Source organism: Castanea sativa, chromosome 1, assembly GCF_040712315.1.
Source record: "Castanea sativa cultivar Marrone di Chiusa Pesio chromosome 1, ASM4071231v1".
Lineage (NCBI taxonomy): Eukaryota > Viridiplantae > Streptophyta > Magnoliopsida > Fagales > Fagaceae > Castanea > Castanea sativa.
The window spans coordinates 53679870-53751958 of NC_134013.1; the positions used below are offsets into that span (position 1 = coordinate 53679870).

At 35.8% G+C, this 72089-nt stretch overlaps 3 protein-coding genes and 1 pseudogene across 3 annotated transcripts; 2 read left to right on the forward strand and 2 right to left on the reverse strand.

The window, feature by feature from the left end:
* The first annotated feature begins 8146 nt into the window (after positions 1 to 8146).
* Positions 8147 to 10852, forward strand: LOC142625250 (PHD finger protein MALE MEIOCYTE DEATH 1). Its single transcript, XM_075798939.1, has 3 exons — positions 8147 to 8441; positions 8723 to 8966; positions 9056 to 10852. Exons 1-3 carry the CDS (start codon positions 8147 to 8149, stop codon positions 10569 to 10571), a joined length of 2055 nt encoding a protein of 684 aa, XP_075655054.1. The 3' UTR covers positions 10572 to 10852.
* A 2419-nt stretch (positions 10853 to 13271) lies between these two features.
* Positions 13272 to 24885, forward strand: LOC142607239 (uncharacterized; annotated as a pseudogene).
* Positions 24886 to 34655: 9770 nt separating this feature from the next.
* Positions 34656 to 36013, reverse strand: LOC142627957 (putative methyltransferase At1g29790). Its single transcript, XM_075801864.1, has one exon. The coding sequence runs from the start codon at positions 36011 to 36013 to the stop codon at positions 34817 to 34819; it is 1197 nt and encodes a 398-aa protein (XP_075657979.1). The 3' UTR covers positions 34656 to 34816.
* Positions 36014 to 48177: 12164 nt separating this feature from the next.
* On the reverse strand, positions 48178 to 49353 carry LOC142624963 (U-box domain-containing protein 21-like). Its single transcript, XM_075798698.1, has one exon. It carries the CDS (start codon positions 49331 to 49333, stop codon positions 48182 to 48184), a length of 1152 nt encoding a protein of 383 aa, XP_075654813.1. The 5' UTR covers positions 49334 to 49353; the 3' UTR covers positions 48178 to 48181.
* Between the last annotated feature and the right edge of the window lie 22736 nt (positions 49354 to 72089).

The window sequence follows — 72089 nt, forward strand, 5'->3', positions numbered from 1 at the left end:
ATTTAATGTCAAAGGCTTCCAAAATGGTTCCCCACTTAGCCACCTTGCCAGTGTAATCGGCACTGCGTAACACTGACTTGAGAGGCAGTTGGGTCAGAACCATCACAGTGTGAGACTGAAAATAGTAAGGAAGCTTCCACGTGGCATGAACTACGGCCAGCAGTGCTTTCTCCAAAAGTAGATAGCGCACCTCGGCCTCATTCAAAGACTTACTGATGTAGTATACCGGCCTCTGCATCCCACCCTCGTCCTTTATGAGGACCAGGCTAACTGCGTGAATGGCCACTGCCAGATACGCAAACAGGACTTCGTCCACTTCGGGCCGAGACAAAATGGGTGGCCGAGAAAGATATTGCTTAAGTTGTTGGAAGGCTAACATGCAGTCCTTGGTCCATTGAAACTCTTTCCATTTATTCAACAATTGGAAGAAAGGACGGCATCGGTCGGCTGACCGAGAGATAAATCTGTTGAGTGCGGCGATCATTCCGGTCAACTTCTGGACCTCTTTTGGGTTCGGAGGCGGCTGTAAGTCCTGAATAGCTTTGACCTGCGCTGGGTTTACCTCTATACCTCTATGAGTAATCATATAACCCAAGAACTTTCCAGAACCCACACCAAAAGAGCATTTTGAGGCGTTAAGGCGCAACTTGTGCTTCCTAAGCACCTGGAAGGTGTCAGCCAAATCTTTAACGTGCAAAGGTATTGTTTTACTTTTCACCACCATATCATCTACGTATACCTCAATGGTCTTCCCAAGTTGTAGTTCAAACATTCTGGTCATCATTCTTTGATAGGTAGCTCCAGCGTTCTTCAACCCAAACGGCATGACCTTATAGTGATAGTTCCTCGTTGGAGTAATGAAAGCAGTATTTTCTTGATCCTCCAATGCTAATGGAATCTGGTGGTAACCCTGGAAGGCATCTAGAAAACTCATCTGAGGATGTCCGACAGTGGCGTCTACCAGCTGATCAATACGTGGCATTGGGAATGAATCCTTGGGGCAGGCCTTGTTCAAATCGGTGAAGTCCACACATACCCTCCACATTCCATTCTTCTTTTTGATCACAACCGTATGTGCCAACCATTCAGGGTAGAAAACTTCCTTAATAGCCCCACTTCGAGTCCGAGCACTTCCTCTTGATAATGCCTCGGAGTGTTCCTTAGAGGAACGCCGAGGTGGCTGCCTTCTCGGAACAAAGGCGGGGTTGACATTTAGATGATGACAAATGAAACTTGGGTCTACGCCCAGAGCCTCGTAAGGATCCCACGCAAAAACATCAATGTTGTCTTTCAGAAATTCCAACAAAATCATATTCTCCTGATGTGGCAAACATATGCCCATTTGAAAGAATCTTTCAGGGTCATCCGTTATCAAAAATTTCTCCAAACCCTCACATAGGGCTTCCTCTCCTGTCACCGCATCGGGCGCATCTGGAGCTGTTAATTGCTATAAGTCTTTGATGATCAAAGCCGTGGACTCCGCTTCTGTCTGATGCAGCACTGCAGCTGATATGCATTGCCTGGCCACCGATTGGCTACCGAAGATCTCTTCAACATATTCCCCCGAGGGGAATTTAACCTTAACATGCAAGGTAGAAAAGACAGCACCCAAAGTGTGCAGCCATGGCCTAGCAAGGATGGCTGTGTATGGGGAATACGCGTCAACCACAATGAAATCCACCTCAACCGTTTCTGAACCAAATTGAACGGGCAAGCGAATCTGTCCCTTCGGTACAACAGCTTTACCTTCAAAGCTTATAAGTGGCGAGTCATAAGGAGTAAGATCCTCCAGCTTCAACCTTAACCCTTTGAATAAATCAGGGTACATGATATCTGCGCCGCTGCCCTGATTAATCATCACCCTATTTACGTCATAATTCCCTATCCTAAGAGTGACCACAAGAGCATCGTCATAGGGTTGGATGGTACCAACCTTATCCTCCTCTGAAAATCCCAAGGCGGGTAAATTCACCTTCAACCTCTTCGGCCTGCGGCCTGCAGCCTACCTCTTCAACTTGAGGATGCGAAACTACCATCACCCTGGTGGGACATGAGCCGGTCCTGCCAAGTGCAGCAAAGATAACATTAATTGTTCCCAATGCCGGCCGAGATTGATTATTCTTCTGATTATTTGAGCCGAACTGACTGCCCTGCCCATTAGGTTGATAAAGGTGTTGCTTCAGTTTTCCTTCACTGACAAGCTGCTCCAAGTGGTTCCAAAGGGTCCGACAGTTCTCGGTAGTGTGGCCCACGTCCTGATGGTACTGACAAAAGAGATTCTGATTCCTCTTCGCAGGGTCCCCCGCCATCTTACTAGGCCACCTGAAGAAGGGCTCCTTACCAACTTTCTCCAGTAGTTGGTGTGCTGGTTCTCGGAACACAGTATTTACGGTCTGAGGTGCTGCCGAGCCGGACTGCCCGGTGTAATCTCTTCTTGGCTTGTTGTTGTGATATCTGTCCAACCTGAAATCCTTCCTCTCCTACGGGATAACCTTCTCCTTACCCTTTCCTTGCTGCTGGTCTTCCTCTACCCTTTTGTATTCATTAATATGATCCATGAGGCGACGTACGCTGCGGATGGGCTTTTTGGTCAAGGACTTCCTCAAGTCGTGATTAGTAGGAAGGCCTACCTTAAAGGTATTGAGTGTCACCTCATCAAAATCACCATCTATCTTGTTAAACATCTCCCAGTATCGGTCGAAGTATGCTTTCAACGTCTTTCCTTCCCTCATGGCCATAGATAACAGTGAGTCCAATGGTCGAGGCACTCTGCTACATGTGATAAACCGCGACGCAAATGCTCTAGTAAGCTCCCCAAACGAACCTACAGACCCCGATTTAAGGCCATTAAACCACCTCATAGCAACAGGTCCCAAGCTAGAGGGGAAAACTTTACACATCAGGGTCTCATTATGAGAATGCACTGCCATCCTCTGGTTAAAGTGACTCACATGCTCCACTGGATCAGTCCGGCCATTGTAGATGGTGAAGGTAGGCTGGGTAAACCTCCTGGGGAGCCTCCCTTTCTCAATCCTCCGTGAGAATGGCGATTTAGAGAGTTGGTGCAACGCCCGACTCATAGCATCGTTCCCCAAGCCCCTGGAAGGGAGCTTCTTGTACCTGCGAGCTGGTGGGTCGTCCTCTTCACAAGAGGACGTTGCGCTGGGGGGCGACCATGACCTTGAGCTGTAGCTACTTCCCCAGACCTCCACTGAAGAAGGATTAGATGAGTACGGTGAATGCTTGCGTCTGACGTGGCGCAGTTTCCTTTTCAAATGATTAATCTCCTTCTGCATGGCTTTAGCACCATCCTCGTGGGTGGTGCTGCCTCCGCCATAAGTATGGCTCGCTCTAGGGTATTCCGTATGAACACTTCCCTCTCGATCCCTCCGATGCTCAAGACGTTCGAAAAGATCCTCAGGTTGTGATCCTTGAGACTCTGCATGGTGTGAGCCTAGGCCTGCCATAGTATCTCAGCTCCTTCAAGACTAGATTCCCCACAGACGGTGCCAATTGTAAGTGCACAATTGCACCTGGACCTAAAGACAACTATGGGCTCAGGCCCAATGAGTCTTAAACAATAAAATTTGTAGAGTGTGGGTATGAAATCTAGTTTAGAAATACTGGAAACTTGATAACAGGCTAAGGTGTGACGATACTTGCAAATAGTAGATGATTATTGCAAAGGAACCTCCTCGGACATAAGCCGAGGACCACTTTTATATTATTTCTCTTTCTTTCTTAAAGGTTACAATTCTTAATTTCTTTCTTGGTCACTCATCGATCCCCACTTCTTTGGCCTTCACTCCCCTTAAATACTTCTTCCCTTGGTGCTTTATCCACGTGTTGCTTAAATCTTCCTCCTCTCGATGCTTCTTCTCTTAGTGCTTTAAATAGTAACCAGAAGTTTCAGTTCTATTGTTCAGGGGTCACTTCCCCATTAATGCGGTCAGGGAGGTAGGTGCAGGGTCTTTAATGTGGAGGTGGCAGCCTTTGTCTAAGATATTTCTCTAAAACCGGTGCATCTAGAGGGTTCAGGGATCCCCCCTTTTAACCAACAGTCTTTCCGAAACTCTGCCTTGATCTTTATAGTAAATCTCCGAGTTCTATCCGGTCTATCCGAGGAGAAATTCATTCTCGGATGTATCCTCGAATTCTCGGCGTATGGGCCGATTTGCAGTACTGACAGGCTTTTAATTAAGAACATATTGGCCCTCCTTGTTAGAGCCCAAAGGCCCAAATGCCTGCTCGGGTCCTTTTACTCCCCACATACAGTATGTCAGGTAAAGCAAAAACTAAAAGTAAAGTCATAGTATAGGCTTAAAAGAATATAAAAGCATGTGGTTTTTTTTGCTTGAAAGACCCTAATATATTGTTAAGTTGCTCAAATTAGGGACCAAAATTTAATTTTAATGGCATAAAAAAAAATTCAAGGTGTTTCCAAATTTTTTTTAAAGGTAGATAAATATAATATTTTAAATTATTATGTATATTTTTTTTTTCGGTCAGGGTGGTCTTGGGACCACCCTGGCCATAAGGTGGCACTGCCCCTAGAGACCTTAATATGGAGAGATACCGCCTTTTGGAATCAGGGCCGGCTCAAGGTATTGTGGGCCAAGACGACAACTTTAAGTGAGGTCTATTCTTATACTTTGAATATTAATAAAATATTTATTTAATTTTTGGTTTTTTTTTTCATTTAAAATCTATTTTTTTTTTAGAAAAAAATTACAAATTAAAAACAAACTCATCGCATTACTCAATGACTATACAGCTAAAATAAGCACTATTTATTGAATGAAGTAACCAAATGCTAAAAAATTATGATTGAAAAGTTTAATAAAGTTATATATTTGATATTTCTAAATAGAATTTGAGTATAATTTATTTACTAGTGTAAGATTAATGAGTTCTTTTAATATTTATGTGTGAGAGATTAAATGATTGACCCATTCAATGAAAATATTTTTCTTTAACTGGTTTTTCTTGTATAAAAAAACAACTACTTTCTATTTATTGGTGAATATTTAAGGCTTAATTAATACTTCTATTGGTACAAGAATATCTCTATTGGTAAAATTTAGGGGCCATTTTTCATTGGGGGCCTTAGGCGGTTGCCTATTTGGCTCACCCATTGAGCCGACATTGTCTAAAATAGGGGGCAAGACTCTTGGAGAGAATCATGGGGATAGCACATGGGCAAGACTCAAGAGCAACCTCGATATAAGCACTAGTTCACCTCCATTCGAAGGTCTGGGTAAAAACCCTAGAAACTCTACCATTTTCTTCTCATTTCTATTCCCTGTGAGTTTTGACTTAAGTATTGAAAAAGCTAAGACCGACACCCCATCAATGCTCTCTGATTAAGTGTTTACATTTTAATGGTCTTCTAAAACTTGTGTTCGGACCAATGGTCCACTAAATTTCTTCCATCATTAATTATTATTATTATTATAATATAATTGGTTTGCAGTAACTTTGCATGCAAAATTAGTGCCTCAAGCTACTTTTGTGCACGACAAAAGTTTTGTAACTAATTAATACTTCATATTGTTTCCAATGGAGACATCTAAGACTCAAATCCTTAGGGATGGAACCAGGATTCGAATCTGCGGGGCAAAGCTTAAAACAATTTTTTTTATATTTTATTTTATGGAAATAAAAACTAACATCTATTTCATATTTAACAAAATACTACATATAAAATAAGTGTTTTTTAAACATTTTAACATATTTATCAAAATAGAACTCAACGCTATTTCAGAAGAGATCCAAATATATATATATATATATATATATATATATATATATATATATATATATATATTTAAGGGCAATTTTTTTTTTCAAATTACATATGTACACCAACTTTTTTTTTTTTTTAATTGGGAGGCTATTAGGACCAAAATTTAAAAAACTCAATAAAATCTAAAAAACTTTTGAATGTTATGTGTATATATATTTAAAATCTTTTTTTTGGGGGGGGGGGGGCAATGGCCCCCCTGCCTAAGCGTGGGTCCGTCCCTGCAAATCCTAATGGCCTCAACTATTGATTTTTTTATAATAAAATAAAAAATAAAGAAGAAGATAATTATGTGCACACATTGAATTTATTTTCATGATTAATCTTTCCTTTCTCGGATTTAGTTTTCGTCCTCGATTTGGCTTAAATGAAATAATATTAAAAATCTTGCAGTACCAAACTGTTTAAAGAACTTAAAAGATGAAGGGTTTAAGATTTTAAGTTTGGACAAAGGTTAACCATAGGTCAAATTATGATAAAGTAATAATTATTTTAATAATTAATTAACATGAAAATAAATAAAAATAAAGATGTAAAAATTAGCAATCTTGACTAAAATTATATTTAAATAACCATTTGTATATTTTGCATTTCCATTCGTTTGTCATGTACCTATCAATTTATGCAATTGGATCAGACCCCTTTTACCATGATTCATGGGCATTTAGTAGGTGTGTTTCTACAATGGTTAAGCAAGTTCAGAATTTACACACACGCCAGCTATGCGGCATGGTGTAACTCCAAGCCATAAGGCTTGGGAATGATAATAGCTTTGGGGAGGGAGGGAGTAGGGTAGATTAGGTAAATTTCTAATTTTAGATCAAAAAGAAAAAAAAAAAAAAGGAGCAAGTTTATAATTTAATTCAAGCAACATACTTTGGATTTGCAACATATTGCATTCGATCTTTTTTTTTTTTTTTTTTTTTTTAATAATATTACACAACAAAGTTTGTACTAAAGGTTTACAGATAACTTCAAATCTTGACTCTGATGATTTGGGTAAGAAAATTGGGACATTATGCCATTCCTTGCAAAATATTCAGTTTCTTGTTTTTGTTTATTATTTGTAATTATATAAGAGTGGATAACCAATACATAAGCATACCCTTATAGGGTTGAGGACCCTCAGGATTAGTGTTACTTCTAATTAATTGGCTGACTTTGTATATTTTATTTGGTTTGACTTGATTGCCATCTTAAAAAAAATAATTATAAAATGTATTATATTTGGAACTGGCTTAGATCTAGTGCACAGGAGCATTGACCTAATCTTTACCCATTTGCTTTTATGTTATGATATGATTTTTGAATATCTTTCCTTGTGTGTTTTTCATTTAATGTATAAGTGCATGGTTAGAATTGGGAATTAGGGATCCACCTTAATATTTTTCTTATCTAACAATGACCTAATAACACTAGTGGAGATTGATCCATTCGATCAAGTGGGTTTGGATGCCTAATTCCTTCCTAAGTTCGATCCTTAACTCCAAACTTTGGTTTGTTTAAGTTGGACATCTATGATGGGTCAAAGTTGGATGTGATGACTCATTTCTCCATCCCATCCTAACCTTTAAGTTAGTAGTTTATTTCACAGCTCTTGTTTAGGATGAGTCTGCATCAAGTAACACTTCAGAAAAAATTTATTTGACAAACGTGATGACTTACACAGTGCCACAACTTGGGGCGTTCACACTTACAATCATTGATCTCTTCGCTAAATTTAGGTAAGATCATAATTTTGACAATCTTATCTTTCCTTTTTCTAACCCCCAACATAATTGCTTGGCTCCTGCAAGGTAAACTCACACGTGTCAACAGCTGAAACATACCCATCCACGTGGGATTGAAAATTATTGGCTTCAAAAAAAAAAAAAACTACTAACTAACTCCTCCGGTTAAAGCTCAACGGCGGAGATAAAACCTTTCAAACACAGGTGTACATTGTCAGCCATTGGATCCCTAAAAGTCATAAAACCACACCAAATGACTACAACACCCATCTGAAGTCATAAGCATCACTCTGAACACTCCATAGTAAAGTCGTAAATAACTCATAGCAAGGGGGGGTACTCCTGGAATTTCGAACTCATGTTCGAATTCTGGCGGGCTTGGCAAATGTAACAAACACATGAGCCTTTCAACTAACTAAACTGCCACTTTTGTTGAAAACCAAAACACCCAAAGACTCAATCTTTCTCTCTGTCTCTCTCTCTCTCTGTTTTTTTTTTTTTTTTGGGTGGGTTTTTCTTTTGTGAAAGAAACTCAAGAATCAAATTCTTGGATGAGAAAGAAGCATTAAGGCTTTGGAAACTAGTACTAGTACTAGTACTGGTAGTATTAAGCATGTCAATCCCAATTCTTGAGGCCTGCAAGAAGAGGAAGCGAAGGCCGCAGCTTTATGGGTTTCACACGTTTGGAGACCCCGGTTGTCCCATCGATCCAAGAGGCGCCTTTCGTGACAATATCCGGCTGTTTCTTCAACAATGCGCTGAACTTGATGACAACAATGTCCAAAGCATGCCAGCTTGGTGTACTCTCCTTGTGCATGAGACCAAAAGCTTCATTGTCCCTCTGTACACCATTGAAGAGGATGTCAAGTACTCTCCGAGACCCTACTGTGATCACTGCAGATGTGCAGGTTTGGCTCTTGATTTTTTGTCCTAATTTTGATTGTTTCTTCATTTCCTGAAATGGGTTTGCTGTAATTTTTCATTTGGGGGTTTTGATTTTTGGGAATTGGGTTTGGATATTTGTTAGGAATCTTTGGTTTATTGAGTGTCTGTTCTATTTCTGACTTGGATTTGCTGTCCTTTATGTTGGAAGATTTAATCATTTGGTATTGCTGTGACACATGTCATAATAATTGTAGTAGGAACTGTGGTTTGTGAATGGTTTTTTTGGTTTTTTTTTTTTTTTTAGGTTGGAGTAATCATTTTGTATCCAAAAGAAAGTATCATTTGATAATCCCAGTAGATAGCGAATGGAATAAGCCCTTGGCTGATCATGTCATTGATCTTCAGACCCATCTATTGCATGGTTTGATTCACTGCAACGGGTTTGGTCATTTGCTCTGCATCAATGGAATTGAAGGGGGTTCTAAGTATCTATGTGGCAGAGAAATCATGGATTTGTGGGATCGGATTTGTAAAAATCTACGAACCCGGTAACCAAAATTCCATACAAAGTTGTTGGTTTTTCTGTTTTTGATTTATGAAAACTCTAAATTTAGGGGGGGTCTTCTTTCTTTTGCAGGAAAATCACAGTTGAGGATGTGTCAAAGAAAAGGTCAATGGATCTTAGATTGCTCTATGGGGTTGCTTATGGACATTCTTGGTTTGGTAGATGGGGTTATAGATTTTGCCGTGGAAGCTTCGGAGTGGCAGAGCACAATTACAATAAAGCTATTGAAATTCTTACCTCATTGGAACTTGACAAAATCATCCTAGACTTTAGTAACACAGACCAATACAAAGAAATCAAGCAAATAATTCGTCATTGCAGAGATATGAGTGAAACCCAGCTGGTGACAATCAGAGATCTTCTAAGGTTTATGCTAACTGTCAAGTGCTCTCGTGCTCCTTTGAAATTAAACAGTGATACTGCTGCTCTATCTTCCATATCCAGAGCTTCAAGCAGAATTACTCTCCGAAACAAGCCTTTTGCAAAGGAAAAACCACAGAATTATAAAAGGTTCTCGACTGCAATTGCTAATATGGATAGCAGATGGCCTGCAAGAAGACTAGAATTTGCGGCAGAAGTGATTGTAGATGCATTGAAAGAGAAGAAAGCAGAAAACTATTGTCATAGTGGAATGACCCGGCAAGATCTTAGAGATGCAGCACGGCTTCACATCGGTGACACAGGTTTGCTGGATTATGTGCTAAAATCAATGAATAATGTAATTGTTGGTAGTCATGTTGTGTGTCGTACAGTTAACCCAACAACTCGGATTTTGGAATATTCAATCCATGAGCTTGGTCATGGAGTTAAGGTTTCTGAACCAGCGGCAGAAAATTTTCCAAAGCCCCTTCCAGCACCAGCTCTAGTGCCAGGGAATGATGTTTATAGTGATGTGGTTTATCTGTATAAAAATGTACTTTTGGATTATCCAGGATCGCATTTGGTGGAATTGGCAACTCAGGCAGTTCTAGACAGTAAACATTTTGTGAAGGAGTGGCCATTCATTGATGAAGAGGAGCAGTTATTGACATTCGTTTGCCGACTGATGCCAAGTTTGTGTGATATAGGAACTGAATTGAAGGAGTTACCATCAGGAGAGATTGTAGTAGTTCCACTGCATGCAACAGTTGGAGAGTTAAAGCTAGCGGTGGAGTGTGCACTGAGGGACACTTACTGTATTACTGAAGGATTTGAGGTGATGGAGATTGAAGACCTGGAGGAGTTGGAGGATAATGAAGTGCTTTTTGGGGTAGTTGAGTCTGGTGTGGAACTACATGTGAGAGGAAGCGGGATAGACGTCGAGAATCGATTGAGTTACCAAGGTGGGGCTGACAATTGGATGGTGAGATGCGAATGTGGGGCTCAAGATGATGATGGAGAAAGGATGGTGGCATGTGACATTTGTGAGGTGTGGCAACACACTCGCTGCTGTGGCATTGAGGATACTGAGACTGTTCCACCGCTGTTTGTTTGCTCAGGGTGCTGTGTGTCACTTGTACCACAAAAAGCTGAATCTTGCTGTAGTTTCGAGTGTTCTAGTGCTTTGCTGATGCCTAAAGAGACTTATGGACTGGAGCTCGGGTATTAAATTGGTGTTGGAATGCTACTGTAATTTGTGTTGGTAATGACTAACGTGTTGGTGGACTTGGGCATTAAGACTGGTTTTGGAATGCTAGTGCAATCTTTGAGTATTAGTTAAGGACTAAAATGTTCTGGTGGAGCTTGGGAATTGAGATTGGGCTCGAAACACTACAATGATCTGTGAGTGCAGGGTAGGAACTAAAATGTGTTCTGTTGAATACCATTCTGGTAATTCATTGCTATTGCTTATGCCAGTTTTGTTTGTTGTTATCATGACTAGTAGAGATAACTGCAATACTGATGTTCACTTCTTTTTTACCACTAAAGTAGTATAAGTAGAAAATTCTTTTAACACCGATCAAATTTTGTCTGCTCTCTCTCTCTATCTCTTGTTTCCTTATTATCTGGTCCTACCTCAAATTATATTGTGATGTTTGCATTATATTATATACTTCTGGATTTTGTTATTAGTTTTCTAAAAACAGAAGGGATTACTGCGTTGGGAATTTGGCATAGAGCAAGCTTAAAATTTGAACTTATTTTGGTCTCTGGAATGACTGGGCTATTTGTGAAGACATACATGTCAGAATAAATTAGTTGAGAGAAAACAGTAGGGTAGAAGTGTAGAACTTAATTTTTTAAATTCAAATCAGCTTATAGTCCCTTTCATTTATGATCCAAATTAATCTAAATATGTTTAGTTCTATATACTTTTTGGGTAAGGCCTAATACCTAAGCATTTTGCAGGCAAAGCCAATCTAATTCTATTCATACTCATCTGACAACTGCGGCTGCTCAGCTGGTCAATAGATCTGTTGCCTGCCTTTGTTTTGTTTTTTTTTTCAATCTTTCTTTAATGATCTTCAACCCTTAATTTTATTTTTATTTTAATAAAAAATAATTGATCTATATCAGCAAATGTGTTTACTACTGAACTCCCAATGTACAACAGTGGAAATTCAGAATAACTACCGCAACTCCTGGATCCTTATATATAAAGATAATGTTAAAAGAACTCATAAATTTGCTTTGGTTTATGACCATCTAATCTACGTCATAAATTGGACTCATAGCTTAATATTTTTCCTCACTTCATATAATGGGCTCAGTGCCCAAACCTTGCTACTTCAAAAATCAGGTCAAGGTCTAAAACTAATTATATCATGAAATGGGCTGAAGGCCCAAATCTTCAGCTATTAACGAACTAGACTCACGGTCTATGGCATTTCCAACGTTAAATGGTAGGTCCATGGCCCTTACCTCCCTAAAACCATAAAAATTGGACTCAGGCCCATACCGTTTCTTCAATAGATCAAGGCTCACATTAATTTATCTCATGTCTGATGGAACAAGTCTCCAATAAATTCACAAATTTAGTTTGGAGGAAAAATGCCCGACTACAATGGAGTTATTTGGGCCACAATAACTACTAAGTCATGGCTTTGTAAGAGACTTCAGGGATTCAGAATGAAATATGCAAGCAAATTGGCAAACTATTCTCAATGAACCTCAACATCACACCCAATCGCCATATGCAACATCGTGACAACACGAGAACTTTCCGTACGATTCTCAATGAACTTGGAATGTACACAAAGCCGAGAAAGCTGCCTCCCGTTGCGAAAAAATAGGAACCTTTCGCAAATTAATATTCATAAGTTGGTCTTGAAAACCTCTTAATGTAGGATACTGCAGCTTCAGGGCATCAAAATTTAAAGATGATATAGACACACATGATTGTCTACAACTTTTGGATGTGAAGCTCAGCCGAACAATGTCTGCCATTCCGAGAAAAGAAAGGATGATGTGATGAACGATATGCATGCTCTGGAAGATTGCTAAACATAGATTCATCACTCATCGTTGGAGTTGGCGTTGGAGTTGGAGAGGCCAACAACTCATATGGGCGATCCATCTTACTCAAATTCCCTTCCTGTTCCGGGAAGGACAAAGGAACAGCTGTTCAAATCAAGGAGACAACTTTGTTAAAAAAAAAAAAAAGAACAGAAAAAACTGGAACCGGATACTAGTAACTCCCTCCTAAAAATTTGAACCCGACCCTTGTCATCCTGCTGCTGATGGTTATTATTATTATTTCTTCTTCATGTTTGGTTTCGGAATATGAATGGGAGTTCTGTTCCAATTGGGAATAGGATTCTGCAATTTGCTACATGCCACTGTGTTGTTTACTAGTAGTAGTATTTTAGTTAGATTATCACAACGACACGCTCAAAACAAAACAAAAACAAAACAAAAAATTTTGTTTTGGAAAGTCATGCGTGGGTTTACATCTCTGCTCTGATCTCCCAAAGTACCCAATTCCCAAGTGGGGCAAAAGTGGGAAAACGTAAAATATGTTAGGGCATATTTGGAATAAGAAGAAGAAGAGGCAGAGGAGATCGGCGTGAGAGAGATCGAGAGGAAACTAATTTTGGGTGCAAGGGAAAGGATGCTCTCAAAACGCTGCGTTTCAGGTTTGGATTTTTTTTTTTTTTTACTTTCTTCTTTTTCCCGTGTCCTCGCCGTACGACAGGCAAAAATTGCCGTGTCCGTGCACTTGATGTGGGACTCTTCACAATAGGCAACGCAAGATCATTTTTTTTAATGGCAGCATCTTGACCTTGCTTTCTCAAAATTAAATTGAGTTTCGTTTGATTTTTTGAAATTGGATTTGTTTATTCTCAATGCTGCTGTCTAGGATATTGTGATGGGAATTAGTAAAACGGAAGTGAACTTGAAGAGGTTGCTTGCAGCTGCACCTCAACAAAAAAAACCAGGCAAAACTTGTACATGTACGTCTGTCTAAACATCTCCCTTCTCTTCTGATATATGTTGCTTGTATATCTTAGCAATTATTTTATTATAGTGAAAAATAAATACCAATTTCTGTATAATATGCATGTGAATTTTGTAGTATGTTGCTACGTTACGAGAACAATTGGAACAGCTGGCTGAAGAGAGAACTTCCGAAGGCTTACCAAGGTCACCATTCTCTCTCTCTCTCTCTCTAGTTCATTTTGCAATACCATGGTTTTCCATCTATACTAAACATGATAATTGGTGACTTGAGACCTTTTTAATTAGTATCTTTATGTACTTGTGCAATGTGCAATTATTTTGAGCCCATATAAAAGGTCATTGATGAGGTTGGTAGTGCCAACCTTGGGTATGGTTATTAGCGGGTTGAATGGAAGGCGGCCCGGCATGGGGCGTGAAGCCTTGTTGATCCTCTAGATTCTTAGGGAAACTCCACCATGGTGTTCCTCAAAATTCCTATCCATCAATTTTGTAATTGAGTGGATTGTGTTTAGAGCTTATTATTATTTTTAGTTTTTAAAAAAGAAAAAGAAAAAAAAGGAATGAGTAAATTGGATTTTGCCATGTTATCAACACTTTAAATAAACAAAGAGCTTACATAGGAGTGTCCAGTTTGTGTGGGGACTTGGGTTGCAAGACATTGATGTAAGTTCTAATCATTACAATTTTAGGGGTTGGTTGTATAAAATGTGAATTATATACAATTTTAGGGGTTGGAGTTCTTTCCAGGTTGAAATGTTGGAAAGAGAGGGCAGAAAGATAAAGACGTTGCAAATAGTTTTTGAGTTAAAGTTAATACTTTTGCTATTTTAGTTGGGATTTGAAAATAGATAATACATTAGAGGAGTTTCCGTTGTGATTTTTAAACTCATGAATCATTGACAAAGTCCCTCTTGGACTAATTGCCAATGAGCTCTAGTTTAATTGGCACCTCTTTCAATTTTAAGTGTAACGTGCAAGGTGGAGGGTGAGCTTGTGCGTTCAAAATCCATAGGGTGCATGTGTTACTTACAAATAGAAAAAGTCCTGTTTTGCCTGATCAAAATTTATTAATTTCTGTAGTAAAGGAAAGAGCCCAATACTAAACAGGCCAGGTACCGAGTTGTGAACTCAAAAGAAACATGTCTCCTTGTAGTAGAAATGCCTGCATATGGTGAATTTTAAGATAATACAAGCCACATAGAACAAATATTATTTTCCTTTCATTCTTTTAGAATATTTTATTTCTATAGTGAATTTTTAGATATTCCCTAGCTTCATTTTTAGAAGGTAATGACAAGGGATAACTAAAAAGCTCTAGGTTGTAGGTCTTTTTTCTTTTTTTTTTTTCTAAGGACGTTAGGTGCTTAATTGCTTATGGTAATTAGATCAGAAGGTAGGGAAAACTGTTGTCATGATTTATAGTTCTATGATTGACAAGTATGTGATGGCACAAGCATAGTGTGGTTAGAAAAACTATCTTCCTTGGAAGCCTAAAATTAAGGTAAAGCCCAAGAATAAGTGCCCATGGTAGTTTTTTTTTTGATAAATAACGTATGAAAATTTATTAAAAAAACCAACTAAGTTTTTCTTGACAAATTCCCCAATTTGTCCTACTTTAGAATGGGGATCATGTGAATGAAAAACCCTCCTAGTGGGTACAATTAACTTACACAAGGGAGGGTATTGAATCCATAGCCAATTGTGTTTCATACCTATAAACAAATAGCCAATTTTGTTTCGCAGAAATGTTAGTAGTGAAATCCATACTCTGGTTATCTCTCTATGCTAGGGAGGTGACTTTAGCAAGGCTCCAAGCAAGCTCCTTAGCCAGGGTGACAGAGTGACAGAAGTGTGCGCTTCATTAAACTTAATGCTCTTTTATTAACTGTAGTGACTTTCAATTTACACATCCCTTTATGGCCTTAATCTATATTTTCTCATCTAATGTTATTTGACTTCCTAAATAACTATATAAATTAATAAATATAATCAAGTATATCATTCATGAGAAGATTTTTAATCAATAAAATCTCTATTACCTATCCAACACACACACACACACACACACACACACACACTTTGTCATTTTTGTGCTTTTCTAACTGTGTTGCACTATGTCACATGTGGCTCTTTGTAGAAATCATCTTCTAGCATTTTATGTTTTCAAAATTATGCCTGTTACCTTTGTTTAATTCATTTATCTTATGTGTCTATAACTCGTTCTTTTTGAAGAAAATTAGATTTTCGTTTTAGTGTGAAACAATGGTAAATGATGATAAACATGCTAATATTGTTTAGGAGTATTAGTATACTTATAATATGCAATATATTATTTACTAATATAATATTGGTCCCTGGCTTCACCTAGGGTGGGTGCCTTTTTGGCACTAAGCATTGTAGGCAATCTAGGGATTTATTGCCTTGGCCACCCCTGTTACCTTTGACTAACACAGCTTTGGCTTGGGCTACAAAACTTAATGTTAGTTGTTTGATCAACATTTTTTGGAATGTATTTTATTTCGCTTATTTGGAAAGTTAGACACGTATAGCCTGATATGTATTGATATGGAAGGGTTTTGTCTGGACTTGTTCAATGTTATAAATTGTAAGAAATTTCAAAGTCCATGCAATGAGTCAATTTATTGTGTATCAGGTCAGCTTTGGACTAAAAAGTATTGAGTAATTAACTCAATGAAATATACTGGAAGACCTAATATGTCATAGGTCACAGGAAAGATTGCTGAGACCAATAATTCTAGGAATGAAAGAGAACGTTTTTCCAATCCTAAGCCTCTAAAGAAATCTAAACTTACTTTGAAATTGTCATTTGAGATGTTTCATTAAGGTTTTTGAGGTTTGGTAGAGATTTTAGTGTGTGTGTGTGTGTATATATATATATTCAGTCACTTTTTCCCCCTGCTGCAACATAAGTAATTAATCTTGGACTCAAAGTCATTTTTTCCCCTTCTTTTCATATTTTAAATGGAATTAATGCTGATGGTTGCTCATTATAATTCCAACAAGAAATCTTTGACTGAATTAGCTTTGAAAAGATACTTATTGCATACTACAAAGATTTCTTTAATAGAAAGTGCTACTTATGCACGATTTAACACTTTTTTCTAGGGTTACTTGTATTCTGTTACATAATAGTTAGTTAATTCTTCATTTATCAAAAAAGTTCATCTTCCATTGTTATTTTTTAGATCCAATGAAAACATGTTTGACAAGAACCATTTTGCAATTGGCTGACTTTGAAATGATAGTGATCTTCACGCTTGTTTTTTTGGGTTGCTGATTCAGGTGTTCTACTGGTGCTATTATGGTTGTTAGGATTGCATTCTTATTTGTCTAAACATCTCTTGAACATGTTCGTACAGGGTTTCAAAGGCAGTGGTCAATGATTTTTCAGAGAAGATTGAAGCAATTGCTTCCAAATTAGCTGCCCCATTGGTGCGTGTACATTATAAGCAGGATTATATGTTGGTTTACATAGGTACTTAAGATTTTGGTCATTGAAGGAGAGTACTGTTAAATTTGTAATTTTTAGAATTATGTTTCTGTTATGAGTTGAAGCTGGAATGATTTCCTATTAATTTGGAGGGAAGCTGGAATGATTTTGGTGAGTAAAATCCGTACAGAGTTTGTCAGTAGTGATGAAAGTGGCATGAATACTTTTTTTTTTTTTTAATTGAGGGGTGGGGGGTTGGGGGTGGTTAAGTGATATATGGGAAGACTAAACAGAGAGGGGAATGGGCATCGAATAGCCTGTAAATCCAATACTGCTTTTATCTTGAATTTATTGTAATGAATTAAAATTTAAAGAAACTGGGTGTTCCAATCCAAACATCATAATTGATTCTTATATGTGAATAACAGGTTTAAGTTTTCAATTCAAACCCAATGGGCCTTGAAATGAGTCTCTTGTATTACTATTCATTTCTTTTCACTGGTGTGAAATCATGGCTCTGATTAGTTCTATTTGATACAAGTATTGTATAGGTAAAGGTTGTTGATTTGTCTCTCTCTGTCTCTCTATTTTTGTTTCTTTCTTTTTCTTCTTGAATTATTATAAACCTCACAAAATGTTGTTCTTGGTTGACTACACTTGGATAATGAAAGTAATATTTATTTTGCACTTGTCTGATCTGAAATCTGATGCAGTGATTTGTCACAGTTTTCCTGTGACTCCCTATATAATTTTATTTTTATGAGATTACCTTGTTTCTATATTCCTAAGTTACATTCACATGTTAGAATAGAATTTCTTGATCCTAATACTTTTCCCATTTTCAGACTACACCTGATACCCAAGTATCCCAGGATCCCTGGGAAGAGACTGCTGTAAATGAAAGCCCTTCTAAAACAGGAGAAAATCACATTCTTCCTACTCCTAGACTAAGAAGAAGATTTGTGTATGTGAATTGGAACTATCATGATTTGTTTAGCTCATTGGCTCTTTTCTATGTCGTGGTTTGACAACTCTAAACAGTTTGGTTTATTGACCAGGCCTGTGTCAAATAGTGAAGATAGAATTCATGACACTACTGAGGCTGATTCATCTGCACCTGTCAAACTGGATGCTGCAGCACAAGCACACATTGAAAAGCACAGGTAAATTTTTAAATTTCTCTTGTTATGCAATAATGAATTCATAACATAAAAGGTCATTTCCTGTGTACTTAGTGGCACTCTGTTTGATTGGTCTAGGGCTTGGGAACTCACCTCTAGTGATTCTCTCCCTATGTTCCTTAGTTCTCTCCTGTGTACTTAGTTTCTTTTCCTTTCTTTTTCTTTTTACTCTTTCTTTTCCCTTTGTAATTATCTCTCTGCCTTATGTTTTTTTGCATAAGGTAGTGTTCTTGAATATATATATATATTTTTTACCTATAAAAAAAAAAACATAAAAGGTCATTTCCTGGTCCTGGTTTTTCCGGAGCAGAGTCCACAAAAGCAATGTTTATGTCAGTGAGGTCAAAGGCAATATGATCTTGCCTAGGTGTTTGGGTGAGGCAAGGCACCTTATTATGGATTTGGACCTTTCAGTCGAGGAGACTTTAATTAGGTGCTTGTTTTTGGCCTAGTGCATGTCTTGGCCAAAGTGACAGCTGTTTGGAGTGTGCATATCATCAAATTAACAGATTTGTCTTTCATTTAGCATAATTACGACCAATTTACTTATTCCAATACCAGTAGAATAAGGTTTTTCATTTCAATAAATCTTGACCTTCCTGAAATGACTATACACAATTAATAAAACTTGTCAATATAGTGCCAGCGAAATGAAGACCATAGACCCAAGTCAAAGTATAAGCATTAAGAAAGACATTGTTGTACCTTTTATATGTGTCACTATAAGTTAGCTGTCTCAAGTCAATTTTTTAAGGCTAAGTCTGTTTCCTTTCATTTATTCATTTCTCTATGATTTTATTTAAAATTTTCTTTTTCTCTTTCTTTGTAAAGAAAATCAATTACTTATAAGAAAGAAGAAAAAGTTAGATAAAAAATTTTAATTTTTTATGAACGAATATTTGATGATGTTAACAATGATAGGTTTGTGAATGTGTATATTTTTAATATCCTGCATATTATGAATAAATATAATATTGGCACGTAGCTGCATTCAAAAGAACACCCCTTTTTCGGTGACTAACTATTTGGGCAATCTAGGCATCTAGTGCATTGAGGGTGAATTTTCCCTTTGACTACCTTGATTCCAGTATATGCGTTGTTTAAAATGGATCAAAGGTTCTTTTCACACAACATGGACTATGAACGTGATTGGATAAATTTATGGGCTTAAATGTTGTTGACTCAAATACCTTATGCTAGTTGGGTTTTAGTGTTCACTTCACTTTAGATTTTTTAAGTAATAGTGTGAGGGAACTATGTGGCGAACTAAATTACTTTACCACTACAACAACTGCAATTATCTTTTAAAAGTTTTAGAAAGAAAGAAAGATCAATCTAATCCATACATCCAGTTTAATTGTGGAGGTTTGGAGTTGAGAAGGAGCATCTTTGGAGAGGTGTGTCATTTATGTGAAATATGGATAAAAGTAGGGTGCTCGACAACAGAGGTGGTTAGGGGATCAAATGGAATTTGCCCATGGAAGAAGTATTAGAGCAGGGTTGAATAAATTTTCTAAATATATTTAGATTGGCGTTGGAGTTGGCTCCCAATTTCATCTTTTGATTTGACCTTTGTGTCCTTTCAAAGAGCTTTTTTTCTTTACCTGTTTAGATTGGCAATGGATAAGGACTCCTCAATTCACTCAGTCCTTTCAAGATTGAGAATTAGCACCCACAGAGTATCTGTTTGACGTATTGTATTCAAGGTTTTTGTCTAGTCAATGAGTATCAATTATCATAGAGTTTGACTAAAAATGTAAAGTTTGAAGTTAGCTTTAATCATGATGTTTTGAGAGAATTTATAGGATTACATTTTGCATGGAGGTGCATTTGGCGCACTAAGGTACCTTGGATGATTGCTTTTATTGTTTGAACAGAAACAATGGGTAATATTTTGAAGGTGGATAACCTTTAAAAACAAAGCATTGTGGTTGTTGATTGGTCTTGTACATGCGAGAATAGCAGGGAGTCAATTGAGAACTTTCTACTTCTTTGTTCAGTGGCGCAAGATATTTGGTAATTTTTTCTTTATTTGGGGTATTAATGGTTATGCTGAAGACTGTACCACAGATGCTATAGTATTGGCAAGGAAGATTTTATTGTCACAAGAGTTCCAAAATATGGAAAGCAGTTCTATTTTTTGTGTTGTGGACAATTTGGCTTGAAAGGAACTGTAGAACTTTTGATGTTGGATGCCAAAATGCCCAAATCAAGTTCTTAAGCTGTTTTTATTAAGATCTTTGTATGATTGGATGACAACCTTGTTAGTATCTCTTCATTTTGGGCATTGCCTAAGATAATTTAGACATAGGCATACATAAAAAGAGTAGAATATTGAGCTCTAACAAAAATGTTATGTACGTTAATTTTGTATGTATATACGGTATTGATTCTGTTGGTTGAGAAACTCAATATCTATTTATGTTTACCTAGGATTTAATATTTCTTATTTGCCTTTTGAAAGTTATGATATAAAAAATACATTTGAAAGATAGATCTCTATATTTATTTGGACTAGTTTAGTTAACTTTTCTATTTTAACTAATTAATATATTTATTTATCTTTTAAATATTATTAAATTAATAATGACATCATCATAATTTGACCTCAATTTGATCTCAGTCCGACCTCAAAAATCTTGAACTTCTTTCTTTTAGGGTTCTTTGAATGGTCCAGGTTTCAAAACCATGCTATAAAAATTACTTTTCAAAAAAAAAAAAAAAAGGATAAAAAAATCAAATTAAATCAAATCCTTTTAATAGCATCAATCACAAACAATCAGGTCTAACAATATCAATTAGCATTAATAGGTGTAATTTTGTATCCAATCATAAATCTTTTCTGAATTTCTCTCATCACAGAAAGCTTCAAGAGGACTTGACTGATGAAATGGTTGGGTTGGCACGGCAACTTAAGGAGAGCAGTCTGATGATGAGCAATTCCTTGCAAAACACTGAAAAAGTAAGAACTCACATATTTATGTAACAAGTCTTGCATCACCTCAAATATGTAAGTTCAATGCATAGTTTTGTACGTATGTTAATTGTTAAAAGAAAATGTTGGAAGAATCAATCCTACATCTTTTAGAGGAGGTGGGAGTGGATAATCTGGTAATCACCTTTTCACTTGTGGGCAGTTTTGCTAATATGCCTAAAAGATTGTAACTGCCTTTTCCTTTTTCTTTTTTTTTTTTTTTTTTTTTTTGGGGGGGGGGGGGGGTAGGTGGGGGGCGGTGTGTGTTTAGGGGGAGGGTGTTCTTTCATAAATCATACTTAGTCAGTCTTTTATTCATTTTTAGGATATTCCAAAATTTTGCGCCATTTAAAAAGTCATATTTATAAAGGTTTTTAAATAACATGCACTTACACCCCCTGAACTTTGGGTTAGTTGCAGTTACGCCCCTATACTTATCCAAATTTTTTTTTTCTTTTGCCAATTTAGTATATAAATTTTGATACTGTAGTAGTTAGATCCCCTTAAATTTTTTTTCTTTCAATCAAATTTAACCTCTTTTGCACCTAATCATTAAAAAAAATGATGTAAATGAGGGTGTCTTACTACAACAACATAAAAATTTAGAGGGTCTATTCTATTTATTACGATACCAACATTTATGTACTAAATTGGTAAAAAAAAAAAGGGTTAAGGGGGCCTATGTGCAATAGTACTAAAGTTTATGTACTAAATTGGCTAAAATAAAAATACAGGGATGCAAGTGCAACTGCCCCAAAGTTCAGAGGTTGTAAGTGCATTTTACTCAAAGTTTTTTGGTTCCTTAAGTTACCTTTGTAAAGGGAGAATTTGAAATGTTACAGAACATTATTGATGGAGTTCTAAGTTTTGAATTTTGGTGATTTGTAGTGCACTAAATCAAAGATCCCTTTAACAGTTGGATTTTGTAAAGTGGTCTTTCTATTTGGATAGAGGTTACATATGCTAAAAATTAAGACACAAGAGATTGCTGATTCTATATATTATGTATAGAAAATTTTGGTTGTGCTTTAACACTTTTGAATGGTTAAGGGTTAATCCCAACTGTTTTTCTTGGTCTTCTGTAATTGGTTTTTGGTTTTCCCTTTCTCCTTTTATTAGTAAGTTATATACATATCCATGGGTTATGAATGCACAACCTCACCCTTCAACTATTCTTACTGGAGAAGGAAGTGCTGTTGGCCTTTGGAATAGTGTTTGAATGCACGACTCATCCTTGACTTATGCTCTCTCTCTCTCAGCGTAAATTGTACATGCACCCAGTGGGTGTTGTGCACATTATCACCTCACTCAGGCCTAAACTACAATAGCTTGAGTTTTTTGGCCTTTGGTAATAGTTAAATAGAGAAGATGAATGAATAGGCGCTGCAGCCTGCAGCTCTCTGGTACAAAGACTAAAAAAAGTTTTGGATCTATTTTGCTAAAGTTTTTCACTAAGATTGACACCATGTTTTTCTTTGGGTTCAAATTGTCTTTTTAAAACTACTGGTAAATTATCAGGAAAGGAACAGATAATTAGATGGTTGTTCCTTGATGCCTCAATGGGTTTCCATTCCTTTAATCTGCAGTTCTCTGCTAGCCATATTACCTAGTTTTCCATGCAAATGAAAACAAGGTGAAGAGGATCCACCCTGGTGTGACTCTTCGGCAGTTCCCAAAGTAGTAAAATTTTCCGTCATTCCAGAGTACTGATCTCCTTGTCAAGCTAACAGAGTTAACTGTGAGAGTTACCTACTGATCTTGAAAACCCAACTACCAAGGATTTGTTTGGTGAAGTTACAAGCTATTTTAGTTTAGTGTTAAGAGTGTCACTCACTGATCTCAACTCCCAATAACTTGTTTAAAGAAGTTGCATTTAGTGCATCTTAAAATTTTTCCATGTCAATATTCAACTTCATGCTGGACCCTTTCCTTTTCTTACATTTTAAGTAATTGAGCATTTCCTCGCAAGTACTATGTTATAACCACATTGTTTGCAAAGTATAAAGTGATGTTGATTTAGAGCAATGACTATGTGATGCAAGAGATGCAAGAAAATTTTTAATTAGTATTATTATGTTTGCAAGTTAATTGTATTTTTATATTTTAGGTCCAAGTTGTCTATTATGCTATTAGCATTTTAATTTGGAAGTAAGGTTATTTTTGTAATAAGGCAATTAGGGTTTCCTACGCCAATTAGAACTAGGTTTAGTAATCCTTTATAAGCAACCTATTGTACTTCTTGAGGAGATGGTTGATATTTTGATAAACGAGAAAAATGGCCGTTTGCTCTTTTTTGGTCTGGTGCTGACTCCAGTTCCACCCTAGGTGCTGACTCCTAGAAGTTTTCCTACTTGGTGCCAACTCCAAGCTAGATCTAGGTTCTGACTCCTATGTCATATCCATTTATTTTACCGTTGTTAACAATTTTTTTTTTTTGTCTTGCGTCATTTTTAGGAAAACCACTCAGAGTCAAGGTAGAACTGAGTTAGCATCAGACCAAAGAGAGACCAAAATGCCATTTTTCTCGTTCATCAAAATAACAACCATCCCCAAAATGAGTACAATAGGTTATTTATAAATGATTGTTAAACCCTAGTTCTAATTGATGTAGGAAACCTTAATTGCCTTATTACAAAATAACCTTGCCTCCAAATTAAAATTTTAATAACTGCTAGGACCCAAAACATAAAAACACAATTGACTTGCAAATATAAATAATACTAAATAAAAATCTTCTTGCATCTCCTGCATCATTCGGAGACTCAAATACCTACGTGTGAGTCATGGGTTCAAGATCCACTATGTGTGTGTTACTTACCAATCAAAGAACGAATACCTTTATTGTCTTCACTTATTTTTCTTTCTTCTCTAGGATTTTATTAACAAAATTTCATGGACATCTGGTTCCCACTAAAAAGGGAAAAAAGAGGAGGGGGGAGATGTAAGCTTGTAGCCTAGTCGTACTTCTCATTTTCAAGGTCTGGGATTCAATCTGTGGTGGCTGCAGGATTAGCGGGATTATCTTGTATAGTTGTAAAAAGTAAAAAAAAAGTGGTTTTGACTAAATGCAATCAGGTACTATTTTGAAGTCTGTACATTCTCAATATCATTGCCTTCGCTGCACCACCCTGTACCGCAACAAAAACATAATCGGCCATTACAGATCCCTCTTTCAACTCCACCACAATTTCTTCATTCTCTAGGATTGTCAACACAATTGTCATGCACTGGGTATGTCCTTTGATCGAAACTTGTATACATGCCTATTCATCCCATGGTGTCGTTTTATTGGAAGGATCATATTTAAATCACATGGTGTTCTCTTGGGAGGATCTTATTGTAATCACATCATTACTATGTTTACCTTGAACAATAATGATTGAATTCGTAATCTCGTTAAATAGTTTTCACCTTTTTCTGTTTCATGTTTTTGGTGTTGACTGATGATCAAGTAGTCTCATTACTTGATTATGCTTGAGTGCAGATACTCGATTCTACCGAGCAAGCTGTTGAGCATAGCTTGGCAAGCACTGGGCATGCCAATGTGCGAGCCATGAAGATATACTCTGAGGGCTCTAAGACTACGTGCTTCACATGGCTTGCAATCTTTGCAATGACATGTATTTTCATCATGGTAGTGCTTCTAATTCGTGTAACCTGAAGAGCTTCCTGTTTTATTCATTTTTCTTCAGGATGTTTGTTCTTTCATCTTTGAGATGATTTTCCAAACGCCACTGTGCTTAATACTGTTCATAACTGTATGCCAAGCATTGTGCAGTTTAAAGTAGCTAATTTTACATTTTCTCTTCACGACTCCACATGTAGAAGGACGTTTTGTTACACAAAAAATTGATAAATAGAGAGGATATACAACAGAGGCCAAGGCATGTTTTTGGCTGTATATGGACAATTTATCTCTGGATATCAGTATATAAAGTTTATTTATAATTTTTTACCGATAAAAAAAGTTCATGTATAAATCTCAGTTGTGGTTTAAATTTATGGTAAGTTCCTGAAAGAGGTCGTCTGAGCAACAATAGTTCTCTCTTTGGTTATAAATGGAACACCCAAAATTGAATGCGCATTTTGAAAATTGTTTTTCGATACCCACATTAACATATGACAAAAGGCAAATGTATCAAGTTCAGCATTACAAAATTGTTGGTTGTACCCGGCAGTGATGAATTAGCATCTTAGTGGCTAAAGAGGCAATATCAACATCATTTAAAATTGGTTTGGGAACAACAATGAAACAGAAAGTCATTTCTTCTTGTCGGAGGAATTGGAGGTCTATCAGCAATGCTTGCTCTCTCCAGTGGGGAATTTTCATGTCGCAGATCCGTTCCAAGTTCCTGCTGCCAGTGAGTACAATGATGTGTTGACAGCCTAAATTCTATTCTTGTAAGCTTGCCTCCAATGCTTACTGAATTGCCATGGTAGTAGTTGAGGCTCCAGTACTATTGCATCCTACAAACATTCTGGTTCCTTCATTGTTCTTAGCTTCATAGGCAAGCCCGCTTCTTCTAAATTTCTTGTTTCTCTTCCCATCAATGATTATAGCTGCCAGCTCCTGATTACTCCACCCCATCCAATCTTGGTTTTAACACTCTTGCTGAGAGGGTTGATTTAAGCTTAAGCTTAAGCTTCTTGGTACCTGCATGACAGCATGAGAGTTTGGGATGTGAGTAAAACATCAGTTGGATTGGGACACTTCCCTTCCGGCCTGGTTTCTGTGATTACAGATTGTCCAGAGGGTGGTGAAAATGGTTTGCAAGTAAATCATATTGTCTTGTTCCAACTTTTTATTATCTAAGATACAACTAGCCTGCCATTAATTAAAATCTGGTTGAGTTTCTTCCGTAGTTCTGATAGGAAGAACAAAACCATGCCACACTGCTTTAACAAGGGGGCAGTAGAGAAACAGATGTGAGGAAGTTTCGCTATTTTCACTGCACAAAGGGTAAGTGACAATAGCTGGTATACCTCTACTGCCAAGATTCGAATTCACAGGGAGATAATCATGGAGAAGTTTCCACTTTCCACACTAAGGTCAGAATTTTCATTGGGAGTTTTACTTATGAATTGTATTAGCGGTTTTAAAGTCAATTAGGTCGTGGTTATTTATATTTACGAGAGATTGAGCATAAAGCAGCACAATAAATGGTCTATGAATTTTGGGAATTTCTATATATGTATATATATAATATGAGCCAAGAGCTTTCAATTGGTTAGCATTTCTTGATTATTTTTTTTTAACATAGACATTTAGAGTTTAAATCTCTTTATACCCAATTATTGAATTATCAGAAAAATATTGATATATAATATGTTATAATGGTTATAATTCGCTTTGAAGAATAGAAATGTATTTGGCCAGCCGGACAAGTCATAGTTTTTTCTGTTGAGGGTGTGTTTATCTATAGATATGAAGAATTCAAAATAATATGAAGGATTCAAAATGCTTCGCATAGGATAGAGGGCTTACCTTGAGCCTTGTAGTTGAGTTGGCTTTATTTCCTAGTTGAGAAATTATGAAGGTGAAAGTAACAATTGGTTTTGGGCTGTGTTTGGTTGGGTGTAAAATATTTTCTGAGTATAAAATAATTTCAGGTGAAAATATTTTCGGGAAAGAAAAATATTTTTAGGTGTTTGGTGGCATTTTAAAAAATACTTTGGAAAATATTTTCAGGTGTTTGATTGTAATCTTAAAAATATTATAGAAAATACATTTTTTACTTGTTGCTTACATTTTCTCAGCTCTCAAACAAATATATAACATCATTTCTCAACAAAGAAACACAAAAGAAACAAAACCCAAAAAAAAAAAAAATCATAAAATTCCGGAGAGAAGAAGGAAGAGAGAGAGGCAAGATCGCGATCGCGCGATCGCGAAAACCCAGCACCGACGCGATCGGGAAGGTAGCGCCGGTGTTGGGGTGAGATCTTGCCGGCGCGTCTGGGGTTGGGGCGCGAGCTCCTTAACTCTCTCTTCTTCTTCTTCTTTTCTCTCTCTCTCTCTCTCTCTTTGCGCGTCTGTGAGCCCGAAAATGCTTTGAAGTGAAAATAACAACTGAAATGGTTTTACGGGCCAAGAGGGGTATTTTACGGTCAATGCGGAAATTGAAATCCGTTTGACCCAATTTTCAGTGCTTACCAAACACATAGAGGAGTGTAAAATGATTTCTTGAAACCCTTTTCAGCCAAAACAAACACAGCCTTAGTTGCAAAGAGAAAGATATATTTTGAAAAAGATAAAAGATAGTTGAGAGCATTTAATGTAATGAATGACAACTTACATTATGAGAAAGACAAAAAAGAGAAAAGATAAAACGCGAAAAGTTATGCATGAGTAGACTTGAGCCAACACCTTGGTTAATGTGCTCCAAGCTAATACATTGACTAAGAGGATGGCTATCAGCAAATTATCAAAAATCAATCTCTTACTTGCCAGACCACTACTTCCCTTGCTGAAGACTTAGAATTGGCCATGGACTTAGGCCATGGGTAAGAAAAATTGAGTATCAACTCAATGGGTCTGATGCCATTATTTGAAGATGGCTTATGTTGTTGGTGGTTGAATACGGGTATTGGGCTTCAATCCTTGATGAAGTATACACCATTTATCCTAAATCTTATGTATATACAATTTTAGGATTAGTTTTTACTTCGAAATAAATTTATTTATTTTTGATTGGGTGCTGAGATTGTTGAGAATCAGGTCCTACTCCACTAGAAGATGAATATTTTTGGTTCTTGGCTTAAAAGAGGAAGAGTAGCGAGGCTCATGAGAAAATTCTAAGAGGTATTGGATGGATCATGGATGTGACTTTATGAATTTGAAGTATGATAACCTGTCATTCACATAGTGTAATAATATGTGGGATGGATCAAAAGTACGGGAAAGACTTGTTTGAGTAGTGGCAGCTATGGATATTAATTGGTTGTTGAAATTTCTCAACGGAAGAGTAACCTATCCCTATTAATACAAAATGAGCCATAGGAAATGTCAAACTCAACACAACAACGAAATTTTCATTTTGTGGAGATGTGGATGAAGGTCCAAGGTTGTGCAGATACCATACGTAAGGCTTGGGGAAAAAACTAAACAAGGAACACCGATTTTAAACTTGTTTGAAAAGAAAAAAGTGTACAATAAAGAGTTGCAACGATAGATGAAACAGATTAGAGTTTGGAAGTGTGAAGAGTAACCTATAGATAAATCTCTAGAGTGCTAACGGTTTTAAGCAAATAAAAATCTTGTTTCAATTTGAGCATTCCCTTTGTGCTTCATAAACACACTATGATTTTTATTCGTTTTAATTAGGCTATAGAGAGAAAGCAATAATAGTTTCATTTCTTACATATATACCAATATATTACGTGAAAGGGCTCGGATTTGTGCTAAAACACAATAACTTGTTTAGATCCCAAATTAACAATTATGGCTAGATTGCTTTTACTCAAATTTATTTAAGTGCGGAACAAGCGTAAATGAAGTGCAATCATTGGATCTACTCTAGTGCATACATTTGAACAATAAACAATAAAAGTAAAGTACAAGAGTAAGGGAAGAGAGATGCAAAAACAAAATAACACCAAGACGTGTTATCGAAGAGGGAATCAAATAACTCGGCGAAAAACCTTTCTGTGACCCTCCAAGTCAAAATCAATCCACTAGAGAATAAAGTTAGAGTATACGAATAATAAAAGACTCTCCAAGCTTAGTCTACCCAATGTACTTGAACCCTCCAAGCGCCTGCTACCAACGAACTTCTCATAGTCATGTCTTCTCTAACTTTCCGGATCCCGCAATACATCCAATTGCATCCGCCAAGCCTTACCAGTTTCTTTTGGAAAATCCCCAAAACTTCCCAAGTTCCAAAACACTCTCTACGCTCTGAATGGGTGTGAGTTGTGTTTGAGTACAAATCTTCTCTTAAGGTATGACACTGAGAGAGGGAAGGAGAAGAGGCTATAATGATTTCTCACTAAGGATGAGTAACTCTTTCTCTAAAAGATGGGTGCGTTGTGTTGTAGAAAACCTATCTAGGGTTTTTCTCTCTAAATAGCATCTCTTACTTTTGTGGGTAATGAGGGTATATATAGTATGGGTGAAGGGTAAGAAAGTCACACTTAAAATCCTCTAGGTAGAATGTTTCACGGGTACCTTGCGGGTTGGCCCTTCTTGCGAGATAGTTGCGAAATTAATAGCCTATCACGACTCTTCAGCTTTCAACATGTGCTTCTCACGTGCCATTTTCGCGGGTAACTCTTCTCGCGAACTTCTTGCAAGCTAGTCGCGAAACTGCACTAATTTTTCAATTCATGCTCGATTCTTCACCAAATTAATACTAAACCCAATACAATAAAATCCCACAAAATACAATGAACAAAATTAATGCAATTACAACACATTTTATTATGGAATAAGACCAACATAAAACATAGTTGTAAGTCACAACTTTACAATCTCTCCCTTTGGCTATTCCGTGACAAAACACCCTATAACAGATTTTAGACTTAAACGTGAGTTTAGGAAGAATGACAAAACTCACTTACACCTAAATCTAAAATCTGTGATGAACTTGGAACATATATACCTATAACTTGAAACACTTTTACAAAACACATTAGACCCTCAAGATAAATCAAGTGATAAAAGGACAAGTATAATGTAACAAGTAAAAAACGATCAAGTAAACATGATGTGAAACATATGAGCAACTTGATCAAATACATAATAGTCATATGGAAATGAGTACAATGATTACATAGCAAAGCAAATGATCATCCGAACATGTAACCAACAAAACACAATAGCATAAGTATGTATGCATGTCCAACACAAAAATACGATGTGATAAGAGCAACAAAGTATAAATACTAAACATAACTCAAAGTACCATAAAACAACAATTAAAAAAGTATAAGGTAAAACAAGACAAAACAAGGTTTTCTCATAAAAGAATGTCTTCTCCCCCTTGGCATATGCATCTCTCTTATGGCTTTCTACCCCTAGGAATGTGCACGAGTCATATAGAAATAACGATACAGTCCGATATACTCTCTAGTATACTCTCTCCCTTTTTGTCACGAATAAACAAATGAATCAAGAGGAAGGAGGGAAAGAAAAGAAGATATGAACAAGGGTATAGATGCATGAAGTGTGCAAGATGAATGAGAAAATAAAGCTTAAACAAAAGATAAAACATCTTAAAGACGCAATGCTATAAAGTCGAAAGTAAACATGACATGCTAAGGATGAGGAAACAAAATGTAGACCAGGGCATGACTAGGACACAAGAACATGTTATGTATGCTAAAAGGTCTAAAAAGACTTAACTAGCATAAGTGAATGCAAAACATGTCAAGTGTTAGAGTGTGTGCATCAATGGTGCATCTAGTGTGCATGTGAGATGTATGACCAATGCATGAGCAAGGCACTCATGGGGCAAAGTGTGTAAACTACACAACCAATGATTAAAATATGATGAACATGAATAATTATAGTGATCCCTAAAAATTGGTACTCATCAGAGCCCAAAACAGTGAAAAAATATCATAGAGGCATTTTATCAAACACTTAGAGTACACACATTACACATGTATGTTAAACAATGCATAAACATATGAAAATCTTGCCTAAATACATGTTATTTTTGACACAAGGGACCAACATCCGAAACAAATCATCATTTAAAACAAAACCCAATAAAAAAGACTGACAAAAATTAAGTTTTCCAACTCCCATTTGAGAAAATCCCAACTATGAACATAAAACCCCCAAAAACACAATCTAAGGATAAAAAATAATGAAAAGAGTTAAAGATTACTTTAGAGATGTTAATGGAATGAAAAGCAGTTGAATTTAGTTGGGTTTTGATGTAGAAACATTAAAATATGGGTTTGGAAGAAAGTGGGAGAAGTTTAAAACAAATGTTCCACGAAATGCCCTTTAAAAAGCTGATTTGGAAATTTTCGCAAGTAACTAAGAATTTTCGCGGGTAGCTCGCAGGTAAGCCCTTCTCGCGAAACACTCGCAAAACTCTCTGTCCAAACTCGCGACTGAGCTTACTTGCGAAATGAGTCGCGAAAACACCTAGAAAACATGTTTTTTACATAAAATCAACTTGGAAAACTTTAAAAAACATAGGTGATAAAAATCACTTCCAAAAGCAAATAAAAAGAATAAAAATCTTTTTAATTTGATCCACATATGGTTGAGCACACACACATCACATTTGAACATGTACAAACACACAAATGAAATAAGCATTCATTGAATATTAAACTTGTGTGTTGTGTGTGTGAATCAAGTATGAATTAGTCCATAGTCTAGTATGAAGTTTCAATAATTAATTCAATCAAGTCATACACAACTAGTACGAAGTCAAGTGACCTATCTCACTTGTAGAAATGAACATATATGATCCCTCACTAATGTGTTTACAATTGATCGAAAATGTTTCATTTGGCTTCTATTTTTTATACTTTTGATCAAATACAACTCAAATTCTTGAGAAATGATGCCATGAATTTTTTGATGTATATTTTTTGACAAATAAGCCTTTGGCTTTGGTACCATATATTTTAATACAAATTTGCTTCATCTTTTCCTAGTTAAACTAGTTTTCGAAGCAAGGCTTTTTTAGTTTTTTCTCTTTTTAGAGATTGATATTGAAGAGTTCTTTTGAAAAAGAAAAAAAATATGAAGAGATATTTAGGCACAAGTCTACGCATATATCAAGATCAAGCAAAACTATTAACCAATCATTCATGACAAGTTTGAAAATCTATTTACAACAATCAAATGTAGATTTTAGATGTTACTCACACTTAAGAATGTGCATACATAACAAGCTAAATTCGTAAATGTACTACGCCATTAGTACGAAGGTATTAGACCAAACTCACATGTGAAATGTGCTCAAATATATACGACCAAACTTTTTGAATTCTCCATTTTTTATGTGTTTTTAAATTTTTACTCACGCAAAACAAAAACATAAAAGTGAGATCAAATGCAAAAAAAATGCATATAAAGAGATGCATGATGCACAAATGTATGACAATGAAGCATCTAATTCATAAAAGGTCCTACAAAGATTGAAAGAATTAGATCAAGGACCAAAAGAGTATAAGCTCAACCATAGGAACCAATCCTCATCTAAACGAAACGATTGTTTGGAATAAGTGTCTCAAGAGAAGTGAGACGAGGGTTGGAAGAATGAGAACCAGAGCACATAGACAAAGAGGTAAGAGCATTAACCACATGCTTCAACAACTTACCATTTTCAATCCAATCCGTTTTAGCTTTCTTAGCACAACTTTCAAGAAGCTCAAGTTTCTCTTTTCTTTTGATTCTTTTAAGAGCTTGAAACTTAGAGCAATGAGGTTGTAGATGACCAAATGCACCACAATGGTGACAAACAATGTGTTTAGGTTTACTAGGCTTTTTAGGGAGGGATTTAGCAATATAGTTTTGTTTTCTCTTCAACACGAAATATTGTGGTCTTATGTGACCGATCACACCGCAGTGGTGGTAAGTAGGAACAAACTTAGATCCACTCAAATTAGGCACAAAATCGGGAAATACAATATGATTGCAACAAAGATTTTCTTCCTTTTTAGCAATAGGTTCAGCAATCAAACATTTGACATGCATCTTAAGAGATTCATTTTCACATTTAAGATCATCAACAAGTTAGTTACACAAAACAAGTTAAGTCCACATTCAAATATTCAAACATTCAAACTCCTTTAGTTTTTAAAGAGAATGTTCAGCAATTTCTTATACTTTTCAACCAATTTGTTGGATTCATTGAGCTTAGCAAACAAATCATCATTTTCACAAATAAACTTGCTCAAATTCTCATGAAACTTCTTAGCCTTTTTCTTCAAGAGTTTGACATTTGAAATATTAATAACACCCACAGATTCATGTAACATGTTATCACAATTATGATGATTAGCACTCATAGAGGCATTTTCACAAACACATGGCATGTTACACTCAACAATATCCAAAACATCCATAAAAGCATACAAAACACTATTCATGGCAATAAACACAAGGGGTCAAGAATTACACTTAGGTAATGAAACCAAAACAAATGTATCTGCTCTAATACCACGTGAAAGGACTTGAATTTGTGCTAAAACACAAGAACTTGTTTAGACCCCAAATTAACAATTACGGCTAAATTGCTTTTATTTTAACTTATCTAAGTGCGGAAAAAGAGTAAATGAAGTGCAATAATCGAATTTACTCTAGTGCATACACATGAATAATAAACAATAAAAGTAAAGTATAAGAGTAAGGGAAGAGAGATGCAAACACAAGATAACACCAAGACGTGTTATCGAAGATGAAACCGAAGAACTCGGCAAAAAACCTCTCCACGACCCTTTAAGTCGAAATCGATCCACTAGAGAATAAAGTTGGAGTACATGAATAACAAAAGACCATCTAAGCCTAGTTTACCCAATGTACTTGAGCCCTTTAAGCTCCTGCTACCAATGGATTTGTCAGAGTCATGTCTTCTCTAGCTTTTCGGATCCCGTAATACGCCCGATTGCATCCGCCAAGTCTCACCGACTTCCTTTAGCAAATCTCCAAAACTTCCTAAGCTCTAAAACACTCTTTACACTCTGAATGGGTGTGGGTTGTGTTTAAGTACAAATCTCCTCTCAAAATATGACAACGGGAGAGGGAATGAGAAAATGTTATAATGATTTCTCACTAAGGATGAGTAACTCTCTCTCTAAAAGATGAGTGTGTTGTGTTGTAGAAAACCTATCTAGGGTTTTTCTCTCTGAATAGTCTCTCTTACTTTTATGGGTAATGAAGGTATATATACAGTATGAGTAAATGGTAAGAAAGTCACACTTAAAATCCTTTAGGTAGAATTTTTTGCGGGTACCTCGCGAGTTGGCCCTTCTCGCGAGACAGTTGCAAAATTAACAGCCTGGCATGACTTTTTAGCTTCCAACATATGCTTCTTACGTTTCCTTTTCGCGGGTGACTCTTCTCGCAAATTTCTTGCGAGTTAGTTGTAAAACTGCACTGATTTTTCAATTCATGCTCGATTCTTCCCCAACTTAATACTAAACCCAATACAATAAAATCCCACAAAATACAATGAACAAAATTAATACAATTACAACACTTTTTGTCATGGAATAAAGCTAACATAAAATATAGTTGTAAATCACAACTTTACATTACAAATATATAACACACTATTATGCCCATTAGTGGTCATGACCAACTAGTCTAATCGGCCATATTTAATGAGATATACTCTCATGTAACCTTTTTTTTTTTTTTTTTAAAGAAGATACTCCCATGTAACTTAGTTATAGGGAATGAGTTACAAAAGTTACATGGAATGAGTTACAAAGGTATATAACCTCTCTCATTTGTGTAATTCGTGTAAAAAAAAAAATCTCTCTCCACCATTCTCCCAAGCCTTTTGGGTTCTATCTTATGGTTCTTAGGTTATGAATATTGTGTGACTTGCTCTAGCGTAGCAAGCACTACCATGAACAATAACCATAATGGAGGCACATGGTTTACAACCTGGAAAAAGTGAATACATCTGCTCAATTTCTTACAATATATATAAATGCGAGGAAAATGAATAAATATTGGTAGATCAAATGTAAAACAATATATATGGGACAATACAAAGAGGGGGAAACTAGTGCAAGTAAATTTTCATATATTTTTAAAATTTACTCCTTGCCACGACTTCTTACAAAGAAGACAGACAGGAATCTAAACTCAAAATCAAAATCTCATTTAAGTAAACAAGAGGAGAGAGAACAAAAAAAAAAAAAAAAAATCACCAAGAGTTGTTCAATGGCTTCTCCAACAAAGCCGAAAGGTACATCTCACGGCGCTCTGGACCACGATCGAGCTTCTTCCCTACCACCCACTTCAACTTTTTGAACCCAATGCTCTCTATGAGCGGCTTGTACACTTGCTCGAACTGCTCTTCCACACAGAAGAAATGGTCAAGCCAAAACAACCCTCCAGGCCTAAGCACCCTATAGATATCAAACATCAAGAAGTGCATCAACGTTGTTGGGATCCAGTTACTCAATACATGCATGGAGTGAACGATGTCCAACGTGTTGTCGAAAAAAGGAAGCCTCTGAGAGATGCTGATGTAGAGAGGCACAACCCCTCTTGAGGCAATGAAATTGTTGAATGGACCATTCAAGTTCATAGAGGTTGTAACAATGGTTATGTTCCTTTTCATCATTCTTATGGCAAAAGTAGCTACACCACCACCAATATCAAGCCCGATACGTATTGTTCCAGGCTTCTTTGTTGCCAAGACTTCGTCAATACTGAAGTCTACACCACCACCTTTTGATGAGGTCCAACGAGATTTCTCAGCTCCTTGAAGATCAAAACAGTCTTTACAATCACTGAAACCCTTTTCCCTATACTTTCTGTTGACGAGACAATCATAGTTTTTGCAAGTGTATGTTGTCCATACAACGGAGTTGTCTGAAGGTGTTGTCCATAAGCTAGTTGGAAGAGGGTATGGTTCAACATATTTAGAAGGGGCAGCAGGGCGGCAACGGCGTCGAGGGAGTGGCTCACAGCCTTTGAGAAGGAGCTTTTGGGCTAAGAGCTCATCATCTGGGCATGAACCATTGACTTTGTAAGACATGAAGCTGTTGAGTTCTTTGGGAAATTGGGTGCATGCTTTTCCAACTGGGGGGTATATGGTGTCGGAATCAAAGTTGATATTGACCCCAAATGGGAGTAATTGCCCGGATGTGAAAGCAAGGAATTCAGGTGAAAGATCTAAATTATTTGTAGCTTCTGGAGATACATCGGGTGATTTAGGAGAAGGATATTGATTGTCTTTGGTGGTGGTGGTGGCGGTGGGAATGGTGGGACTGAATGAGCACGAGGAGGCATTGAAAGTAGAGGAAAGGAACAAGGTGAGAAGATTTGTTGACAAGAGGATGAAAAGGAAGAAGAGACTAGTGGAGAGAGACTTGGTTTTATGAGGTGAATCCATATGTTTTTGTTTGTGTATGATGAGGGTTGCTTGCTTAGAATTGAAGATAGGAAAGGTTGAGTAGGAAGTGGGTATCAAAAATTGTATGTAGTATGTATGTATTGCCTTTTGAAAACATGAAATTAGAACCCCTTTCAAAGTCAAACGCCACTAGTAGATAATTAATAATCAAATAAGTGGATTTGATTTTTGCCTAGGGGAGGCTTGTTTATTATTTAGTTTTAGGTCATCTTTGTTATACTTAACCCTGATAAACTAGTGAGTGTATTATTAGGTGGTGGGGACTAATTGTAAAAGGTCAACACTGCGTGAAGCTCAATAAATCCAACTCCATGATCGTGCAAACATCATATATTACTACTACTACTATTATTTATTTATTTATTTTTGCTTACAGAAAGGGGGCGGAGGTGACCATATGTGACTTACCCCCCAGGGTGTAATCTAATAGGGGCACCCCCCGCTAGGGAATGTTGGATTGAACTATAACTATTGTGATCGAGGAGCCACAGACCTCACCCTAGTACCCCAAGAGAGCCAGCGAAAGAGGCACAAAGCAAGTTAGGAGCCCACCCACCACATAGTACCCGCCACGACTCGAACGAGGGACCTTGTGCTTGCTTACGGGATCTCCACCAATTGGGCCACCCCTCCTGGGCACTACTACTACTACTACTATATTTTCGTAAGAAGAAGCAATTTAATACTTGAGGCAATTATTAAAAGCATCGGACACAACCCATGACATATTCACATATATTTTACTATTATGCATTTTTGATTTCATGACTAGCTAGATCCGCATAAGGTTGTAAACTCTGATCCAGGACACATGTAAATGGATCTTAAAACAAGAACCAAAATGTTAAAAATGTTGTCCTCGAAATCAGCTCAGTAATATTTAAAGGGGATTGGTTTCTAATATTGGATGCACAAAGGCCAAAGCTATAGAGCGAGTAAATTAACCACATGCATATCCGTGATTTATGCTTCAACATATGCCAACCTTATTCAACTCGGTTTGAAAATATTATTAAAAAACAAATTCGGTTTGAAAATTGAAAGTACTCTACAAGAAAGTCAGATTTCTTCAAGCTGATCTGTACGAATTTCATTAACCAGTGCATGTTTCATTGTGCAATAGGACAAAATGAGGACAAACTACTTGCATTGCTTAATTATTCAGGAATCATGCATTAGCTTTTCTAGGATGGGAAACTAGAACATTCACATTCAAGTCTTCAAATTATTCTATTTTACTATTTTAAAAGTTATTTTATCTATTATATCATACAATTTTCTAATATTTTCAGCATCCAAACTTTTATTTTATAATACAACATATTAAAATAATATAAATTATACAATAAAATAATAAACAAATTATCTTTCCTTTCTCTCTCTAATTTCTGTCCCTACCTCTCTGTCACTCTCTTAACAACTAGACAACCCAATCACCACCACGCCACCATTGCCCACTACCCACCAAAATCCCACAAGAACCAAAACCCAAATTAAAAATAAAAAAATAAAAAAAAAACCCAGCAAATACTTACCAAAAACCCAACAAACCCATTAAAAAAAGAACAAAATTTAGGTATAAAATTAGTTGTAGCCTTAGGCTACAAACTTACTTAATATCTTTTTATTAGAAGTGAATTTTGATAAATCCACTATTGGATTACATCTCCTTCTTATATCCTCTATTCTTGCAAAATTTTAAGAAAATTAAAGATCAATAACTATATCATCAATAAATTTTTTAAATTGCAAGTTTTTATAATTTAAAATTATGCATAAAATATAAGCTTATAGATCATATAGTAAATATTATCCGATTGATACAAAATTTAACATGTATATTAAGAGTGTAAAGAACATACAATTCAATGGTTAGATTTTTAAAATATGATATAGTATTTATTTTATTGAGTGAGTTTGTAGTCTTAAGCTACAACTAATTTTGTAGCTAAACTTTGTCCTTAAAAAAACCAAACAACCCAGTCACCACCACCACGCCACCACTACCCACTGCCCATCAAAATCTCATCGAAACCAAAAACCCAATTTAAAATTTTAAAAAAAAAAAAAAAAAAAAAAAACCCACCAAAAACCCAGCAAACCCATAGCAAAAACAACCCAATAACCACCACTGCCCACCACGCTAACCCAAACCAACCAATCCAAATCCAATCCAAACCCCATCAGAATCCAAAATCTAACCCATCGGAATCCAAAATCCAACCCATTCGAACCCAAACGACAAAAATCAATCCATTTCTCATTGCTAAACACACACAAACACACTGCCGGAAAAAACCCAGCAACCCATCCACCTCACTGCCACATCCAGCCACCATCACCACTAGGTCAACACCGCTACCATTGCACCACAACACACAAAACCCACAACCTATAGCCTCTCAAACCACCCACACACCGCAAACCACCATGACCTACCACACCAATCCACCATGATCCTCATCCTCAAACCCACCACGACCTACCAGAGCCACTACCGAAACTCAGCCCCAGACCACCATGTCACCACAACCCATGATCCACCACTACCCACCATGATCCACATACGGTGGCCAATCACACCGATCCACAACCCATCCATATATGGCAGCAAATCACAACCATCCACACCGATCCATAACCACACTCATCAAACCCACCACCATTGCAACCACCCAACACTACCACGCAATAAAACCCACAACCCAACCAACATTGCCACACAATAAAACACACTTATCAAACCCACTAGAGAGAGATTTTTGTTCGGCCAAAAGAGAGAAGCAACAGAGATCAAGAGAGAGAACTGAAGCAACGGAGAAGAGAGAAAGGCTTGGCGTTGATGAGCTTTGGTGAGAGGAAAAGAGAGAGAGAGAGAGAGAGAGAGAGAGAGAGAGAGGTCGTTGGTTTTGAGAATAAAATAATATATAATTATTTACAATTGTGCTACAGTGCTATCATACATTCAAGATGGCACTGTAGCACAATTGTAATTTTTTTTACAATTGCAAGACTTTGCAAGATTGGGTAATGGGCTATTTTTGAGCCTTGATGTTAAAATATACCAACATATGGCATATAGAAGACCCAATGAGAATGCTTAACAGGTTAGGTTTTTAAGACCCAAAACATATAATCACACTGTTGTGTATGCTATCTAGTGTCTAGCTAGGCTAGTCATTTGGGCCACCTAGTTGGGTCCAAGGCCAAGCTATGCTCATGCCTTAAGCTTAACTTGTGGCAATCATCTTTTTCCCCCAAGTTCTCAACGTTCAACAAATTTTAACCTGTGCATTCCAATCCAAATTCAATCAATTAACAAATGTACTTTCTATGACAATCTTTTAATCTTCCACTAAAAGTTCAATTAAAGTGGAGAAGTGATTTAGTATTCCTGATAACTACATCTTCTTTGTACAAGGTCCTTTAGACTAGAAGCTAAGTATCAAGTAACTAAAAAACAATTGCTAGCATATTCAACTTGTTTATTTGTCATTAACGGTTTGTTGGGCTCGAAACTTGAAAGTGTCATGCGCATGAACTTTATTAAACACCCAAACCATTAGTCATCAAGCTCCCCCAACCAATTATAAAAAACATGAACAACCTTGTACTTGTAGTTCAATTGATTGACACAACATTATATTTTCAACAGAGGTATTCACGATTTAAATCCCAACCCCTTGTTGTAATTATCAATTTATCAAAAATTTCACTAAAAAACAATTTTCATGCAAAGTGACATATTTGCATGGCAAGATTTAGTGACCACTCAATTATACTACAAAGAATCTCTTTAACTAGATGATGTGTTATATACGAAAGATGGGATCCTGGGGAGATGAAATAAAGCACCCATCAGGTGCTTATTATTCAAACTTTGGTGGTCAACAAACTCATTGCCATATATAGAAGTATGTGACTAGGTGAAATTTTGGGTGGAACTGCAACAAAGAGTTTAGATAGAACTGCGATATTGATGGACCCTTCTCACTGAACAAGATCACCTGTTAAAAAAAAAACTCAAACCAATTGATAGTACCTAAAGGAGGTGACCAAAGAGGCTTCGATAGTTCAATCTAAAACCTAGTGGAGAGGATGAGAATTGAAAAATGAAAGAGATACAGTGAATAAGAGATTGCTAGGAATACCTTATTCAACTAAGTGAAGGTGTATATATAGAATATGGGGAGATAATTTTAGCGTGACTCAATGTAAGATCTTACAGTAGACTTGCTAACTGGTCGTCTTGTTAAGCTAGTCGAGGCAATGTGTATTAGGGCAACAATCCCAACCAACCTTAAACAAGGCAGTTGACATGTCAACTAGTTGTCCCCTTAGGTTGGCTAAAGGGAATTGTGTGTTAGGACAGTAGTCCCAAGATGTAGATGGATGAAACAGTGAGTTCTAGTTAGCTCAACTAGTAAAGTCTCTGATGGTTGAATAAGAGATCTGTGGTTCAATCCTCACCTACACCAAGAACTGATTGGTGTCTTGGTCTAATGATAAAGACCTATCATCAAGAGCGGACGTCATATGTTGAAATTCTCTATAAAAAAAAAAGTCTCATGTATATTTGTTTCTCAAAAAAAAAAAAGGATGGATGAAACAAGTCTCACAACATTATATGTGTTACAGGTGCCACTCTTTTACTTTAGGCCCATTGTGTTTGGGCCTACCGTTAGGTCCATTAGTTAGGCCTTTCTTTTAGGTTCTTCTATTAGAGCATTCTCATTAGGTGTGTCAAATGCCAAATATTTGGCATTTGACACACCATGCACCAAAAAACCCCTCTCATGAGATGTTCCAATGCTCAAAATTTTTACCACATGTGAACAGTACCATTCCATCTTTGGAACGGTACGGACAACTATGCTAAAAAAATATTATTCAATTTCTCTCTCTTCATTTATGACTCTTTCTTCTCTCTCTTTCTTTTTCTTCTTTCTTTCTCTGCCTCACTTCATCTTCTCAGTTCTCACCTCTCTTCCTTTATTTTCTTCTTCTTTCTTTCTCCAGAACCTCCACCTCTCCCTCTTTCTTTCTTCTTTTTTTCCCTTTTTTTTCTTTTCTATCACTTGCTCTCTGTGCCTTCTCTATCTTTTTTCTTTTTTTTTTCTTTTCCCTATTGCTCTCACTCCCTCTCTATCTTTTTTTTTTCTCTGCCTAGGCTGTTGCCGTTGAGATCAATCGCCGCTGTAGAGTTCAGCCTCATTGATGAGGCCGTCACCATAGAGCCATGGAGATCTCTTATTTTGACCTCCCTCTGTTTTTTTTTCCCCCTTCGGTTGTGGATTCCATGTGATTGTGATTATAGGCTGTGCTTGGGTATGGTGGTGGCGGGCTATGCTGTGTATGGTGGGGTTTTGTTGAAGATTTTGAGTTTTTTTTTTCTCTTTTTTTTTTTGTGGTTCTTGGATTTGGAATTTGTTGGAGGATCCAGTGATTGTGGTTGTAGTTTGTGGCAATGGTTGTAGCGGTGGTTGTTGTTGTGGCAGTGGTTGTAGCGGTGGTTGTTGGTTCTTGGTTGGTGGTGACTGCCATTGACTGTGTGTTTGTATATTGTTGGGTTTTAAGTAAATATATTATTTTAATGTGTTGTATATATTATTTTAATGTTTAGAATGAAAGAATAGAATATGTGATGAATGATGTATAAAATGATGTGGTAAAATAATAAAGTAGGCTTTTAGTGTGTCAAAATGACATTTTTTATAGAAGAGCTGATGAGAATGCTCTTAAGCCTCTTTGCTATTAGGCTCTCTATTAGGCCTCTTAGTTAGGCCCTTAGGAAGTATTAAAATTTTGTTTGCAATTTGGATGTCTTTGAAATTTTCCCAATCCAATTTTAAAAGCCATCAACAAATCCCATATTGCCTAGAACAAGAATCAATACCACTAGCAAAAACACAGTTCCAATATACAACAAATGTAAAATTAAAAAGTAAAATAACAATAATAATAATAGTATGTATTGACAAATTTTCATGATTATGATCTTTTTAATTGATTTAGATAAATGATAAGAGGAAAAGGAAAATGTTAATCTGTATTATTGAGAATTTTTGTAGCATAGTTTTAAATCTAATAAATTGAGTACTATTTTGAATTTTTAGAGGTTTTGATGATAGAGTTTCAGGTCGAGCAAGATATCCTCTTCACCCAAAAGTCCAAAATTTCTTAATGAATAAATTAAAGAAGATACTTAACTACTTGATAAAAGAATAACTCATAATATCCATATTAAGCAAACTAAGCCACATGGTATAATCAAAGTAAAATTAACCAGACTGTCATTTCAGTCCTCTAACTTTCAAGTTTATTCAATTAGGGCTTTCCTATCAACTTTTGTTATATTTTGTGGTTAATTTTTCAATTTTTTCTTTAAATTTTTTAAATTAAAAAAAATTCAATTAATGATTGAAAAATATTTTCAGATTTTTTTTTTCAAAATTTTTTAACAAAGGTTATCAGAAAGGCCTTAATTGAATAAATCTGAAACTTAGAAAACTGAAATGAATGAAAGCAGAGTTAGAGAACTGAAATGAAATCTGAAGAAAGTTAGAGAGTCAATTTTACATTTTAGCCTTGATTTTTTTATTGGTTTAGATAATACTTTTCATATAAAGAAAAGAGAAATGTCACTTTGTATATATTAATTTTAATTCTTGGTCGTTGATCCTTTTTTTAGTGAAACTTAGAACTTTTTTGATGAAAAAAAAATACAGTAGGTAAACATGGGATTTAAGTCAAAAAAAAAAAAAACTTGGGATTTACTTGGGAGTGCCCATATAGCTGCATGAAATCTTATGACTCCACTGACATGTCACAAAACTTAGCATGCATGAATAACCACACATAAACTTAGTAGGGCAAGGGTTGGGTCCAGTGCACACCCATTCAGATGTGGACGCATAGCAATTACTTGACTAGTGTCCAAATCCCAACAGATCCTGTCTAGTGCATAGAGCACTGAACCCAAACTAATTCTAACTCAGTACGTAGACCAATATGAAGAGAGACCAAATTGCATCCTCTCCAATTGAATCATCCAATTCTCCTCAAGTTTTAATTAGATGTATAACACATTAAATTTATTTTATTTTTAAATGCCACATATCTTACAAGTTACATCTAAATGAAATTTGGAGAGAATTATAGGATTCAATTGGAGAGAATCTTACATGGCAACCAACATCATGAGATTGGTACTTGAAGCAGATCAATCAAGGTAGCTGAATTTTAAGTGGAATATAGAAATTGTAGCAAAAATCGTTTTAGATACACTAGTACTTGGAGCACGTCGATTGTTCTTTTCATTCAAAAAGTTTTACAATATTTAAAAGACACTATTGAATCATACAGTAAAAGAATTAGATTATTTTATTTTATTTTTATTATTTTTTATAAAGAGGAAAAAAAAAAAAAAAACAGAAAGGTGTTTCCCGGTAAGTTTACTGTTTTTGACTCACTTGAACCCTACTCATGTAATCTGAGCAATTAATGAAACGTGTCAATGCTCGAATTCTCAACCTCAGACTTGCAAAGTAAAGAGGACTTCCTAAAAAACTCCAAGAGTGGTTGTATTAGATTGAACCATATGATACAAGAAGACATATAATTATATAAAGCTCAAGTTTTATTATATTTACCATTGATACTCCAAGTCTCCAACTATTATTACGACTTACATGTAGATGTATGGCCCTTCTTTTGTAGCCTGCATAATTTCTGATTCTTCCCTCGCTGGGCTTTGATTACCTTGGGTTAGCCACATCAGTTTTTTAAAGTTGGAATATAATGGTTGAAGTAGTATTCAATGGGCTAGATCACAAAGTGATTAAAGTTACATTCTTATGATCCATCCCGCGGGTGAAGATATTAGTAAACAACAAGAGATTAATGATTAAATTCTATAAAGGTTTGGTATTGAACCTTCTATTTATAACCCTATACCGCCCATTCAGATTTTTTGTTATTGTGATTCCAAAAAAAAAAAGATTTTTTGTTATTGTACTCACATTCTCTCTAGTTTAAAATAAAATACTTCCCTTGAAATGTAAATGATTTAGTAAATACAAATACCTTTTCTAAATGACTATTTTTTTAAAAGATTAAAAATTACAAAGAGAAAGTTTTTTTTTTAAATCCCGAATTTCTTATTACTAACTGTGAACGAAAAATTAAGTGGAGGTAAAATAGGAAATTAAAAAAATTAAAGAATTTTTTCAATCAATAAGAGAGGTTAGTGTAAATAGTTTACATTTTATGGGAGTTAAGTATTTATTCCAACGTTTAGGGGAGGGGAGTGTAATAATGAAAAACCTCAAGAGATAGGTCAATACAATTTCTTTCAAAATATTACTACAATAGTTTTTTTTTTTTTTTTTTTTTTTGGTCAAATAGAAGAATAGGCAAACAGAAAATATCATACACAATCTAATTAAAAACCAATTAAACAATGAGTTATACACCGGTTCCTGATTGAATCTATACTATATTTGTAATTTAAATGATCTTAGGATTGAAAAATGTTTTTCATTTCTAATTCATTCATTGACAATCTTTTAGGATTGAAAGTGTTGTCGTATGAAATTCATTAAGCGCCCAAACCTCTAGTCATCAAATTCCTAATCCAATTTCAAAAAGGACAATATTTGGCTCCAAAAATGTTTAGAGCTATCTTTTCCAACCCATTACATGCAGATTTATAGACTATCCATGTATATTATTTAAACAACTCACATGACTCATTAAAAAATCATGTAAATACAATTATATATGGATGGTCTATTTAATAGTTTAATCCCCATATAATGGGTTGGAGCAAAATAGCTCCAAACATGTTTGAAGCTAAAGTTTTTCCCGTAAAAAACCACTAACAAACAACACTCACAGAAAGAGAAATATAATCATTGTCATTTATTCAATTATTAAAAAAAAACAAACAGAGAAGTTCTTTGGACATAACAAAATCTTACAACATTTTCACAAAATTCTTATTTTTAATTGTGATGGGTCTCAATTTAATATTTTATTTTTTCCTATGAGAGACTGACATTTCAACTATTGTGAAAATATTTTCTCTAGCACTTTTATTTAGATAAAAAAAAAAAAAAAAAAAAAAAAAAAAGCTCCAATGAACTAAAATGCGTGGACAACCAGATATTTCAATTGTGATGGCCTGAGGTCCATTGGGGTGAATATATCAAAAAGTTTATTAAATGTAAAAACTAATTTTATTTTTATTTTTATAATTTGATAGTTAAGGGAGGGGGATTTAAACCCTATCTCCATTGGAAAAATCGAATAATGTCAATCATTTGGGAGCACTGCTAGCATTAATTCTTCTAAAAACATTTAGTATTTGACACATCAAAAAGTTACTTTATCTATTTTAACACGTCATTTTACAATTCACTTACATCACATGTTCTATTTTTCCATTCGAAGCATTAAAATAACCTATAAAAACAAAACTATATATATATATATATATATATATGAGATGGGTTCAAGTTTGTAACTTGACAAGAGTTACACCATTTATAAACCGTAAATTTGTAATTGATCTAATGGTTAAAAAAATAGCATTAAATGCTAATTAACTTACACCTCATTCACTTAATTAATGCTCCCTTTGTCTCAGTTTGTTTGTCATTTATTCCATTTTGGGATGTCCCAAAATATTGTCCTGTTTCTAAAAATAAAATTCATTAATTTACTAATGTTCCTATTATACTCCTATCTTATTTTCAAAACTATTTTTTAATAAATCATTTATGGGTAGTTTTGGAAACTTGTACATTTTTATAAGGCAGATAAGACAATAAATGATGTTTCCTTAAAAAATTTGACTTTTCCAACAAGACAAACAAATTGGGATGGAGGTAGTAGCAATTTTTTTTCTCTCTCCTTATTTATTATTTAAAACCTTTTACATATATTCCTTTTTTGGCCAATGACTTGACAAATATATTTACAATACTTTTTTTTTTTTTTTGTTGAGTTCCTACTACTCTTTTTTCTTCTTCTTTTAAGCTTGTTATACTCTTATAGTCTTATCAATTGTGAATATATATCCTGTCTCTTTAAAAATAAATAAATGGCCAAGTGTTGTTTAATGACTGACCAAGCTTATAATTTTTTGATCTGAGATATAATTCAATCTTCATAGAGACAATGCAAGACCAAGGTACTCTGTATTTCCCTCAGCAGTTTTTAATCTAATGACTGACCAAGCTTGTAATTTATCTGATGGAACTAGTGCTAATCTAATTTTTGTTAGATTTTTTGTCCCTTCAAAAGATGTGTCTATCATCCGCAATTGTAAATGGGACATGACTGGGTTCCTCGAGCTATTCAGATACCTTTAACTAGGCTTTCCATCTAATGTCTTGCAAAATTTTGAAGAGAACTTCCATGACTGAAATTAGTTGGGCTTCTGACCTAGATTTGGTTCAAGAAGTAATCTATGCTACTCGCATCCATTTTTAGTTTCGTGCACTCAGGAACTCATGGAAATATTTTGAACCATCTGCTGATGTATTTGAAGATTTATGAGAGTATAAGAGACACTAGTGCAAATAGGCTACACAGCCAACCCATGTGCTCTTTTTTACCACCAAAATATATAAATTTCCTCTTTTGGCCAGCACACAACAACTTTCGTATCAAAGCTAAATTTCTATTCTTATAAACTTGAACCATAAACTTTGTCAGCAAGTTCAAGTGTATTTAAACAACACTATGCCATTGGCAAAAACAAAACAAAAAAAAAAACACTTAGCCATTTATTTATTTTTAAGGAGACAGGATATATATTCACAATTCATAAGACTATAAGAGTATGATCGGCTTAAAAGAAGAAGAAAAAAAGTAGTATGAACTCAACAAAAAACGAAAAAAAAAAGTATTGCAAATATATTTGTAAAGTCATTGGCCAAAAAAGGAATATATGTAAAAGGTTTTAAATAATAAATAAGGAGAGAGAAACAAAATTGCTATTAATTAAGTGAATGAGGTGTAAGTCAATTAGCATTTAATGTTATTTTTTTAACCATTAGATCAATTACAATTTCTAGGTGTAACTTGAACCAATTTCTCTCTCTCTCTCTCTCTCTCTCTCTCTCTCTCTCTCTCTCTCTCTATATATATATATATATATATACATACATACATACATACATAAAACCCACACCGCCCACAATCCACCCCAACCACCACCACCACCACCACAATCCACCGCTATCGCAAACGCACCATTACCCAGAATTAACCAACAACTGTAACTAAAACCCAAAATCAACCCAACCACAACTGACTGCCATAACCACAACCCACCAAAATTGGCCCACCGCAACCCATCAAAATCAACTCACAACCACAAAAAAGACAAACCCACAGCAACAACCTAAAAATCCACCACCACAATAACCACCGTCACAACCTAGAACCACTGCTACAACCACAATAGCACCACCTTTCATAACCACTCCAAGCCACCACATTCACATCAGAACCCTAAGGCCACAATCGAACCACCTAAGAAACCCAAAGAACAAAATACAACCAATATCGGACCACCACCACTAGCCAGTCTCCACAATGTTGTCTCTAAGAGAGAGAGAGAGAGAGAAGTATATTAAATAAAAAAAAATTTAGCACATTAGTTTGTAAGTTTCAACTATTAAAAGTGTATGGACATAAATGCTAACTTTTTTTGGCATATGAAACATCTGATGATGGGGTGTTTTTCTATGTTTAGTGTGTCAAATGCTAAAAATTTATCATTTTGACATATTTGATGCTAATGCTCTGAGTTATAATAAGATACTGTATGGACTATCTTATCTTATTTATTTATTAAAAAATATTGTGTATCTTAATTTTAATGGAGTATCTCTTTATACACTACTAAAATAAAAAGGTAAATATCATAATGCTGATATTATCATCACAAGCTTGCAAAAGAGGAAAAACTAAAAATTAAGATACTTATTGTATAGTAAAAGCTTTATATTGTACCATACACTGTACGCAAGCCGTAAAGAGAGGCAATAGTCAAGAGAAAAATCTCATTTTTCAAGAGGAGAGTGTATTTAGACTTTAGAGATACATTTCTTCTCACTAGGAAAATAAAGTTTTTTATTGAATAGAACGGCCTATTGACTTGAAATCCATTGATGAATCAACACAGCCCAACTTTTCTCTATAAGGATTCAACAATTTCAACAACTCAGTGGCCTTCTCCTTTACAGTCTCATCACAACCAACCTGCAAGAGAACCAAAAGCTTCTGAAAAGCACCAGCTTGAAGTGCCTCAACTAAAACATTCTCATCATCATCTTCATCTCTCTTAGCATTCTTGAACAGCTTCCAAAGAGTGCACACTGCAAACTCTGTTGCCATCTCTGATATCCTCAACATCTTCTTAACCAAAACAGGCATAGTTAGAGCATTCTTATATGCCTCTTCTCTTCCTTCTTTGCAATCACAAATATGAGCAAAAACACCTAAAGCCCTTTCACATATACCTTTTTCTGCATCAACAAGGAGTTCTGTGATATACCAAACCAAACCCAGTTCCACAAATCTTGGTGTTAATGCCACACTAACTGAAGATGGAGAAATCATGTAATATATAGATGTCAAAGACGATTTTGTAGCCTTAGGACAAATAGGCTCTCTAATTATGTTAACTAAAGCTTCGATGATTCCTTCAATCTCTGACAAGGTATCAACAAGTCTTTGATTCAAAGAAAGAAGCTTTTTGAGTACTAAAACTGCGTTTTGCCTTGCTGAAGGATCTCCATTCTTTAATACCCAAACCATCGAATTTAAAGACGCTGGCGATCCTAATTTTGATTGCCCTTCTTCACCAAGTGGGAACATCCATGTCAAGACAGATAATATTTCTCCCAACATGTCCACATGTTTCTCAATGGAAACACTCGCAAAAGAATAAAACATATCCGATAACACACACCCAGTTCCGTTATTCGCAACGCACCGCTTGTTGCACTCGCTTTCTCTCCCCCACGCCTTGATCTTCCCCAACAATTCTTTGCACCTCTTGTGATCCCCACAATGAGTTGCGACCACAATTTGTGAACAAATCTCGGAAACCTCATTTGGGGTCGCAGGAACTACAAGTGTGGGGATCGCCGTAGACAACATGATGGGGTCTTTCATTGAATCAAGAGAAACCGAGTCGAAATTTTTGCCATTCAAAGGGTTGCTGCTCTCGTTGTCATCACCACGACTGCCTCTACGTCTTCTCCAAGAACATAAAGTCATTGTGTTTGTGTTGAAATATATGTCTATGATGTTTTGCGTAACTTGTGGAGAATGCAAAGGAAACTCTTCTCATATTTACATGCAGAAAAGGTACACCTCAAATTTCCTCGAAATTTCCACCCCCAACCCACAAGTGTATTGTGGTAGGACTTATAGGGTTGATGTTGATGGCTTATGAGTGGGACGAAAAATGTGTCTATGAAACTATTATTAAAAGTGATGTTATTGATAATACAACTTTTAATATATATAAACCTTACAATGTAATGTAAATCCAGTAGTATATTGTCTAAAATCGTTATCGTTCAAATCAAAAAAAAAAAAAATCGTTGTCGTTATTTAATTAGGTAGACATACTATGACTCACAATAGTGTAATGTTGTGGGCCCCAAGAGATGTAGATGGCTTATGAGTGGGAGGAAAAATGTGTATGGAACCATTTATAAATGGGTGATGTTAGAAATATTACAAATATATTACAAACTAATGTGTATTATATATAGTGTAGTGTATGAAACCAATATTTTTGTTGTTGACGTTAGAGATACTACAACTCACAAGTATCCCGTAGGGACACTCACATGATGTTGATGGCTTGGGAATAGAGGAAAAATGTGTCTATGAGACTATTATTGATGCGTGACGTTAAAAATACTGTTACAAATTTTAATACACGGGTGAGAAACTAATGTATATAGTAGTATCAGTATGAAGTTGATAGCTTGTGAGTGGAAGAAAAATGTGTATATGAAACCAATATTGATGAGTGGTGTTGGAGATACTATATATTTTAATATATAAGTAGACTAATGTATTATTAATGACAAAATAATTTTTATATAGAAGAATCACAAAATAATTAAATATTAATACTAAGTAATTAAAATTTTCAATCACATCTATTATCATATCATTTATAGATATTATATAGTAAAAAGATCGTATTTGTTATACATAACTTATTATAAACACGCACGTTTATACACTCATTTTTTTTAATTGTAATAATGAGTTAAAGATATAATTTCAAATTTGTTACACATTTTTTGAACTCAAATAAAATCATGTTTTTACTATACGATTTTCAGTTTAGAAAATGTGTATAACTGAGTGTATGTAACAAATTTTTTTTTTTTTTTTATAGTAAAATTTATAAGAAGTCTAGCATTTTCCTGATAATTTATTAGCAGAATTACTGTTACAGTCGGCTGATGTTTGACCAGCTGACTGGGTCTAGGTCTGAGTCTGGGTCAACCACTATCACTGGCCAGTCTACGACAAGTCGGTGCGTGCTACTCTTAGCCTCTATTTCAGCTTCCACACGATAGCAGAAGCTTGGTGGTACGTACATGACATTCTCTACCACTTGATTTATATACTTTTTAAAAAAACTATACCACATGGAAGTGCATCCGATTATTAGTTAAAATGGTCACGCAAATTTTTTTTTTTTTTTTTTTTAAATTTGGTTCAACTCCCAGACCGCAAAAATAACAATTCTCTAATGCAATAAATATTGTCGTCACCCCTACGGCATTTTTTCAACGTGTAGTGTGAAAAGAAAACAAGCAGAAAAACTGGGATTGTGTTAATAAAATCCAGAGAGAGAGAGAGAGAGAGAGAGAGAGAGAGAGAGAATTTTCATGTGCAAACCAACTACTTTCAGGCCAAAATTGGCAGGTCATTTCAACTCCAATATAGACGCACCAATTTGTTCCACTCTATTCTTAAGGTCCTCGGTTCCAAATTTCCAACAACAAAAAAACCCCGTACTCATACAAAAATAAAAAATGATCGTGTTTATGTATTAAGTCCAATTGGCTCAAATGCAAATCCAAACCCATTTTTCAAGTTGGATACAATTCTCTATCAAATGTAGTGTACACCAGTTATTACCTGTGTACACTTTTTTTTTTTTTTTAGGCATATGTCATTTAGCGACAACGCCCTAAAAATCACTATATTCCATACCTAGCTCAAGGTTGGTTAGCTCTCAAGTCTCAACAGATCAGTAGATCCACCAATCGCTAAGGTTTGTATTTTGGCCATAAATACCTCCCATTTCAACCATTTCAAGGATATAGACACCTACTATATAAAAACCCTATCGAAATTGATCCCAAAACCACCATTTTTCTATTCCTAAGAGCAACCGCATCAAAGGTTGCAAAATTGTGCAAAATACAAAAAGTGGTTAATTTTACACATTTTAACCTAAGAAAACACTTACATCAATGCTTGCAAAATTGTGCATGTATACAAAAGTGCTACAGTAACTGTGCATATATTGTACCTTTGCATTTAATATTTTACTATTTGTTTCTCTCTCCTTCACCTCACTCTCTCTTTTGCATCATTGAAGGAAATAATAAAAAAATGTAAAAGAATGAATATTTTATTAAATAAATATTTAAAATAGATAAACTGGTGTGGGTGTTTTGCAAAATTGAGTACATAATATAGAAAAAGTTTTTTTTTTTTTTTTTTTTTGCAAAATAGACAGAAATTTTACATCTTCTGATGCGGTTGCTCTAAGGTGATAGGGCATAATAGTTGACTATTATGCTTAGCTTTTTGAACTTTGGAAAACAAGTGTTTAATTCGAATATTCAAACTTTCACAACTTTCAAAAATCCATTCCCATTTCCCATTATATGTATGCTAACATGTTGACTGATTTGTGCTTAAATTTTAGTTTTCTTAAATTTTCGTTAATTATGAAAAAGTACACAAAGTAATGTATGCTTAAAATAATAGGTGTACAACACTTAAGAATTATAGAATTTTGGTATTTTTTTCTAGATTTCAGTTTAATGGATTACGGTGTATGCAATTCATAAAAATCGTACACTACTCTTGGTTTGAAACCCTAAATTCAATTTTATATTCATTTTATAATTCATTTTTTTTTTCGTATTTCTTATTTATTGTTTTGGGTATTTTAATGTTATTTTATCGATAGATCATAAAACTCAAAATATCAAAAACACTAATAGATATTTGAATTTCTCTACATTTTGTTGAGGCCCATTTTTGACAAATAGTCCAACGGCAAAAGAAGCCTAACAATAGGGAAAGATGGAAGGGAAAGAAAATGGAAAGAGGTAATAAGCCCAATAGGCCAAAATGGCAGGAATAACAGCCAACAGACCACAACAAGAGGTAAAATCAAAATAAATGGGCTGGGGAAGCCCAAGGAAATAGGTAACAAGCCCCATGGGCCAACATGGCAGGAATGACAATCAACAAGCCCATAAACACAATAAGGGGTAAGAATAAAGTAAATGGACCGAGAAAACCCAAGTAAATTAGCCTAATAGGTCAACATGGCAAGAATGACAGCCGACAAGCTCATGGGCACAGCAAGAAAAGAAGTGATAGGAGCAGAAGCCCAAGGAGCTAGATGGACAAGGGCTTCTGCCAAAGCAATGTCCAAGCGCGTGAAGAAATAAGAGAAAGCAGTACAAGCCCGAGAGCCCACGCCCTTCATGCCACGAAGGGTAAGCACAGACACAAGAGACACATAGTAGAATAAGACATGGAAAGAACGGCAGAAATGGTGTGCGAGCGAAAGAAGACAGACGCAAAGGGTAATGGAGCTCACATCCAAGGGCCAAAGCACCACCTACCTATACCGAGCCAATATAGGAGAGGTGGGCCTGCGGTCAAGGGTCTTAAAGGGTTTGGTGGTGGGGGGAAAAGGGGTCTATTTCAAGGTTCCTACCGAGGCTTCTTTTGGGGAAAATGCCTTGTTGGAATGACATTTCACCCAAAAGAGGCAAGCAAAGGGCTTGGACCACCTGATGCAAGCTATAGAGGTAGGTAGAGAGAAAGCCTTCAATCTTTTATCCATTCGGATAATGCAGGAAGGGTGAGAGGGAAAAACAAAAACAAGGAAGTTTTGTCCTGGGATGAGGAGTGATGCAACAAGCACACTTTGGGCAAAGGTAGTGGCTGGTAGGGGTGTGCAAAATATCTGTTTAACCCACCGACCCGTCCAACCCGCCCACCCTGCGTAGGCCATTAACTTAGGCAGTTTGGGTTGGGCGGGTTAGACCTCCAAAATTGCAGATTGGATTGGGTTACAAATTGAAAAATACCAACCCACTACAACCCGACCTACCCACTTAATTATACATACATAAAATAAATATATTAGTTTAGATTGTTAATTATTTAGTCTCCAACCACAAGTAATACCAATGCACTTCCTCCTAAGCATCCTAAAAAGAGAAAATTTGAAGTATAGGATCATTTTTCAATGATGGGTGATTGTGATCCTAATAACCATAGAGCATCATGTAATTACTGTGGTAAAGACTATGGGTGTCATGGGAAAAGAGACGTAACTAGTAATCTATGGAATCATCTTTATAATCAATGCCCTACGTCCCCTTATAAATTTGTAGACAAAAAACAAAAGACACTTTTTTTTCTTAAAAAAGAAGAAGGGCAATCTACTCTTAAAGCAGTGGGGTTTAGTGAAAATTTTGCTAGGAATATGTAGACACATGATTTTGCACCTATAATTTAATCTTGGAAGATAGCTAGAATGACCATTCATATACCCAAAATTTAGAGTTGCATTACATGCATTAATTCATTCATTGCATATCATAAAAATAATTTGGAGATTCTAACAATCACAACGATATGTCTGATTTCCAAATCGAACCATCGAATTGAAAGATATCACATGATCAAGTTTTCACTGTCTGCATGCATTGTATGGGGTGAAACCGATCACTTGTGATTAATTTAAATTAATTCTGATTAGTTAAACAATTAAAATTAATTAAATAATTGGTTGTTGGTTAGTGTCATAATAGGCCTGCTTGTATGGGAATAAAGTGGATAATCAGATAACAAAGAAGTTGTGGATAACCAATACTCTTTAGAATATTTATCTACAAGATAATTATCCACTTTAAAGACCTGAATATCCAGAAAAATGGATTAATTTTTGGACTACGGATTAAAAATGTGTCCAAGTACAATTCCCTGCTAAAAAATCCTAAAAAAAAGGAGTCCAAATTGAACCAAAATTCAAACGTGAGCTTGGCACCCAAGAGGGCCATTCGGCACTCTTGGAGTGTCAATTAGCACTTCCCAAGTGCCAAACCTTACCCTTTTCGATTTTTTAGAGATAAAGACGCCTCCCAATTCTTATCTGATCATTCAGCTAATTTTTTCGAAGCATTCCCACCTCTATAAACAGGGAATGCCTCTCAAAATTCAACACATTTTCTGACCCCCCCCCCCCTCCCCCCTCTTTCTGGCTCTTCTCTTCTGACTTTTCAATTCCCCTTTACGTTAAAGACGTTCTGGAGGATTTGGCTTTAGGAACTTCTTTTTTGTAAGTAAAGTATTTTAGGCTTCAAAGAGGTGAACAAACTTCTCTGAATTCTAAAATATTCTTTCATTAGAAGAGCACACCCATGCAAGAGGTTTTTTTTTTTTCTTTTCTTTTCTTCCTCCATTAAATTGTGTTATTGTTTGATGCATGAATATGTTTAACATGTTTTATTATGTTTTGTTTTCATACATAATTAACATGCTTTGCTAGAATTTTCTTTAACATGTTCTTAGATGATTGTTTATTGTAATTATTTTTCTTAAGTTTCAAAATATGCTAATGACAATCAAAGGTTTTATTTTTTAAAGATTCAAAAACTGATCTGTATTTTTCAGGTCTGATTTCTTAAAGATTCAAAAATTGATCTGTATTTTCAAATATGATTTTTTAAAGAAACAAAAATTGATCTGTATTTTCAGATCTGATTTTTTGAAAAGATTCAAATATTGATCTGTATTTTTCAGATCTGATTTTTTAAAGATTCAAAAATTGATTTGTATTTTTCAAATCTGATTTTTTAAAGATTAAAAAAAAACTGATCTCTATTTTTCAGATCTAATTTTTTAAATATTCAAAAAAACTGAGATGTATTTTTCAGATCTAATTTTTAAAAAAAGATTCAAAAAACTGATCTGTATTTTTATTAAATACAATAGTGATTTTTTTCTAAACTCAAAATTGATTTGTATTTTCATTAAATACAAATCTAGTTTTTTTTTCAAAACTTAAAACTGATATGTATTTTCATTAAATATAGATCTGAATTTTTCAAAAAAAGTTTTCTTTGTTACAAAATTGCAGATTTTGAAATTTAAAAAAAGGGATTGAAAGTTAGGTTGAAGTATTCTTTTTAATATGTGATGTGTGCATAATAAATTTACCTCATGAATGTGAATCCTCTTTCAAATTTTTTTTTTAATTTCTAAAAATAGATCTGATTTGTCTCTTACAAACCTAAAATTATTTTTTACTTTTCAAAACAGATCTAATTCTTTTTAACAAAATCCTTTTTTTTTTCTTCCATAAAAACAGATCTAATTTTTTTAACAAACCAAGTCTTGGATTTTTTTTAATTTTTAAAATAGATCTTATTTTCTTTTAAAAAGAGATCATATTCATGAGACAGATTTATTAAAATTGATTTTTGTAAAGTGTTTGTCATGTGTATTCAACATATCATTCAACATCATGCAAAAAAGGGTATATTGGTCATTAGAGTCTAGAAGACCAAACTTTTTCTGGGCGGAATGAGTGCTTAATACCTTCCCATTCCGTAACCTAGCCCCCAAGCTTAGGATATTTAAATAGGCAGATGAGTGTTTTGTCTTTTAATTTTGGTAGATTGTAACTAGGACCAAAGCTTTGTATTCTTTTGCATAGATTGTAACTAGGACCTAAAGCATTGTAAGGTTAATTTACCAAAATTGTTTTTTTTTATTATTCAATCAATGACATTCAAAGTATTTTGAATATGTATTTTGTATTTAGTTTTTCTTATTTTTTGTATAAAAAATAAGTGGCAACTCCACACCATACCACTACTCCAAAAGAGAGGTGCACTTACAAGCACCCAAATCTCTTTTTGAGAGCACCCCTCTGAAGAAGCACGATCTCTCACAATGGCAACTCCATTAGAGATATCGAGGGCTAAGTTTTGTGTTAGACTTTAAGTGACCAATTGTATACCCTTGTCTTTTGCATGACATTGCTATTTGTTTTTTTATTTATGTCTTGAGATGTTTGTATGATATTTTTTGTTTGTGTGTCCGTGTTGGTTGTTAAGAGCTTTCCCTAAACTGTCATAGTGTATGCTATCAAAACAACAAATATGTATACACCCATCTTAACAATATGGTGGTAGAAACCATGGATCACTGATCTTCATTAGATTCAGGTACTTAGTGGTGAACTCACCAACTCATAGCCCAAAGTCATTGGATCACTTCTTGTTGACTATAAAGGATAGACCATGACATTTGGATCAACGTAATGTTCATTACATTACAAGTTGGGAGGTGTAATGTCCTACTTATAGGAAACAATGAAACAACAAACTCACCCTACAATGTAATGACTTAGAACCTACCCATAGGCTGGTCCATGTTAAAATTGCATGTTGTGTGTGTTTGTTTGGTTGATTGATTGATGTAGATGGAGACCTAGCTTTGATTGACCCAACCGTGCCTTTTCTTAGGGGAGAATTTGGTCAAGATCAGAGGGAAGGCTTGAAAGGGAACCCAAGACTGACACTCAAGCAGCAGTTCCAATTCCAAGCCCATCAATCCCATCACAGTACTGAAGGCCGTGAGCATAGAAGACACTCCACTGTTGCAACATCACAATCCCATATTTGACCTACAAGACAGTCTAAGCCACAAGAAGTCTGAAGATTCCATCGCTATGGTGAAAGGGGGAGAGCATCCAAACACTGAAGAACCCATAAACACTCAAGAGTTATTAAACATCATGGTAGCTAGTCAAATCCAGCTAATGGAGGACATGAACCTTATGGTGCAACAATTTCAGAACCTAAAGAGTGGCCAAGAGGAGAGCAAGACTAACCATAATCCTCCAACCATGGAGGGTGAGAAGAAGATCAACGAGAGGATAAACAAGGTGGAGGAGATGATCAGGAGAGCTCGCAAGATGGAAAACCTCATGGATTACCAATCACTCTCACTTTTCCCTGATGTGAGATTGCCTCCTAAGTTCAAAATGCCAACCTTGGACAAGTTCAACAGGACTGGCTGCCTAAAGTCTCATCTGAAGATGTATATGAGGGTCATGTAGCCCCTAGGAGCAATTGAAGAACTACTTGCACAAATGTTTCAAAACATCCTGACTGGAGCCACTCTTAGGTGGTTCCTCAACCTAGATGATGCTAGAGCAAGGAGTTGGGAGGATATCTGCTGTGAGTTTCACAACCAATACAAGTAAAACATAAAGGCGGATGTGACAAGGAGAGACTTGGAGACCACGAAGCAAGAGCCAAAAGAATCCTTATCCTCATTCATTACCAAGTGGAGGTCCAAAACTGCACAGATGATGAATAGGCAAAGTGAAGAAGAACAGTTAAGCATGGTTGTAAAGAATTTATTACTTGTATACCATAAGTACTTGTTTGCCCAATATTTTCCAAATTTTATAGCACTGATTACTGCTGGAACCCAAATTGAGGATGCAATAAATAATGGAACTATAAAGAATGAGGACCCACCAAGGTTTAAAAAGAATTTAGGATCTAGTTCTAAAACTGCAGAAGTCTCCAATATATACAAAAATGATCCTTACCAACTTATTGCTCCTATGGCCCCCGTGCAAATATCACAAGGGCCACCTCCAAGGCCTAGGAGGGAATTTCATGAGTTGTATATGCCCGTGAGCCAAATGTTTGAAAAACTAAAAGCATAAGGGTTACTGAAACCCTTAGACCCAAGACCAATTCCAAGCCCATTGCCTGCAAAATTTGACGTGCCTAATACCAAAGCCCTGGCCATGATACTGACAAGTGTTTTGGCCTTCGTCGTGCAATTCAAGACTTAATAGACAATAAGGTGATTGCACCGCCTACAAGGCCTAGTATCACTAATAATTCCTTGCCCAACCACAACTTTGGGAGAGGACCAAGGATTAATTGCTTGATAACTAAAGAGGAAAGTGAAGAGTACCCGTCTGATTTGATTTATGACCTACTTGAATGCTTTATGATGACATGGGAAGAGCTTATGGGAGTGACGTCCACTGTAGGGTATGATATATAGAGTGAAGATGCAACAGAAACCACAAATTATCCAACATCCACAAATGGGGGGAGACACTTCAAACCCCAATTCAACTACCTAACATCCATAAATTGGGGGAGACACTTCAAACCCTAAGATACTGATCTTAATGACTCAACAAAAATTGCCCACATCACAAGGGGGAGACATATTAAACCCCCACACTTGGAGACAAACAACCTGATAGAAGCCTTGAACAAATCCACCCAACAAACACCCACAAAAGAGGATGAGGTCCTCAAGCAACTACAAAAGACACAAGCCAATATATCTTTATGGGGTTTACTTGTGGCCTCATACAAGCACCGCCAGAATCTGGTAGACCTTCTCAATAAAATCCAAGTCCCTACAACCACTACCTCTCAAGATTTGAATGCTATGATTAGATCTATAAGTAGGGAACTCACTATTTCCTACTCTAACAAAGATTTGACGAAGAAGGGAAGCACCACTATGACCCATTGCACATTACTGTAGATGCCACAGGCAAGAGGATTCCCATGGTTCTAATTGATGATGAAAGTGCCTTAAATGTGTGTCCTTTAAAGACTGAAAGTTGCTTGGGCCTAAGTATTGAAGATTTTATGCTAACTAATCAGCATGTGAGGGAGTATGACAATGGTAGAAGGGACGTCTTGAGAACCATAACATTGGACCTCACTATTGGGCCAATGATCAAGAAGGTGAAATTTCAAGTCCTGAACATAAATTCGTGTTATAATATGCTCCTAGGGCGACCATGGATCCATGACACAGAGGTTGTACCTTCATCCCTATACCAAAAGGTTTGGTTTCCATATGAAAGAGCCATAGTTACCATATATGGCGATACTTTGACTGCACCAAAGCCTATTTTTGGTATTGATTCTGAGAATGAGCCATTGACCTTGAATGACTTTGAAATTGAGAAGCTTGGTTTTGCAAGAAGAGAAGAGAAAATGGAGAAGATCCCCATGGATTTTGCTCTATATAGCAACAATAATGTGGTGGCAATGATGAGGACAATGAATTACCTTCCGGGGATGAACGTGGGAAAGACTATAAAGAATGCAACTACTCAAGTCCTAACCATTCCTACTGCCACACCACCTTTTGGGCTAGATTACAAGCCCACTAATGATGACTTGTTAGAGATGGAGGTGAGAAGAATGACCTGTGCCAAGGCCAAAGCAAAGGGACTTGTCTTCTGGAACCCCTAAAGCCCTATACTCCCACATTGAATGGAAAGTTGTCAAAGCTAGAGATAGTCAACGCTATTAGGGATTCCTTGAACCGAGATTTGATCTTAAGATGAGAACAATGGTGCCTGTCTTTGAGCTATTATTTTATTGCAACAACTAGCTTCCAGAGCTAAAGAAGAAAGACACAACTTAGGTCCCTACTGATTGGGCTGATTACATGGACTCTGATGCAATTACCATGCTTCTTGGAGATGCCATTTACAACATAGAAGAAGAAGAGTACTAGAAAGCTTGTCAAGATGCATTGAAGAGCTCGTATGAAGCGAGAACTAGTGATGAAGATAAGGAAGGGAGAGAAGCCCCTAGTGATGATGATGAGAATAGCAACAACAAGAGTGATAATAGTAGTGATAGTAGCAGCCGTGACAATGGAGATGACGAGGATGATAGCAACAGTGATAGTGAAAGTGACGATAGTGAAGACTATGATAACCAATATAGTGGCAATGATTGGGGTGAACCCTCTAGTGATAGAGATGATGAAGATGTAGGACTTTTCTATGAGGACCACTTTGATGATGACATAGACTACTATGATGGAGATATAGAGGATGATGTTGAGACTGAACCTATAGACATGGGGAGCGATGCCAAAAGTGAAGAATATAGGCTAGAAAATGTGTTGGGAGCTGTAAGAGGCCGATAATGTAGACTATGATGATTAACCCTATGGACGTCCCTCAGATTGGAGCTGCATTATTGATGGTAGCTCAATGTCAGGTCCTCAATATGACAAGCATCGTAGAGAGATTCCTGAGTTAGGGTCATTTCACAATTCAGAACTTGGCTCACTAATCCCAAACACTGAGGAAGAAGATAAAATATATGCTAGATTGGCCATTCTAGACAGAAAGTTGATGATCCACTGTTTCAGAAACTTAACACTGGAGAGTCTTAAAGGCGAAGATGAGAAGATGGAAGGGAATGAGTCAGAATACCTCCCTCGATACATCCACCAGAGCAACAAAGGAAAGCAAGATTTGTTTGGTGAGTGGATAGATAGTATAGAACACTTGGATGCTTTTGTGATTGACAAGCCCACAGATATAGAGATTGATGGTGAAGGCACAGATTATATGGATAATGATCCCATGGTACTGATGCTGAGGGAAGAATTAAGTCATTAGGAGCCACCCACCATCGTCGAAACCACAACCGAGTTGAAGAACTGGGCATGGGAGGGAGTCGCCCACCCTATGGAAGACTTTGTGAAAAAGATCAAGACCATCGAGCCAATCACTCCTACTAAAAAGATCAAGACCTTCAAGCTAGCCACTCCTACTAAGAACATTGTTTCTGTCCCTATTGAGTCTGTTTCTGCTAGTATTACTATTCCTATTGAGTCTGTTTGTGATAGTATTCCTATAGAGTCTGTTGAGAACTCTTTTCTTTATAGTATGATTTCTGATTCTGCTTATTTGTTGGCTTTGAATGTTTTTATTACTGAAATTGGTAAAGAAACTCTTGATAATAAGGAATTAAAATAAGGGCATGTAGAACCTATAAAAGAAGAAACCCAACCTGTTTACTTAGGAACCGATGATGAACCTAAAATGATACAAGTGAGAAATACCCTAACCACCTCTGAGAAAGATGCATTAGTGACACTACTGATAGAATTCAAAAAGGTATTTGCATGGTCATACGAAGACATGCAAGGGATTGATACAGATATAGTGCAGCATTACATTCCCACAAATCCAACCATGAAGCCGGTGAAGCAGAAGTTGAGAAAAATGAAACCAGATTGGACTCCCAATAGTGCCTCGAAATTCAGTAAGATCTAGTATCAATATGTGCCAAGAATGTAGAATCAGAATGCAGATGCTCTAGGGACAATGGCATCCATGATGAATGGACCTAAGGAAGATGAAGCTAGACCAATAGTGGTGGAACAGAAAGAAGAGCCAGCTTATTACATGTCAATGGAAGAAGATGAGGAAAAGAATGAAAAAGGTGAATGGTATTCAGACATCCTACATTACCTCAAGGATGGGACATACTTAAAGTCTGCAGACAAAAATGACCAACTGACCATCAAAATATTGTCCACTAATTATATTATTTGTGATGAGAAACTCTACAGAAGATCATATGATGAAAGTCATCTCCTTTGCGTGACTGCTAAGGAAGCACAATAAATAATTGAAGAGGTTCATGAGTCAAATTATGGGCCACACATGAATGCACAAATGCTATCACGAAAAATAATAAGACAAGATTATTATTGGACTACTATGGAAGAAGACTACGCAACTCATATTCAAAAGTACCATCAATGCCAAGTCCATGGAGATTTAAAGCACATTCCACCTATGCCATTGCATACCATCACTACACCCTGGCCGTTCTCTAGATGGGGAATAGATATTATTGAGAAGATTCACCCAACAACATCTAATGGCCATGAATTCATACTTGCTGTTATTGATAACTTCACTAAATGGGTAGAGGCTGCCTCATACAAGGTTTTGAACTCAAAGAAAGTTGCCCAATTTATTTAGCCTAATATCATTTTTAGAATTAGGGTACCACATGAGATTATCTCAAACAATGAGCTGCATTTCAAAGGGAAACAGAGAAGCTACTTCGACAGGTCAATATTTAGCACCACAAATCCTCACCATACCGTCCTCAGACTAATGGAGCAATTGAGGCTACTAACAAGAATATGGGGTGAATCTTGAAGAAGAGCACGAAGAACTATAAGGATTGGCATCTATAATTACCTTATGCACTTTGGGGTATAGGACATCAATTTTATCTTCCACAATAGCCATTCCTTATTCATTGGCAAATGGAATGGAAGCAGTCCCTCCCATTGAAATGGATGTCCATTCATTAAGAACAGTAGTGGAGAGTAAAATCCCTAAAGTAGATTGGTTGCAAAGTAGATATGACCAATTATGCATGATGGATGAGAAGAGACTCAAGGCCTTGTATCGCATTCAAGGTTACCAAAGGAAGTTGAGGAAAGCTTTTAACAAGAAAGTAAGAATTAGAGATTGAAGTTGGGAGATCTAGTGTTGAAAGAGGTCCGAGCCAACCAACATAAATCAGTTGAAGAAATACCACGTCTGAGGTGGTAGTCTGAAAGCACCATATCTAAAGTGGTTGTAAATTATGATTATTTCCCTTCCTAGGTTCGGCTAAAAAAATCGGTGTAAGTTGAAAACTTGAAAGGGCAATCTACGCAAAAGGAAAGTAAAAAAAAAAAGTGAGAGAGCCTACTAGGTTGAAAACTCGAAAGGCCGGCCTAGGCAAAAGTTAAGGCAAATAAAGAATGAACTATATGATGACCTAAACCTTCTGCCAAGAAGGTAGGTAGGCAACCATATATTGGTTCAGTCGTAGCCTCCCTAAACCCACCATTTACCCATTAAGCAAAAAAATTGTTCCCAAAATTCAACCATTCCATTAAACCATATCATTACACGAAATCCAAAATCCAAACCCTAACCCAAACCATAAACCAAGCCTTAAAAGAGAGCAAACCCTAGAAACCTACACCCTAAACAAAACCCTTAACTTGAGGCTTCTAAATAATTCTTAAACCTAAGAGTTTCACATCAATTTTTAAAATAAACATGTTCAAAGCCAAAATAAATAAATAAATAAGAAGATCATTTTTCCTTCAATCTTTTCTCCTTTGGTTGTTCATTGATTTCATCTGTGCTAGGTACTTTGTCATCCTGGTCCCTCTTTTTAAATTCGTAGTTGTCTCATAGCAACCATGCCATCCTCCTTGTCCACAATCTTGTTCACCAGCCAGTTAGAATAGTCCATGGTCATCCTTTGGAAGTGAACCTTAACAAAGGATTGATCCACTCGGTCATCCATCTCTAAGCCCAACAACATGTTCCTTACATAAGTAGGATTTGTGTCCACAAGAGTGAAAGGTTTTCTTCCTTTTCCAACAGGTATTCTTTACTCATATTGCAATTGCCTCAGGAGTCTGTCAGCCTTGTAGAAAGTTGCTCTCCTTAATCCAACTTGGAACATGTGATCTGATTCGGGAGACTACAACAAAGGAGGTAGGCACTAGGTTTCTTGTTCAGAAATTTCACCCAATCACTTTCAGTTTGACACTCGATTTTAAGAACAGTCCTATTAAGGAAATTTCCAGGACTATAATTAGCAACAGTAGGTGTGGCAATCATGTCCAATCTTTCCATCAACCATATCTGCAAAGTCAAAGGACTCCAAAGAAAGTTTTGTGACTCTCCACCATGAGATACAAAGTCTAATCCCAAAAGAGTTTATGCCAAGATCAAAGAAATAGGATTATCACCATCTTGAACTTGACTCACAATTCCTATCGCTCATGCATCCGCAGAACCAAGCCTTCCAAAGCAAAGCAAAAACTTTTCCACAAAGCAAAGAGCTGAGCCAAAGTTCTTCTGCATGTTGTTAGTCACTCCATGAATGCATTTATTAATCAGTCTTGAAAGAACTACATGAAGATTCACCATGTGCCCTTCAATCATACTACTGGTAATTGAAGTAGGAAGTCCTAAATCATTAGATAAAATTTCCCTATGTCTGGGATCACAAGAAACTGCTATCGATTTCTTGCTAGGATCATAACCCAAAATAGTTGAAAATTCTTCAATTATGGGACAAAGTTCAGCAGTTTGAAACTGGAATACATGATCTTCGGTATCCCAGAACTTCACAGTAGCACGGAGAAAATCCCACTTGATCTTGACATTCCTTAAAACCTTTATTCCCTCTAGCTTGTAGCCTATGAAATTGGTTTTGGTACTAAAATCAAAGTTACAAACCCATTTATTGATGTCATGAATTGTTGAATAAGAGAAATTTTGGTTGTTAGCCATGGATAACTCATGCTTGTGATTATTGTGTCATGCTAACCTTGATGCAAGATAGATGCTAAAATAAGCTACCTTAGTCCTTAATAAGGTTTAAATAAGTTTCAAGAGTTTGTAGCTCAGTAGGGAAGCGTTTCATGAACTCATACGGAGAAAATAATTTTCAAAAAACCCAAAAACACAGCAAACGTGTTGGAAAGGCACAAAGAATCGACCCAAAATTGGGTATGCTTGTCGACACTCTAAGAGTGTCGATTGGCACCCAGCTCAACTGGGGCATTTCTCGGGTCCGTTTTGACTCTTTTTTTCACTAAAAAAATTGATTGTACAATAAAGTTTCTCAAAAATTTGCACGAATTGTCAAACTGGGGCATTTAGACGTGCCTTGTCCATTTGTTTTAACCAAAAAATAAAACACCTACATCACTACTTTCAAAAAAGGGGGGAAGAGAAATTAATCAAATCAGGATTTTTTTTAAGTCAATCATTTATCTCTTAAACTAGGGGCATTTGGCCATGCCTTATTCCCTCTTTCTAGGACAAGTAAAAATCACCCATTCCTTTTATACAATTTTATATTAAAAAAACAAACAAAAGAAAAAGTTTTTAAAAAAATGAAGGGTTATCATGCATAAAGTTTTCAAACTAGGAGCATTCAGCTATACCTCATTCAAGTAAGAGCAAAGCCCCATTAGAAGTGGTCAGATAAGTTCAAATTGTTTTCTACAAGACTTCATCAAGAGACTTCTAAATTGGTTTCATCTAAAGTTCCAACAAGATTAGAAGCAATTCAAAGGTAAAAGAGATAGAAGTTGAAATTAATACAAATTGTCTAAGGAGTACTTTCTTGTCCTTGCAGGAAAATCAAAATTCAGATCAAGCATCATTCGGACTCCGGGTCCGCCTGCGGGAAGATCTCCTAGACCCACCTCTACAGGATCCACCTTCAGTGTATCCTCCTAACTCGCATAAAACTAAGATTCTTGTTGCCGGTTCTCAAGTTTAAGATTTCTAATCCTCTCCTCCAAGGATCTTGAGTTGGCATCAGCCAATGCCATGCGGGTATTTTGAAGAATTAACAAAAACAACCATTAGATCCATTATCATGGAAGTTCAAGCAAAAAAAAAACACTCGGAAAGCATCATCTTATACCCAGTTCACTTCATTGAGCACATATTAAGAAGATTGAGTGCGTGCTACTAGTTGCAAACCTCCAATCATCTGCATGTTTTCCTCCACAAGATCAGTCCCAACCTAAAACACAAATCCACCAGTTCATGAATAACTTAAGGAGCAAAAAAGAGGGCAAGAAATTAAAGGATTTAGGAACACATTGGGTCAGCCCAAGGGACATTCGGGGTGTACTCTAGTCTATCTAAATTCATAGAGCTGTATGACCCATCAGGTGTCATCACTTCATATTGCCATGCTCGAAAATGAGGATATGTCTCCATGAAAGAACTAGAAGAGTCGTCAGCATGGCTAGGAGGAGGACTCTTCCTTTTCTTCAGAAGATGAAGCCTAAGAGTGCAACATACAAAAATTGTCACAAATGTTGAAATGTGGAAGATAAGCATACAAGATGAAATACAACTTGACTCCAGAAAGAAAATAAAGATACCAAGCTTACAGGAATGTCAGCTAAACAATCCTACAACTGAGTCTGGACAAATTCAAGATAATCTCCTAGTGTCCCTAAAACAACATAGCCAACTCAAGCATAAGCAATTTCTTCATTAGCTAAAGGTCAGCCAACCGGATGGAGGGACAAGGAGGAACCGGAATTGTCGCAGGAGGGTACAGATGTTCAACCTAAGGCAACACTCGGTTATCAAGATACCAATACCTCCCATGGCCACACTCAAACAGCATCTAATGACCATTTAGCGCCTGAGCCCATTCACATCCAGCATACTCCTCACATCCAAGCCAAGGATCCAATGATATCTGAAAATCACAAAGAACCTAGAATAAAAAGAAAATCAAACCACAAACAAACACAAAAACCCTTAGCCAAACATAGAGCCCAAAAAAAGGAAAAAAATAAAAAGAAAAGAAAAGGGGAAACTCACATTAGCAACAGTTAAGTTGTCAATCACCATACGCCAAACCTGCAAAGAGCACTTGAAAGGCGTTGACAAACGGTATTTGGGCAGCTAATGGAGAAACCTCGGATACATGTCACTAACATCTTCCCGAACTTGAGGGCCAACCCCAAAATATTCGTGCATCCAAACCTTAAAAAAAAAAATTCAGCATACATCATCAATGGCACAACATCCAAAATGACTTTCCAAAACCCACACATAACCAAAAATTCAAAACCTCACCTGCCAAACAAATGGTGCTGCTCCTAAGCTTGAGAGACTACGTCGAGAAAGTTAAGTCATGAAATGCAAGAGAGTTGCATAAGCCATGCAACCCCAATCATAGCTTTTGATCTGGTCAATATCCCTCAAACTCCACAAATAGCGCAAGCTCACAGTACTACCCAAGTCTGGACATAAGAAAGTTCCAATGAAGAAAAGCATGAACATGCAAGTGCCAGTTGCTACAATCTTAAGGGTCTCAATATTGTCATACAACCACATCAAGGAGACTTTTTTTTTTTTAGTTTTGAAGGCATCACACCCAAGAGACTTTTAATCTCTTTTGAAGTGAGAAAATCATTGACTTTGATTTTTTCACCGCCCAATCTTAAGCTAGTATTGGCTGAGAAGTTATAAGGTGTCAACATCACTTCACCAATGCCTGGAAAATGGAAATTGCAAGTAGTGTCCCAAAACCGCTCTGATGAAGCAAGGAGTAACTAGAGATCCTTGTACTCATGAGTATCGTGATTCAATAAAGCTTGGAAAAAATTTTGGAAATTCGCTTCATCAATGATGTTATTAATATCCGGAGACAATATCTCTCATATGACTTTCAGCATCTTGAGACTACCTCAACTCTTGAGATTCTGCAAAACAAAGTTGGTCAATCATTGAGATGTCCACAAAACATCATATCCCAAGATACTTATGACCAAAAAAAAATTTCCATGTCCAACACAAAACCAAAAAAAATAAAAAAAGGAATTCATGTCCAACAAAATATATATATATATATATATATATATATATATATATATATATATATATATATATATATATATATCACCACAAAAGATTTCCCATATTCATATTCATACCCATAAAAACGGCCATGCTCATGAGATAAGACATACACATTCCAACAAAATTTTCCGCATTCATCAAAATTTCACCATTCCACAAGCTTTACACATTGCTAAACTTCATGAATCATCAACATTATCCAAATTTCACCATTCCAAATAGCTCAACAATTCAAAAATTCTCCAAAGCCAAGATTACAACATAATCATGAGAATTTCCAACCCAACCATGCAATATGCAAAATTTCAATAAAAGTGAACAATAACCAAATGGCAATGTCTCAATACCTAGCTCTCAACAAAACATGAAATCAACAAATTTCCCAATAAAGAAATCAAAAAGAAAATGATGAGCTCACCTTGACGTCCATTTTGGAGTGTGGAGCATGGGTCTTGGGGTCTTGGAGGAGCCCTTCTTCCTCATTCCATTCAAGGGATGGGTGCTTTTTTTTTCCCATTAAAAGTAAGAAAAGATGGCCCATTGGAAGATGACATTGTCAATGCAAAAAAAATAGAGGTTTGGAGATGGGTTTCAAAAAATGGGTTTGTAGCAAGGGTGGTCAAGAACACAAAGATCTGAAAATATATTGAGGGAGATGAATGAAAGCAAGTTTAAAAGCTTGGGGAAGTGATTCTCTAGAAAATAAAATGCAAGTGGAAGAAGGGAGTGAATAGTGACAATGGAGGAAGAAGGAAGAGAGAAGAGGGAAGAGCACAAAGAAAAAAGAGAAACAAAAGAGACAGGGCCCAAAAAATTTGGCCCCACCCCCTTTATTCACTTGAGTTGCTAAGTCAACTCTCCAAAAAAAACTTTTTCAAAGATTCTCAAAGACAAATGACATCAATTTCAAGAAAAGTTCAATTTTGAAAATAAATAAATAAATGTTCAAAGATAATCAAGAACAAAGGGTATCATTTTTCAAAAAAGAAAGTTTCAAGTTCTAAATTCTAAATTTCAAATTTCAAATTCAAGTTTCAAATTAAAAAAAAAAAAATCTTTTTCAAAAGGACTACAAAAATCAATCAAGGTTTTCTTTTTAAAAGAGAAAATTCAAATCAAGAAAAAACAATTGAAGATCATACATCTCAAAACAATGGAACAACAAAGCACTCATCATCTAAATTCTAATTCCAAATTTTGATCTTTTGCAAGTAAAACCCCAAGTTCCGAGGTAGAGAAGCCCCTTGGTTACCTTTCATTTAGGTCGAGGTAGAGAAGCTCCTTGGTCGTCGCAATTCAAGATTGAGATAGAAAAGCCTTTCAATTGTCCCAGGTTCCAAGGTAGAAAAGCCCCTTAGTTACCTTCCATTCAAATCGAGGTAAAGAAGCCTCTTGGTCATCGCAATTCAAGATTGAGATAGAGAAGCCTCTCAATCACCCTAGGTTCCAAGGTAGAGAATCCCCTTGGTTACCTTCCACTCAAATCGAGGTAGAGAATCCCCTTGGTTTTGGTAGTTCAAGATTGAGATAAAGAAGCCTCTCAAATGCCCCAGGTTCTGAGGTAAAGAAGCCCCTTGGTTACCTTCCATTCAGATTGAGGTAAATAAGCCCCCTAGTCATCACAATTCAAGATTGAGATAGCAAAGCCTCTCAATCGCCCCAAGTTCCGAGGTAGAGAAGCCCCTTAGTTACCTTCCATTCAGATCAAGGTAGAGAAGCACCTTGGTTGCCTCCATATGCGAATTAAGATAGACAAGCCTCTCAATCCACCCTAGATTCAAACTGAGATAGAGAAGCCTCTCAGTCACCCCAGATTTCAAGATTCATTTCAAGTTTATCAATTATCAAATAGGTCAAGTGTTCATAGTTTTCATTTTTCAAAATAGCAAAACACTAGTTCTATGTTCCAACATTTTGGGTTCTAGGGCTAGGAAATCTTTAAAAAGTCAACCTCAATTAAATCATGATTGCTAAAATCAATGTCTTTATTTTACATTGACATTCGCTTTGCAAGCTTTTTCAATGAGGGGCATTCTGTAAACACTCGATTTTACACCCATAATTTAATCTTGAAAGATGGCTAGAATGACCATTCATATACCCAAAATTTATATTTGTATTACATGCATTAATTCATTCATTGCATATCATAAAAATTATCTGGCGATTCTAACGATCGCGACTGTATGTCCGATTTCCAAATCAGACTGTCAAATTGAAAGATATCACATGATCAAGTTTTCACGATCTGCATGCATTGTATGGGGTGAAACCGATCATGTGTGATTAATTTAAATTAATTCTGATTGGTTAAACAATTAAAATTAATTAAATAATTGGTTGTTTGTTAGTGTCATAAATATGCTTGCATGGGAATAAAGTGGACAATCAAGTAACAAAGAAGTTGTGGATAATCAAGACTTTTTGGAATATTTATCTACAAGATAATTATTGCTTTAAAGACCTGAATATCTATAAAAAGGGATACATTTTTGGAATACGGATTAAAAATGTGTTTAAGTGCAATTCCTGGCTCAAAAATCCTCAAAAAATGAGTCCAAATTGGACCAAAATTCAAACGCGAGCTCGGCACACAAGAGGGCCATTCGGCACTCTTAGAGTGCCGTTTGGCACAAATTCGTGGCTCAACCCGAGGACTCCTGGATTGAGATAAACCTTATCATTTTCGATTTTTTAGAGATAAGGACGTGTCCCAATTCGTATTTGATCATTCAGTTAATTTTTCAAAGCATTCCAACCTCTATAAATAGGGATGCCCCTCAAAATTCAGCACACTTTCGGACCCCCCCCCCCCCTCTCTTTCTGGTTCTTCTCTTCTAACTTTTCAATTCCCCTTAAGTTAAAGACGTTATGGAGGCTTTTACTTTAAGAGCTTCTTTTTTGTAAGTAAAGTATTTTAGGCTTCAAAGAGGTGAACAAACTTCTTTGAATTCTAAAATATTCTTTCATTAGAAGAGCACGCTCATGCAAGAGGTTTTTTTTTTTTTGCTTCTTTCTTTTCTTCCTCCATTAAATTTTGTTATTGTTTGATGCATGAATATGTTTAATATGTTTTATTATGTTTTGTTTTGATACATAATTACCATGCTTTGCTAGATTTTTTAAAACATATTCTTAGATGATTGTTTATTGTAATTCTTTTCCTTAAGTTTAAAAATCTGCAATGACTATCAAAGGTTTTAGTTTTTAAAGATTCAAAAATTGATTCGTATTTTTCAGATCTTATTTTTTAAAGATTCAGAAACTGATCTCTATTTTTCAAATCTGATTTTTTCTACAAATTCAAAAAATTGGTCTGTATTTTTATTAAATACAAATTTGATTTTTTTGAAAAAAAAAACTCAAAACTGATCTGTATTTTCATTAAATACAGATCTGATTTTTTCAAAAAAAGTTTTCTTTGTTACAAAATTGCAGATTTTAAAATTTTAAAAAAGGGATTGAAAGTTAGGTTGAAGTCTTTTTTTTTAATATGTGATGCGTGCATAATAAATTTACCTCATGAATGTGAATCCTCTTTCAAAAAGTTTTTTTTTTTTTTTTCTAAAAACAAATCTAATTTTTCTCTTGCAAACCTAAAATTATTTTTTACTTTTCAAAACAGATCTGATTCTTTTTAACAAAATCCCTTTTCTTTTTTCTTTCATAAAAACATATCTGTTTTTTTTTTAACAAACCAAGTCTTAGATTTTTTTTAAATTTTCAAAACAGATCTGATTTTCTTTTGAAAAAAGGACATATTCGTAAGGCAGATTTATTAAAATTGATTTTTGTCAAGTCTCTGTCATGTGTGTTCAACATAACATTCAACATCATGCAAAAAAAGGTATATTGTTCATTATAGTCTAAAATACCAGACTTTGTCTAGGCGGAATGGGTGCCTAGCACCTTCTCATTCCATAACCTAGCCCCCAAGCTTAGATTTTTGGATTGGCAGATTAGTGTTTTGTCTTTTAATTTTGGTAGATTGTAACTAGGACCAAATTTTTGTTTTCTTTTGCATAGATTGTAATTAGGACCTAAAGCCTTGTAAGGTTAATTTACCAAAATTGCATTTTTTTTATTCAATAATGACATTTGAAGTATTTGGAATATGTATTTTGTATTAAGTTTTTCTTTTTTTTTTTTGTATAAAAAATAAGTAGCAACTCCACACCACTGCCCCAAAAGAGAGGTTCCCTTACAAGCACCCCTTCGAAGAAGCGCAATCTCTCACAGAATGCCCTAGCAAAGATGATAATTGTTGATGAGTTACCTTTTAGGCATGTAGAGAAGGAAGGCTTTAAGTTTTTTGTTGAGGTTTTGGAATCTAAGTTCACTATCCCTTGTCGCACCACTGGTGCTCGTGATTGTATGAATCTTTATATGAGGAGAAGAAAAAATTGAAAAAAGAATTTCAAAAGCAAT

Bases quoted from the DNA above. Each gene is read 5' to 3' on its own strand.
- LOC142625250 (XM_075798939.1), top strand. From the start codon at position 8,147: ATGTCAATCCCAATTCTTGAGGCCTGCAAGAAGAGGAAGCGAAGGCCG. The intron at 8,442-8,722 runs GTTTGGCTCTTG...TTTTTTTTTTAG, and splicing joins TGATCACTGCAGATGTGCAG to GTTGGAGTAATCATTTTGTA. The intron at 8,967-9,055 runs GTAACCAAAATT...TTTCTTTTGCAG, and splicing joins TGTAAAAATCTACGAACCCG to GAAAATCACAGTTGAGGATG.
- LOC142627957 (XM_075801864.1), bottom strand. From the start codon at position 36,013: ATGGATTCACCTCATAAAACCAAGTCTCTCTCCACTAGTCTCTTCTTC.
- LOC142624963 (XM_075798698.1), bottom strand. From the start codon at position 49,333: ATGACTTTATGTTCTTGGAGAAGACGTAGAGGCAGTCGTGGTGATGAC.